This window comes from Cydia fagiglandana, chromosome 8, assembly GCF_963556715.1.
Source record: "Cydia fagiglandana chromosome 8, ilCydFagi1.1, whole genome shotgun sequence".
NCBI classification, from domain to species: Eukaryota; Metazoa; Arthropoda; class Insecta; order Lepidoptera; family Tortricidae; genus Cydia; species Cydia fagiglandana.
In genome coordinates this window covers 3283882-3348145 of record NC_085939.1, presented here as the reverse complement: position 1 = coordinate 3348145, position 64264 = coordinate 3283882, and the positions used below count along the sequence as shown (strand labels likewise).

Below are 64264 nucleotides of genomic sequence, written 5' to 3'. Positions count from 1 at the left end.
CCTCAGGGACTTCGCCGGACATGAAGAACAAATTGAAGAGTTTTAGAAGGTGGTTTATGGAAGGGGGGCTCAATTTTTGGATGAAGCAATACGGAATTCCATCTTCTCCAGGTGAGCTGTTACGGAGACCGGTTAGAACCATGTCAAGTTCTGAGATAGAAAAGGGGTTGTCTAATGGAACTAGATGTGAAGGGGAAACTGGATTTATGCACCTCTCTTCTGGGACAGATGGAGGGGCCAGTTTGTTTGCAAATTCTTCCAGCCAGGTAGAAGGATCGCAAGATGATGAGGGATCGGATTTAAAAGATCCTCGAAATTTTTTGATATTTCTCCAAACCAGTGAAGATGGGGTTCTGGGGTTAAGGCTTTCGCAAAATCCTTTCCATCCCTTCTTTTTTGTCTTGTTAAGAAGGCGTTTGGTTTGGGCAGAGATTTTTTTAAAAGAAGTATAATCTGCAGTGAGTCCGGTCAAATTATACCTCCGTTCTGCATCGTCTCTCTCCTTAACTGCTGCAGTACAGTCCGAATTCCACCAAGGTGGGGATGGTAATTTAGAACTAGAAGGTTTTTTCTTAGGAATATGATTATCAGCTGCTTCTAGAATTATAGATTTAAACAAAGAATACCTTTCAAGGGGACTAATTACACTATCTAATATTTTTAATTTATCTTCAACTTGAGCTGAGTAATTGGGCCAATCAGCCTTATCAAGCTTATATTTTAAAAGAGGTTCCGGAGATGGAAGAGGAGATACTGAAGATGGCTTAGAAATTATTATAGGAAAGTGATCACTTCCGAAAGATTGATTGAGAACTTGATAGGAGAGCAGGCTAGAAAGGTTAGGAGAGCAAGCAGACAGATCTAAGACCGACTTGGGGTTTTGACCAGGGTATACTCGGTGAGTGGGAGTACCATCATTAATTATTATTACATTGATATCATCGAACAGGTCAATGAGAAATGAGGAGAAAGTATCACTGTGTGAAGAACCCCAAGTGGTGTTATGGCAGTTAAAATCGCCTACAATCAGAAGGGGATGAGGGACAGAAAAAAAGAGAGTAGAGAGATCAGGAATTAGATTTAAATTTGGATGAGGAATGTAAACAGATATAATATTTATTCCCATGACGTTAGCGGCGACAGCGTTAATTTCATGGGAGTGGGGGGGAAGATGAATTTGTGTGAAGGGATATTTCCTATTAATCAGTAATGCACTACCTGCACGACCGTCATTGCGGTCATCTCGGAGGCATGAGAACCCAGAGATCTTAAAACGAGATCCAGGTCTCAGCCATGTCTCCGAAATGGCCGCAACCGTCACAGAGTGCTCGTTGATTAAATTGATCAAATCAGATTTTTTTTGATTTACACTACGACTATTCCACTGTAGGATATTGGCCATAGGGACCTTTGATTGAAGCTAGTTCTTTTCTGATGGCAGCAAGATGATGGGCAACGTTGTTCGGTATACAGTCGCTAATCATGGCGACCCAGTTCTGCATTAGAGCTAACATAAGTGACACACTATTGTCATTAGAGGGCTCGGTATCAAAGGGGGGAAGCGAAAGAGCGTGTCCATTTGGTAGTTGAGAAGAGGGAGTAGAAATTATATTTTGATGTGTAACGCGGTCATAACCGGGGGACAGAGGAGTCCTTGGTCGAACGGGTCGGTATATAGTCTGGCGGCGGGATTGAGAAGCAATCGGTACGGCTTGTGAACCAGAGGGAGCCAAATCGTAAGAGAGAGAGTGACGAGGGGCTTCTGGAGCTACAGGGCTGAACATGGTGTTTGTAACATCAGAGTATGTTTTCCGAACGGTAGGAGTACGTGCCGCAGCCTCCTGATAAGAAATATTTTGCTCTGACATTAACAGTTTAATCGCCTTTTGTCTACCAAATTCTGGGCAGTTTTTATCTGTGGCAAGGTGGCGACCTGTGCAGAAAAGGCAGGAAATATGTTCCGGAGCAATGTTGCAGGTGTCACCGGGGTGTTTTTTGGCACATTTGTAGCATCGCGCGTCAGATCTGCATTGTTTGAATGTGACCAAATCGCAGGCATTTCCGGCACTGAATAGTTGGCAGCACATATACTTCCACATTTAGTGATGTGTAGAATGCATAAATCTTAGATGGCAAATTTTGTCCTTCGACTGTGACAACCACAGATTGGGTCGGGACCCATGATGGTGGACTGCCTTCTTTGAGGACCTTGCGCTGAAGGCGGCGAGCTTTTAGAATTTTGCCAGTTCCCTCTTTTAAATCAGTAGCCGAGACGAACTCCTCCATTGACCATTCTACTGGGACTCCGCGAACAAGACCCATGCGGGAGACGTGGTATGACGGGATCGACGCTGTTAAGTTATTGCGAGCTAAACAGGGGTTTTCAGTTAGCTTATTGGCAGCATCTGCCGATTTGCATTCGACCGCAACGCGATTACGACCAAGAGACTTGATGCCATCTTTTTTGATGTCCGGAACACTGTCCTTTGCGAAAATTTGTCCTGTTCTGATGGGTTGGAGAGAGGACCCCGCATTAGGAGATTCAGTTACTCGTGAGATATGCACTATAAATGGGCCACTATCTTTGCTGTCGTACTTACGTGTTTCGTTTTCAAGGTCGGGGTGTTTATATAAAGTGGAAATAGATGCATTGCTGATGTCACCCTGTGTTGGTCTTTTTTCATGTGGTTCACGGGACAAGTCGGTTGGTGTCAATTCCAGAGATTTAGCGTTTCTTTTCCTTGTTTGAGCGTCAATATCCATTGCTACAGAATCGTTCGTCAAATCCGTGGAATTGCCACCACCGGGGTCCGGCGGCTTCTCCTTCTCATTCCCTGACATCACTGTTTTATTGACTCTCAGGCCAGGAGAGTATGTATTACAGTCTAGAAATAACTAATGTTGTTAATAAACCGTCACCAAGTATACGTAAGGAAGGAAAGTTTTATTTATAAGGATAATAACCTAAAAACCGTACAGACTCACTCAATGCGCTTCTGTCCAATCCATGTCGTATAGTTGGTCAATCGGTATAATTGGATACGAAAAAAACACCGATGTCAAACTACTGTCAATGATTCAAAAAACAGTGTGCCAATCAGGCGTGGCTCACTCCGCGATTTCGTCGTTTTGCTACAGGTAGCTTAAAGTACATCCGTTCCACCCTAATTTTGGGGAATGCCAATAAGCCGCGCGTGGCGCTGTGGCCACCTAGCGGCCATATCTGTGCTGATCGTAACAGACGCGTTTTGTTAGAGAGTGAGTCTTCTGTACCAAGTACTATTCTTTATTCTGTGGTGCAAATACTGTTATACGATTTAATGGAACGGCAACTACTTAAATACATGTCAACGTGGGCTATAAAGCCCCCTCCATAATCTGGAGGGGGCTTAACCGCTAAAATCCATGTTCGCAAATTGCGGGCATCTTTCTCTGTCACTCTTATTACGCTGTCATTAGAGTAAAAGAGAAAGATCCCCGCAATTTGGGGGCTTACCGCGAAAACCGAAATTCACCAGTTATTAAAAAATCGATTTAAAATAATAGTTTTTTTTTGCACTCGTATAATGCAATCGAATTTCGTATAATTGCGGGCACAAGATCGTATAATCAAGATTTATGTACTGGCAGCCCTGGTGTGGAAGGGCGGCACCGTCGTCGAACCCAAGCCACCTGGCGGTCGACTTAAAACGGTGGCGTGTGGCTCGGATACACATGCTGGTGGCGCGTATAACGGCGATACTGATCCTACATCTCAGCCAGCCCAGGATGGTGCTTAGAGAACGGTTCCACCGTTGAGATATGGTTTCTGCCATATGTTTTATAAAGGAGGACATTTGGGCATAAGACAAGACTACAAATCCCTTGGAGTGTAATCGACATTTAAAATGAAATACATAGGGACCTATGTTAAGAGTAAGGAACATCTACTTATTTAAATATTAAAATTACGTAAATAAATACAACATAAGCAGAAGGAGCACAAAACAATTCAAAATATAGGAAAACATATAAACTTAACTCCAAAAAAAGTTATTATATTACATAAAAAGTTATGAGCGATTTAGTTCAAAAAACTTTGTGAAGCTCTCCTTAAAAGTCGTATTTTGTCCCTTACCCTAGTCCTGGTCTAGATATAAGGAATATCTTTAAAAAAGGTTCGTCACAATAACATATCATTCTAAATATGCTTTGTATGTTCTAGAAAAAAAAGAATAATTGAGAATAAATTAAATATAGATGGTCAAGCTAATTTTGTCAGTACCTACATTAACAAAAATATGGATCTCATGGTCTGAAATAATTTTTTTTTTTTATTAAAAGTAATAAAACTAATCTTGGTCAAGCAAATCTTGTCAGTAGGAAAAGGCGCGAAATTCAAATTTTCTATGGGACGATATCCCTTCGCGCCTACATTTTTTAAATTTGCTGCCTTTTTCTAGATTTGCTTGACCATCTATATTACTATTTTAACTACACTTATACTTATAACTTACACTTTACGCTGAACGTGACACAGAGGGAACAACCTTTGCTGCCTGCGGTCACCCGCGTACTAAATTTCTCCAAATTGCCAAAATACAGAAGTGAGAAACGGGAGGAAGCTACTCTTGGCCTTGACAAAGTTTTCAAGTAATTTTCACGATTTTTTCGCGGGCGGGGGGTGGCAAACACTCATAGCGCGAGCGGGAGCACTGAGAGCACTCAGCCAACAGGAGTGGTCATATCTCCATTCAAACGTACTCCTCGTTTTCCTCCGTGGTTTTTGAAGCTAGAGCAATGATTTTTTCAAAACAGATTAATATTGTCAATATATGTGTCGGACCGTTTTGCTTTTTTTGATATTTTTGTTTTTTAAGGCGCTAGAGCTAGGGCATGCTCCCGGGAATTCCCGGTTCTCATATTCCCGGGATTTCCCGGGAATTTTATAGTGTCAAAAGAACCGGTACTGGAGACCCGGTACCGGTACTTCCCGGTTCTCATCATATGACTATATATTCCCATTTCAATAGTAGTAATGTTTTAGTATTTTAGCTCGGGACATTATATAACATTTAATAATGATGCTATGAAACGGGGGACCCGAACAACCCGACAAACTAACCTAGTAAAGTAGGCATTCGTGCAGGCAGGCCGTGCCCTCATATAGTGCTGAGTGCATCGACTACGCTACGGCCGTGTGGCCCGTTTGGCTCGGCCCAGGCGGAGGCAAAGTGTGCCGGTTAAATTTGTAAAATAGGTTGGAACGCCAATTAAGTGTTTGTTTTTAATAAAATAAGTCATTTACTATTTTTTAAGCAATTATTTATATGCAAATAAGTCATTTATAAAGATTGTACGCTAACTCAAACAATTTCTTAAAAGTAATCTAAAGATGCCTTGAGAACCGGGAAGAACCGGGAATCCCGGTTCCGGCCATGCCCAGAACCGGGAAATGAAATTCTTGGTACCGGGACCGGTACTGCATGCCCTAGCTAGAGCCCTTCAAAAATGGCCAAAATGGCCTTAATGACTATGCCGCAATGAGAGGCGTGGCATTCAAAACTGATATCAATTAGCCAAAAAAGCAAAACGGTCCGACACAGATAATTTCATAATCATTTAGATTTCCAAATTTAGTTACGATTGGTTAAGTTTTGGAGGAGGAAACAGAGGAGTACGAAACCTCGATTTTTGAGATTTTTACGCAGGATTTTTCGCCTTGTCCTTATCGCACTACTTTTAGGTGCCGCTTCCGTTAGCGAGACGGGTATATTTACCTAAAATATTTAAAACTCAGCTCCTGTTTCGTCTTAAGACCTAGCCTGGCTAGATCGATTTATCGCCCCCGAAAACCCCCATATAGCAAATTTCATCGAATCCGTTAGATCGGTTTCCGAGCTCCCCGAAATATATGTATATATATCTATACATATAATAAAGCTGTAGAGGGTCGAAAGTCTGTACATGGAAGATTTTTGTAAAAAAGTTGGCTGGGGATACTTAGAATCGACAACAGAACACGTTCCAACAGTTTTTAGAATTTTTGTCTGTTTGTCTGTTTATCTGTTTATCTGTTTGTCTGTTTATTTGAACGCGCATCACGTGAAAACGGCTGAACGGATTTTGATGCAAACTTTACTAATCTGTCGAGAAAATCTCCGGCCAGGTTATAGGCTATAAAAATTCAATCCATAAAAGGGGGGGTAGCCACAACACTCGCTTGATTTAAGTTCGCCCCTGAATCTTATGGCGCTACTTAGGAAGCAGGGGCAAAGTTTTTTCAAATATGTGCTACCACTATTGAGTACCCTGGTAAACTAACAGATGGCGCTGAATTTAATACGTAGTGACATGAATAGCCACCGAGGAAGGTTCAAGGACGACGGACATCAACAAATTTAATTGAATAATTATGTCAATTTAATAATATACAACAAAATTAAACGAGTGTAAATTAATTACCCCTCATTGCACAGTGCCACCTTTTTCACGACTACCCAAAAGAGAGAGAGAGAGAGAGTGTATTGTGTTTTCAGCGTTCGTGTTTGTATGTAGGTATATATTTATTTATGTGAGTTTCTTTATTACACCTTAACTTCTGAATGCCTTAACCTTAGTCCGACCTACGTGACACGCTGTACGCTTACCAAAGCCGGGCGCCGAAGGCGCACTCATAATCAAACCTTCGGACCAGTGCCGGATTAACCGATTTATAAGCAAAACAAGCACATGCTTAGGGCCACCAAAATGCCAGGTTGAAAAAGTAGAACAAATTTTAAAATTAGGGACAGACACATCGTTTTTACCACACGATTTTTTTTAGCTGTCCAAAAGCTAATTTGCAAAAATAATGGCGCGTAATTCTTTCTTGCATCTTTTCTGTATGAAAACAACCTCGCAGAAACCCTTAAATATCGAGCCCTATGCGAAGCTAGACTGATAGAAAACTGTCCCATCCCTTCTCTGTATAAAATCCTGGATTCGCGCCTGGTTGGGACTAAAAGTAAAATTGCGTTTTTTATATTGAAAAATTTTCGCGCTCGCTTCGCTCGCGTTTTTAATAACTTTCTAAGGTATGATAAAGGTGACATTCGGGTGGCGACTGCAGCAGCATTACTCTGTTACAACGTTACTGCTGCGGTACCGTCAATTTTCGTCATAAAATGATGTGATTGATTTCCATACTAAAAGTAAAAATGTAAAACTATCTATCATATTGCGTTTTTATATCGAAAAATTTTCGCGCTCGCTTCGCTGGCGTTTTCAATCACTTTCTAAGATATGATAAAGGTGACATTCGGGTGGCGACTGCAGCAGCATTACTCTGTTACAACGTTACTGCTGCAGCACTGTCAATTTTCGTGATAAAATGATGTGACTGATTTCAATACTAAAAGTAAAAATGTACAACTGTCTATCAAATTGCGTTTTTATATCGAAAAAATTTCGCGCTCGCTTCGCTCGCGTTTTCAATCACTTTCTAAGATGTGATACAGGCGATATTCGGGTGGCGACTGCAGCAGCATTACTCTGTTACAACGTTACTGCTGCAGCACTGTCAATTTTCGTGATAAAATGATGTGGCTGATTTCCATACTAAAAGTAAAAATGTACAACTGGCTATCAAATTGCGTTTTTATATCGAAAAATTTTCGCGCTCGCTTCGCTCGCGTTTTCAGTTACATTCCCACCTAAGATATGATAAATGTGACATTCGGGTGACGACTGCAGCAGCATTAGGTATATACTCTGTTGCAAAATGACTGCTGCGGCACTGTCAATTTTCGTGATAAAATGATGTGACTGATTTCCATTCTCAGCTGTAATGCGGCAATGAACTTCACTCAATTTAACAAAAAAAAAAATCTTAATGACCCTAGGGAGAGGGGGCACCATGGTCTAGAAATGCTTAGGGCATCAAAATATCTTAATCCGGCACTGCTTTGGACTTAACCCGACGTACGTGGCGCGCTGCACGCGGTCAAAAGCCAGGCGACTTCGACTTTCTCATACTAAAAGAGACGTACGTGACACGCTGTATGGTTACCAAAGCCGGGCGCCTTCGGCGCCCTCATACTCAAAGAGTCGGGCGTAGACCGACGTACGTGACACGCTGTACGCGTTCCAAAGCCGGGCGGCTCCCTCATACTCAAAGCGTCGGGCGTAACCCGACGAACGTGACACGCTGTACGCTTGCCAAAGTTGGGAGCCGAAGGCACCCTCATACTCAAAACGTCGGGCTAAGACCGACGCACGTGGCGCGCTGAATGCGTTCCAAAGCCGGGCTCCTTCGGCGCCCTCATACTAAAGGAGTCGGGAATTGCCCAACGTATGTGGCGCACTGCACGCGGTCCAAAGCTAGGCGACTTCGACTTTCTCATACTAAAAGACTCGGGCGTAGTCGGACTACTACAAATCGCGCTCTAAAAAATATGAAACAATAAGAAATTATCATGCAGGAAATTATAAATGTTATAATTTTTTGAATAAAAAAATATAGCGTAATGTATTTTACTATTTTTAGGGTTCCGTAGCCAAATGGCAAAAAACGGAACCCTTATAGATTCGTCATGTCTATCCGTCTGTCTGTCTGTCCGTCTGTCTGTCCGTCTGTCTGTCCGTGTATGTCACAGCCATTTTTTTCCGAAACTATAAGAACTATACTCTTGAAACTTGGTAAGTAGATGTATTATGTGAACCGCTTTAAGATTTTCACACAAAAATAGAAAAAAAAAACAAAAAATTTTGGGGGTTCCCCATACCTAGAACTGAAACTCAAAAAAAATATTTTCATCAAACCCATACGAGTGGGGTGTCTATGGATAGGTCTTCAAAAATGATATAGAGGTTTCTTATATCATTTTTTTCTAAACTGAATAGTTTGCGCGAGAGACACTTCCAAAGTGGTAAAATGCAGTGTGTGTGTCCCCCCCCCCCCCCCTGTAACTTCTAAAATAAGAGAATGATAAATCTAAAAAAAATATATGATATACATTACCATGCAAACTTCCACCGAAAATTGGTTTGAACGAGATATGATAAGCAGTTTTTTTTAATACGTCATAAATCGTAAACCGCAATTTTATTATATTACTTGCTGGTACGGAACCCTTCATGGGCGAGTCCGACTCGCACTTCGCCGCTTTTTTTAATTTATATATTTAGCAGCTTACTGACACAAACCGAATTTCACGCGGGCGGAGCCGCGGGCACAGCTAGTATATATATAAATAAACAAGAATTGCTCGTTTATTGGTAGTCGTTTAGAGGTATTCGATGGAATAAAGCTTACATACTCGTAATGTAAACATAACGACGATTTGTGGCATTCCTAATAGCCGGATTTTTTTTTGGTTCCATACAAGCTTCTGATCCTCGATAGGGACGATAGGAATGGGATCGATTGGCATCAAAAACAATTTGTCAAAAATTACGCTTTTCTCGCAGCCTGCATTTTTTTCCAAAATCTGTAAACGTCAATCTTCATTAACTTGAAATCTAGAGAAAGTCTTCTAGGATCATTATCGCGTATCTGGTAACTATCCTCACTGACACAACCTCAATGAAAATCCACCCTGTAGATAGATGATAGATACATACATTTGATACCTCATTCCTACCATTCAATTGTATATAACAATAATACCCAGTGCCGGATTTACCACTAGGCTGAGTAGGCTGAAGCCTAGGGCGGCAGAATTTAGGGGGCGGCAAATTTGGGTCATAAAAATATTTTATGTGCTGTTCAGATAGGGTAAACCAGAATTAATTTGTAAAATTTAAATAACAAGCATAATTTGTCGATTTTGCCGCCCTCTGTAACGTCAAGACCTTTTTGAAGTACGGAACCCTAAAATTTACCTACCATTTTCTTGAAAAATTTCGCGCTCGCTACGCTCGCGTTTTCATTTAACTACCTGCCTACATTATTTGTGACCCATCTGACTACATTGTAAATTTGTGATGGTCGTCGATTCTTGTATCTTCGTGGTATTATGGGTTCCATTTTTTTCCTTTTGAAGTACGGAATCCTAAAAATGTACCTACCTACTATTTTGTCGAAAAAAATTCGCACAGAATCTAGTAGAACGCCAGCGGTAATTTCCATGCTATCGGAGCAGCTTCCGTCTACTAGGTATACGGCTCATATGCGTCTACCGGAAAAAAAGCTAGCGATCCATTTGTATAGCATAGTCTCTCGAGCAGACTCAATGCCAGACCCGACCGAACTCCTTAAAACTCCTTTTAGCTATATCCAGCCTGACTGCCAATGCCTCACCTTGATTCTCAATGGCCAAAACCCAGCGGTACCCACCGGTCACCGATCAGATCAGGCAAATATAAAGAGGTTGCATCGTCATTGAGTGACAAAAATGGCACATATAAATCTTTATCTAGAATGTGACATTAGTGACGTCACCTTATATGCATTTTAATCTAGCTATGGTGGTTGTACTATAAAATTAAACGCCTCTGACAGGAAAGTAATTTAAAAAACCTATAAGCGAGGCGGATAGGGGCGGCAAAATCGGCATAGGTAGCCTACGGGCGGCAAATGTCTAAATCCGACACTGATAATACCTGTATTTGCTTAGGTGTACCCTGTTCAGTGTCTATGTGATAGGTACCGTAAGAATTGTTTAACAGCTGAGTACTTATAATATATAGATACCTCATACCTACCATCATTGACGTAGGTATATCCCTACCATGGATTGCAAAAAATAAATGATTTAAATGAATAGTAGTTAGTGAATTACGGCACTTGAAATACAGCCTGCTGACAAACGGACAGAGAGCTGAAGGCCCACCGCGAACCACGTTCAACGTGTTGCCTCTCTGTAGCCCTTGTAAATTCGTACGTAAGTGTGACATGAGGCAACAAGTCGAACAAGCTTCGCGGTAGGCCCTCTGAGGCTTAGTTCCGTTTGTTTCCATTGAGAAACCTAATCCGCACCCTCGAAGATTTGAGGAAACCCTGTACACGTGACGCTCGGAAGTTGCGTGACCGGCGCACGTGCCCGCCTGCAATAACGGAGTGGATTTCATCACAAAAAATTTCACCATACTTTTAAAGTCACTCGGACGGCAAGCGGCCTGATGGCCTAAAAGAGCTCGTTTAGACGATGCGATAACTCGCATGCGAGTTTCATTACATTGCGGGTTTTAATCGGTAACTAAAATCGCATGCGAGTTCGCGCGCCGTCTAAATCAGCCCCTTTAGTGTCGTGGGAGAGCGGACTGTGCTTGGTTTGGGACACTACGTGCGTCAGCAGGTCAGCACCTTTGCCGCCTCTCATCAGTCACACGGCTCGCGCGGCCGTCGTACACAAATATCTGAACACGTCTCTATTGTAAAGGCGTTAGAGTGCGTGTTCAGATATTGTGAACACCTTGGCCGCTCCAATATATTTGATGGCGACTGTACATACATTAAGTACCTGCACTTTTAGGCTAGGCCAAATAAATGAAAAAATTACACGTCATATTGCCTTAGATCCCTCTTCTCCCCGTGGTGACCATTCGTGATTCTTTTTCAGACCCTCTCCCCACTTAATTCTTATGACGTGTTAATGGATGCCCCATTAGGCAAAGAAGAGGAGCGGGGGCACACCGAAAGTTTCTGGTGCAAGAGCTGTCCATATAGCCATTCAGAGTGGTAAATGCTGCGAGCATTATGCTGATGGGCACTTTTGCACCGGAAGCGACAAGGAAAGGAACGGGTTCGACTAGTTACACTTTATGTAATTACCTATTTGTAAGATAACATCTATAGAATTGTAGTAAGTAACCGTATTTTACAAATTTAGGTACCTACCTATAAGTAGTATAGGTATACCTATGTTCTGACTAACTGAGTCATCAACGCAGAGCCGAAACTACAAGAGATAGAAAATTTTTACACAATAGATATAACTTTGAACGCGTTGTTTTTGTTTTAATTTTAGAAATAATATGGACATTTTTTTATTTGGCAGGCTGAAAGAAGAGAAAAAACCGTTTCTTATATTTTAATTTCATATTTTTACGTAAATATATATTAGGATCGTCAAAACAATGGTGCCAAACTCTTAACATTACATTTTTTTTTTCGATTGAAGGAGTTGAAACCATGTTGAAACTTTGGAAGAAGACATTGTGACACAAATGCCTCGTGTTTTCAACCGCTTTTTTAGCTTCGCAATGTTCACGTAGAATTACAACAATAAATACAGGTACTCGTAAAAATCACACAAAAATCCACGTGACTGAGGTCGTGGGTGGGCAACAGCACCTAATAAAAACCTAATAAATAATTTAATATATTTAATATGAAATACTTAGCTTAAAGTTTTAATTAGGCACCTTACGACCAAAATGTTATAAAGCGTGTGTTCATAAAGTAGATACCTAGTACATTCGTAGGTAGGTAGGTACAGGGCCGGATTAACCCTAAGTCAAAGTAGGCAACTGCCTAAAAGCCCCGCCTCGGCTAGGGGGCCCCGGCGGCTCAGCGCGCACCAAATAAAATTTTGTTCCATAGGGTCAAAATTCATGAGTAAATTTTTTATTCTTATAATAATGAGTATGCTTTGTTATTGTTTATTTTCCATCCATTCTTTAAATTAATGAAATATTGTAATAAAATTTAAGCAATACGTTACATTTTACAGGGCGTATTCTGCGTACCTGTTGTAAAGTTGTAATAATAGGGGTTTTCAGGAAAAATGGTTTACTTTTTTTCGAAAAACCAACAACTTTTGGGTTATTTCGACTCAGAATCACGATGACTATTGATAAAAACAAAGAAAAACAAGAACGTACTCCATATACTTACTCCATATACCTAAGATGGACTAATTACCTACCTAACTATTATATATTATACCTAAGAACTGATGTAAAAAGTAATGAAATAAATGCATTTGTATTTGTATTTGTATTTTTTGAACGTGTCCCCAGTTTTTCATAGGAATGCTTGACCTTCAGTCCTTCACCTTCACTTTTTATCTTAATTTACCATTGGTTTGTGATCCACATCTCCTCTACTTCAGCTTAGCCTTTGGCCTCGCTGCGCCAAGCTCGTCCTGCGGTCTCGCTTTTTAATATGTACAATGGACATTGGTTCGTGTCTGTGCTCAACTATTTATCCTGAAGCCTGATGAAGCACGGCTTTGACTTCGCATGAAAGCTCGCCTCACTGGGGCACTTCGGACTTTTAGGCCCAGATGAAGATCGATACCCGGCCTTTTAACAAGCTTTCACAATTTGCGATATTTTAAACAAAAAATTTCGCGCTCGCTGCGCTCGCGTTTATTTTTGCTTCTATACGATAGCTTACGCAGTCCAAGTGTTGTTTACACGTGTTAAGTTTAGAGGTTTAAAATAACACTTGCACTGCGAGTGCTATCAAAATTGTTGCAGGCTTATCTTGGTCTAACTCTAGTAATTTAAGTAATTTTAACATATGGAAATTCTTCATTATTAGGTTTATTCTAATCATGTGACTCGGCGTTTGGTCTTATGGTCGGACAATCGCTGTTCAGCCTCGCAAAATATTAACTATTGAGAAAATCAACTTTGCGACACTAGTTGAGTTTAGCCTTTAGCCTCGCTTTAAATTTGCCATTAGAGGTAGATAGGAAAGTGACGCTGAAGCTCACGGCGGTATTCCACTGGGAATTGGCCTTAAGCCTAAAGGGCTCACCCCACACTTGACACGACGCGGAATCGGCAAAAACCGATAGAATAAAGCTTTCTGTCCACGCAATAAGAGCGAAAAAGACATCGTTCGATTTGGATCGGCTCGGCCGACGCCTGAAGATTGAAATTAAAAACGCAAAATTATTTCCCTGTACTGAATATGCTGTGTGTAGAATTGACTGTAGGGGGCCCCCGAGCCTCGGACTGCCTAGGGGCCCCGACATGCTTAATCCAGCCCTGGGTAGGTACCTACTTACCAATTAGGTACTAACTACCTAAGTGATATCATAGATATGAAAATAGTTTAATTATGATTAAAGCAAAAATAAAGAAACCAATCTGGCGGCCATTATTTTCAATTTTGACTAACGGACTTCGGATTCATATTTAATTGAGGGACATTTCAAATCCTCAGTTTGTCGAGCCGTTCGCGAGCCCCTTTGACTCGTGCCAGTCGTGCCCAAAAACCGCTCCTCCACGCGAGCCGAGCCACGAGCCGCGAATGTAAACGACTATCATAACAAAAACGATCGAAATTATTATATCGGAGTTTTAATGTATTTTTCACCACACCAGCTCGGAAAGGCTTACTTTGCACTTCAAAAACTAATAGCAAAGTTTTATTCACATGTGAGGCAAAGTAATCAAATGCAAATTTTGAGTTGTATTCTTTTGTGTGCCGGTAGAATTGACTTTTAAATGATGATTTTGGATGATAACTGTTGATTTGATGATTTGGTTTTAATAACTTTCATTTGGATTTGATTTGGTTTGATTTTGTTTGATAATTTACATTTAATATTTGCTTCGGGTTGGTGTGGTGAAAAATTTTGTGTTTCACTCGGGGGCAAATTTTGTTTAACCCTCGTGCTTTGAAACCCTCGCAACGCTCAAGATTCCATTTTTCGAACCACTCGCTACGCTCGTGGTTCAATTTTGGAATCTTTCGCTTGCTCGGGTATCAATATTAGCACGAGCGATTAAACAACAACTTTGCCCCCTTGTAAAAAAATAACTATTTTGTTTGAGCATGGCCGAGTTGCCAATGCTCGTAAGTTACGGGCCATAACGTAATAAAGAAAAAAAAACAAACAGGGATGCCAACTTAGTGGTTTTCCCACTAAATTTAGGGGGAAATAAACCAGCTAGGGGTTGTTTTAGGGGCTAAATATTTTTACTGGTTTTTTTAGGGTTTTTTTTTTGGGTAGAATAAGGCGGCAAATTTGAAAAATGTAGGCGTGAACGGATATCGTCTCGCCTTTTTCTACTGACAAGATTTGCTTGACCATCTATAACGTTCATATGTATGTATGATCACAAAAATGTCGAACCGGTTGAAAATCATAATAATGTACTGAATTCTGGAAAATGTATAAATAAAGAAGTAATTAAACGTATACAAAAATTCTTTTATTTTTCATTTAGTGGGTTTTCCAAACATCAAACATCAACATTTATTCAGCAAATAGGCTACAAGGGCACTTTTACACGTCAACATTGAATTTACCTTTAACTTTACCTTCCAAAATAATAGTACAGTTTTAGGTTTAGGGGTTTTTAAGTTGAGCTCTAGGGGTAAAAAAAAATGGAGTTGGCAACCCTGGTATCAAAGCGAACTGTCACTGCTGTCAGTGTCATAATATATTATTATATCTATGGTCATAATCGTAACAGTTCAAGAAAATACGCGTCTCTCTCTAAATCATTAATATTTATCTAACTGTTAGATTCTAACAAATATATTAAAACAACTACTACTCTATTGTTATAATATTCTCCACAAATATCCAATTACTTATATCACTTGTGTCAGGTACGAATCATAGTTTATTTCATGCAAGAGAAGTTTGCGACGATTATTGTTTATTCTTGGACAACTATTCTATTTTATAAAATAGAAGCTTGCTTACTGAATCTTACTTTCGAATACTGCAATCCAGTTTCTAAGTAGGTATTCATATCATGTTATTTTTCTATTTAAGCCGTGTTTCTTCAAACATTAGTTTCGTTCGTGGATTGGTTCATATTGACGAAGCATGTCATCTGACAAGGACCCACTTACCAGCGAGAGATCTGGAAGAGTAAGAGAAGTTGGTAATCACGCTATTTGGAGTCTATCATCTTGTAAGCCAGGTACTTATATTTTTTACCTATACTGCTGCCTCATTCTCTTTGCTCACGTTTTTTGAAGCTTGTTAGACTAGTTCCCGGAAATTAAAAAGTTATGAACTCTTATAGAAATAAAAGAAAGTTCCAAATTCAAGTGCAAAAATTGGCTTGTGTATTACAAGGACAGTGCATGGTCTATGCAATGTGCTGCAGTGTATGGTCAATCAAGAAAGTGGTCTTCCACTTTTCTACTCTATCAATCAAATGTTAGATTTTCTTGGCTGACTGTACATGTATTTAAATTTAACGTTTATTATCCCCACAGGTTTTGGTATAGACCAGCTGAGGGATGACTGTATGGACACATATTGGCAGTCAGATGGACAACTGCCACACCTAGTCAACATCCAATTTCAGAGAAAGACTATGGTGTCACACATCTACATCTACACAGACTACAAACTGGATGAGAGCTACACTCCCAGCAGGATATCCATCAGGGCCGGAACACACTTCAATGATTTACAAGAAATTGAAGTTATTGAATTAATAGAGCCGAGTGGTAAGTCAAAGCTTAATTTAACACAGTATCTTCGGATGCGTTTATTGTAGTAGAATACATTAAAATTAACTATTCCCGTAAGAATTGTACTAAATTAGTACATTATCTAGTTCTTCTAACATATATTTTTTTAATACTATGTTGGTGGTAAACAAGCATACCGTCCACATATGGATGCCTGCAACTCCAGAGCTACATGTGTGTTGCCGACGATAACACCCCGCACCCTTGTTGAGCTCTGGTAACCTTACTCACCAGCAGGAACACAACTCTATGAGTCTAGTGTTATTTGGCTGCTATTTTCTGTAAGGTGGAGGGATATTGATTGAATCTGAGATCAAATTGTATTCTAAAATTGTTTTAATTGTTCTTCTTTCAGGATGGGAAATGATACCAATCAAAGACATGCATGACAGACCAATAAGAACATTTATGATCCAGATAGCAGTGTTGAGCAACCACCAGAACGGGAGGGACACACACATGAGACAGATCAAAGTGCATTCTCCTTGTGAACCCACTTCATTTGATATTAATAAGTTTAGGAACTTTTCTACAGTCCAATTCCAGCAGTACACTACTATCCGATAAAAAAGGGTCTTCTCTTATTTTTTGATTGCGTCTTATGTCTTGAAATCGGTACCAATGGGGTCAGAAACTGTCTAAAGGTTTTTATAGTTGGTGCCAACATAGGTTTCCCGGTTCTAGTTATGTTCTATAGGCTTAAAAGGCTAGCATCAGTCATAAAATATAAAAAAATAATAATTTCACACCATTGATAGAATTGACAGGGGAAACCTGGCGCGATCTGTAAAAAGCTTCGACCGGCCAACATCATTTGCTTGACCATTAAATCAAAAACTATAAAATAATTATCATGTTATATTAAATTAACTGAATAAATCTGTACAGTATACAAAAGTTTGTATTAAATTTTCAGTCTGATTCCTCACTCTCTGCCTCTTGAAGCCATTCAAAGAATTTGACCAGCGATGCCTGTTTGGCGATAGGACTCTCGTTGTCTTGTAAGTCATTGTACCACTCCAGTAACGAGTCCTCGTCAACAACGTCGGCTCCATACAGCAACTGTATAACCTGGCCCGCTTTTCCATTCAACCATTCGCATTTGATACAACTTTCCTGAAAACAGAATTTCTTTTATTTTACTAGTCATCGTATGCAAGCGGTTGCAAGGTATGTACACAAAAGCAGTCACTCGGACGCCACGTCACCGAATTGTCAAAACTGAAATTGAACTTTATGCACGTAGGTCTATGTTGCTCTGTGGTCTGTGACCGTTTAATCCGTCTTTGGCGTTGGACCTGTGGTGCGGATATATCGGTCATTGGCGTCCAAAAGGTTAAAAAACCCCACAAAGAATTGTTCTGAAATTTTGATTGAACTGGTGACTTAGAACACTTGAAATAAAAACATTGCCCCCCAATCGCGCATACTAGCGTCGAAAATTGTAATTTTTGCGTCCGCCCCTCCTGATTTGATAAATCGCATGTTATAATCCACACCACATGACACTGCTTAAGACTACTTACTTCAACAGCTTTCAGACAATCCATTATGGAAGATTTAGTCTTGATATAGTTTGCCAGAACTGGCCGGAAGAACTTCAAGATATCTTTGACCACAGACACTACATTCATGGCATCCGTGAGAACTGGTAGGCTGAGTAGCGCCCTCACCACGAAGAAGTTCACCTCGTGCAACTGTATGTTGTAAGCGTATCTAGACGAGTTTATTTCCAGAATCAAGTAATCACACTTTAATTTCTCTTCATAACCTCTGGCTAAACTGTCAATTACTTCATGAAGGAAAACTGAAAAAAAAAAATATGTCTCAATACAGCAGAACCTTGATCATCCGAACGGTAATTTAGTTTATACGAACTTTTCTCCGGTGTTTCATATTTTAACGTTAATATGTAGGTAGTCAGTACCTACGTCAAATGGCGACCATCAAAATTAGCGTGCTTACAAACATGCTTAATTTTTATTAAATCTGAGAAAATTTCGCAACACAAAATAGATCTCATATTCAATTCAGCACGCTTTTACTTACTATTAGTATCATCAGGTACTGGTGAATCGGGTATTGAAGAATCTGCACTGCTATCGGACGAGTAGCATGATTCGCTGTCACTCCAGGTTTTCTCAAAACCGATAGCTTCATCCTCTTCGCTTCCGGTTGACTCGTTTTCCCATTCCGTTCCACTTTCGGAAGTAGATTTTGCAAGTTTATGATCTGAAATTTATACTCATAAAGTAAGGATGCTAAGCATGAAGAATTTCGTACATTGACCCACGTTTTCCTATCTCTATCGCACGCGCGTATTTATATTGCTGTCCCGCCCATGATGCTGGCAGTCAGTGCCATTGCGAACGAAACAGCAATATGTGTACAATATTTACCATTTGATTCCAGACCTCCTTCAACCACTGAACCCTTATATTTAGTTCCACTTGATAACTTCACATTTGAAGTAAGAATCGTTCCATTTTCTAAATCACAACCATTCTCAACTATGCAGTTTTCATCGATGTAACTGTTGATGATTTTGCAGTTGTCTTTTAAAACCGTGTTGTTTCCAATGTAACTTCCGGAGATAGTAATGTTACTGCCTATCACGCAGTTGCTCCCGATAACAGATTTGTTTACGACTGTGTTATCACTGATTTTGGTATTGGCTCCTATTAAAACATCTTCTTGGACACTGCAAGACCTTAAAAACACGATTAACAATAGTTTAGATATGATTTTTTTTTTTAAGTGTAGGTAAGTATCATTTATTTTTATGAGAAAAACTATTTAATTTTGGGATATGTTCCTACTCAGGATTCCAGAGTAGGTACGGTGCCTCAACTTAAGTACCCAAGGCACACTACTAATTGTATGGAATAGTATACTTATGTTAGGGAACTAACGTAACTTTTAACTTTCTTTTGCCCTCCTACTATTTAACGTCAAACCAAAACCGTCAGACCCTGGTATCTAAATTAGTCTTACCTACTCAAAGTAGCAGTCTTGTTGCAGAAATTGTGGTTACCCAAGAATTCGTAGTTATCTTGGTAGAGTGACCCACTTTCTATGGACAGAGGCAGTGCCCAGTGATGTATAATGTCTCGGCTGTAAAAAAAGGGTTCATGGTTACAAAATCTATCAGTAAAATAAGCAATTAAAATAAATATAATGGGAAAATATGCGAATAGTTAGAAACACTTTCAGGAAAGGAAAAGCTATTAAGAAAAAATAAAGTGGTCAAAATTGCGAATGGCAGAAATCGAAACTTGGAAAAAAAGATTTCAACAAATTACAGTTTGGTGGTGGTATTCCATCTGTCCAATATTTTGGTCCAATGTAATTGCGTCTCACTCTCTCATTAAGCAAAATGTGAGACAAAATACACATCGGACAAAGAAATTGCACAGGTGGAATACCCTCTAGCCGCCCAGAGACCTATAAAAAGGTATCCTGTTCCATTCTAATTTGAACTTTGTGTTGACAAAATAAAATTTCATTTTGCTTGGCAAGGTTTGACATATGGGCGGCTAGAGGATACTACTCACGCTCGGTTCGTGTGACTCTTAATATACCTTTACTTACCTTATAATTTTGAATGTCCTCCAATTGGTCACAGTGGTAGCGTACATGTTGTCCTTCAACAGCACGTAGTACAACGAACTGGCCAATATTTCCTCATTGATGAGGATACCGTTGATAAAGTCGTCTCTGGTTTGAAAATCGAAGTTGTCAGAGAACAGAGGAGGCACGGACGGTGAGCACAGCGCTATGTTAGCATCCACCAGGTTGTGATGCAGTTTTACTTCGGAATGGCTGAGCACAGTTTCCTATAAATAGAGTGAAACAAGTATCTATAATAAACATTTTTTGAAAGTTTTATTGCTGACTATACTTTCTCCCCATTGTATGTCTATCAAGTGCTTTTCAAGACCTTTCTAGTCAGCCTAAGCTCAGTGTGTTTATGTTTTTCCATTTGATCATCTCTCACCATACCCAAGCTGTTTGACAAATACTATAAAGCTACAGAATTTTGATCTCTCTTACCAAGGGTAATGTGATAGTCTTATCCTTAGACTTGGGTTTATATTTTTTGTGGATCAGCACTTTCCTTGTGTGACCGTCGGCTGCCAAGAAGATTGGTTTGTCAGTGCCAATGAGGGGGTGCTCCCAGGACACTTTCTTGTAGACCAGAGTCATGGCTGCACCTTTATCTTTCTTGCATAATGTTCTATAAGAGATAATGAAATAATAGAATAAATCGTCTATTACTGGCAACCTTCCAATAACTGGATACATATTATATTAAAATAACTAAAATATGAATTCTATTTATTTATTTTATATTCATATGTATATAGTCACACCAACCTTGATATTTAGAGCTTTCTATTGGTACAAGTAATTTTTTTAATATTTAAATAGTTATTTGGTACCTAATCATAATTATGTTCACTGTATCACCTTCTTCTGCACATGGTACATTTTTGTTTGGCCCTATGTTTGACTGGTGTAGAATGTTGTCAGGAATAAAGTCAGCCTTAAACAGATACTTGCCTGGCTGCAATGCAATGTATTATGTTGAAAAAAGCTCTTAGAGAATGAAACATAAATATATGGCTTACTTATGTTGCTCCAGCATGGAAGCATAGGGTATGCTAGCGATGCTGTTGATGGACATCAACACAAAGTAGCCTCGGATCAAACCGGCAGCATCTATCTCTCTCATCACGTCCCCCATCGTCTGGCAAGTGTCAGACATTAGCACCTGTACATCAAGGGTCAGACTCCATGGAGCCCGCTGTTCTTTTGCTTCCCTGTAATTATTAATTGACAAAATATAAGTATAGTCAACTGGATAATAGCTACCTCTGTAGCACAGATGTTTGTAACCCATATCCAAGAACATTCATTAAAACTTTAAATTGGCATTGCTTAACAATGGGACCAAACTCACCTTTTGTGTGAATATTATTCTTAACCCCTGGAACGCCGAACCGACAAACGTACTTGTACCCGTCAGATGCCTAGTGCCGGATCCGTCCCATCCCCCTCAACTGCCGGAGGGTCTTCAATTTTTGTACCCGTCAACTGCCGCGATCAAAAAAAAGTGATATTGTGCAAATGATATAAAACTCTATTTGTAAGTGTTTAGATCTCAAAATTGTAAAAATATAATACAATAAATTTGGTGACTGATAAGGCACAAGGCAGTTGAGACACTTTGTACAGATCTGGGACTAGGCAGTTGACGGGTACAAAAATTGAAGACCCTCCGGCAGTTGACAGGACTGGTACGGATATGGCACTAGGCGTCCCAAGGGTTAACCTGTGTGAAAAAAGCGTTTTAGGGAAAACCGACAGCACGTCACGACACGACCGACCTAGGTATCGATGACCAGACGTGGTTGTGGTGGACGCTGATCTGCGCGAGCTCCAGGTTGAAGACTGGCAAGAAGTCATAGTGGAAGCCAAGACACACTTTGGGTCGCTGCGCCAGAGTAAATAAGTAAAATATTATTATTGTTTATGAATTACCTTAAATGTTCCTTGATTTTAATTCCGTCATTGCAACAAAATAAAATCACTTCATCGACTCCTCCAAAAGCCAGAGATTCAAGAACATAGTTAACTAAAGGCACTCCAGCGACCGTAAATAAACCCTAAAAATAAAGTTTTCATTTATATATTTGAGTTTTTAAAAGATGATGAAATCAATCTTGTCTGTATTACAATAACGTAATATTTCTTACCATAGGTTTGTATTTTGTTATAGGATTAAAGTTATTATTAAATATATCCATTACAACTACCGCCTGAACGGCATTTTCTTTCTCCATCTTAGATAATAAATATTTTTCTTTTGCTTTCAATATTTTATTTAGGTTAGAAAATAAAAGTACGAGCGCTCGTACGTCACTTAATTTAAACTGACATTGACATAAATTTTTTTTGCTGTCAGCAATTTAAACCTGTTTGAGGCACAATTTTTTCTCTTGTCACCGAGGTGAACATGTCGCTCAAAGAATATATATATAGCTGGTCAAGCAAATCTTGTCAGTAAAAAAAGGCGCGAAATTCAAATTTTCTATGGGACAATATCCCATCGCGCCTACATTTTTCAAATTTGCCGCCTTTTTCTACTGACAAGATCTGCTTGACCAAGTATAGATGGTTGAGCAAATCTTGTCAGTAGAAAAAGGCGCGAAAGTCAAATTTTCTATGGGAAGATAACCCTTCGCGCCTAAATTTTTTAAATTTGCCGCCTTTTTCTACTGACAAGATTTGCTTGACCAACTATACTTGGTCAAGCAGATCTTGTCAGTCAACTTTATTGATGTCGCTCCGTAAAAAACAATATTCTTACATTACAACAATATTAGTCTTTGAATTTATAATTATGAACACTTGCGTAGAAAAAAGTAGGGGTGGTTTAATTATCTCTCTCAGCTTTATCATGCGCTTCCAACGTATCCTGATATTATGTTCTGACTTGACTGTAGGCCAAAGAGTAGTATCTATAGCACAGAAGAAATAATAGTACTACCGTACAGATAGGACACACTACAAACCCGAAGTTTGTCAGCGATTCAGGGTCGAATCATGCTATCCCTTTCTAATATATAGCACTATCCCTTTCGGCCATTTAGGGTTGTCAAAATTCAAGTGATTATCTTATCTGTGGTCGTGCACGGACAAGGAAGTCAAGTCAACCCTAATAATTGCTCGGAGCAATGCTGAGCCGAACGGAGCCGAGTTCGGCCGAAGTCAGGAGTGTCTCCCCACTGTCTATAGGCTATCTTATCCAGGTGTAGTACCTAGCGGGCAGGTGGATAGGTATTTAGGTAGTACCTAGTGTACCTACGTTGGCCGCACCTATTCAGGTGTAAAGTAGCTAACACACTATCGCACCGCACCAAGGTCATTGAGGGACGCACCCATAAGGTGCGGTGCGATAGTGTTAGCTACCTAATAAAAGATGCTATTATAGGTACCTATATACTCTGATTACACTTAAAACTTGCAGCGTAAAACCAATGTTTGTATTCTGGTTTCCAAGGTACTATCGATTTATAAGTAGGTAAAACTAATCGAATTTAAACTAAAGTGAGACATTCTAACATTAAGCTAATGTATGTGACGCCCGATCGTCGTGACCGGTATTAGCTCATGCACTGTTAATAGTGCTTGAAAATGGAAACCTAGGCTCTCTGAAACATGTCTCGTGAGTAACTAAAAACATGTGAGTTTAGGTAACCGAAAAATTAGCTTATTGTAGGTAAAAGTACTTAAATATAACTAATATTTTGATATTAGGACCTAATAAGTAAGAAATTTCTAGTTTCGAACCGTTGAGAGCCTATACGTTGTCTAATAATAGTAAAATCAGGAAGTATGGAATATGATTTTTCTCGAATAGACTATGCAATATGTGGTATTACGTATCCGGATACATTGAAGATATTACCCGCGCCTGGACCAAAAACTCAACAGAAGGTTAGTAAAAAAGACAAAATTTACACAGTTTGAATCATAGTTACTCACCTAATAAATTAATTAATCTCTTTTATTCTCAGTTTGTAATCGGAGACAAAAACGGCGTTCTACAATGTTTGAGTATAAAAGATGAAGAGGCAATCGTTCAATTTAAAACCGTCCCGGGGAAACCGATAACGGCTGTTCAGCTAGCTACCAACGATGGTATACCTACTTACTTACCTATTTGACCTATCATCATCATCATCATCTCAGCCATAAGACGTCGACTGCTGAACATAGGCCTCCCCCTTGGACCTCCATTCGTACCGGTTGGAAGGGACCCGCATCCAGTCTTCCGGCGGCCTTAACAAGGTCGTCCGTCTATCTTGTGGGTGGACGTCCTACGTTGCGCTTGCTAGTCCGTGGTCTCCACTCCAGCACTTTTCGACCCCATCGGCCATTTGACCTATGTAGTTTATAAAATCTAATAGCCGTAACTACCGCACCGCACCGCCACCCTGGTGAGCCGCACCTTTAAGTGAAAGCGAGATGGAGATATTTATTTCATGCTCTCACTTATGGGTCGCAGCAAGGTCGGGGTGCGGTAGTCTGTTACGCCTTTAACAAATCACAACTAGAAATAAAATTGAATGTATTTATGTAAGTTATATTACAGGATCCCAAGCAGATAAAGTGTTTGCTGCATCAGGTAACGAAGTCAAAGGTTACACGAGAAAGGGAAAAGTGTTTCTTTCGATCGAAACGGCTCTATCGGAAACGATCACATCCATGTATGTTGTTTTCACCACTATAGAGTGAAGTGATTCTTTTAATAAATAATTACAGAAGTTATTGTAAAAATCATTGCAGGTCCATTTTGGCGGGCGATCTGATTCTCTGCAGTGGTCGGACCGTGACGCATTATAGGGATTTGAGGGAATTTCATTCCTATATTTGCGAGGATAGAGTTCTAGATATTGCGTCATTTGCTACTCCCAATGTAAGTGACTTTTTCAAAACATTTACACCTACTTATAACCAATTAACAAAGCCAGTTAACAATGTGGATAATGCGACGGTAGTTTACCACCGCCAAATCCACTACCTCTTAAGTTTTTACAGAACACCCGAGTGCGACTTCTTGTCCTGATCGCCAACAAAGGAGCAGTGATGCTTGAAAACGGGCAGATCGCAGCCAGGGCGGTGGTCACTTCTGGCCCTTCAAGACTGTTGGTCCCTCCGCCCATGCACGTCTCGGACCTTTACTCCTTCTACGGCGCTGCAGATGGTTCCGTTGGACTCGTTGCTTTTGAAGAGTAAGTAGTTATTTCAAATACACCCGCTCACCTAATTTCACCCTCTTCGTCTTTCCAAATCAGCTAAAGTCAGACCGTGAAAAGTCTGCAGCCATTTTTATAGCCCACGCAGCGCAAGTGTCATTTTAAACGTCAAACTTCTGTGAAATTATGACGCATAAATAACACTTACACTGCGTGGGCTATCAAATCCGCTGCAGACTTTTCTTGGTGCAACTATAGCATCAAAATCGAAGTAACAGGTTATGGGCCCATTGCCGTACTACATCCTGTCCTGTGCTCAATTGATACATTTTAAAAGTAATAAAATACTCGCTGACTGTAATATCCAGTAATGTCACATTCATTTCACGAGTTATGAACTCTATGAAACACTTATTTTCATGCCAGTGTGTTTTATTTTTATTTTAGCTCAATGCTCACCAGCAAATGCCTGGTGGAAGGCAAAGGTTTGGGCTCAGTAATGTGCCTGGGCTGGTACTTCTCCAACGGAAACTCGCACCTCGCCGTCGGCCGCCATGACGGATCTGTGCAGCTCTACCTCGTTGATATGGAGAACCTTGGGGACAAGCCTCGGCTAAAATATACATATGTGAGTTCAAATATATTATACCTACCTATAGGGGTCGGCAGCTCTCCTAGCCGTTTAGGTGAATTATACAAACTGCTACATAGACTATACATAGTAATTAATACTAATTGCAAAACTGTGTATAAATAACAAATGAGTGAAAGTGATTTAAGTACACGACAGCAAAGTAAATCTAAATACCTTTAAGTTTGGTCAATCTTGCTACTGAACGAAAAAAGAACACTATCAGTGTTTGTCATTCATAGTTTGAATAGAAGGTAAAAATGGTGCACAGAAGACAGGAAGGAGATATAAACGCGAGTTTCGAGGAACTTATATAGTTAACTCAACCTATATACACTTCTGCATCTTGCTTTCTCCTATCCCAAATCGTTGGGAGTTCAAGCGCGGACTTTAACTACATAGGTATTACAGGTGTATTTACTGTAGGTACCTTACCTACAATAAATACACGATTTACAAATGATTTACTGTTTCAGTTTTCCGGAGAACCCGTTACCTCAGTCAGCGGCGGATGTGTCGGCACGGAAGAGAGCGAACTTTTGGTCACCACCTTTTCGGGCAGAGTCTTCGCTCTGAGATCTCGTCGGCTGGTTTCCGGCTCTGGGATGTTTACTAATGTTCCGCCAGACGTTATAGCGGCGAGGAGGAGTAAGCTAGAGTATGTTAATCAGAAGCTGGTTTAATTCATCTAATCATTATGGTCATATTGACCCTATCCGCCAAATATTTTCTTCATATCAGCCGAAAGTTGGATGGATCTCTACAATGACCGGTCGTGCCTTACCTTCATCAATCTCTCTCTTGATACCGTAATACAATGGCTCACCGACCATAATCTACAACTAAATCTAAAAAAGACAAATTTAATCCAATTCCGACCCCATCAGCGGAATCCATTAGATGTTAATTTTACTTACCTAAACGACCCAATTTTACCCGTAAAAAACTGTAATCTTCTCGGTATAAATATTGACGAAAACATTAATTGGAAAACACACATAGATAAAATTAGTTTAAAAATATCATGCTTTGCTTATGCCCTCAGAAATATTAAAAAAACTTCAGGCTTGAAAACAGCTCTTAGTGCTTATCACGCATTTACACAGACATGGCTCCAATACGGGATTGTATTATGGGGTAACAGCACAAATAGTGTAGATTTGTTCATACTGCAAAAAAGGTGTATTAGAATATTAAGTAACATAAAAAATCAAGAAAGTTGCAGACCGTACTTTAAAAAATTAAATATTTTAACTTTACCATCCCTTTACATCTTAGAAACATGCAAATTTGTACGAAAACATCCCGACCTATATAGGAAAACTAAAGACCGTCATACTAGTAACTTGAACTTAAGAAATCAAAATAAGATTGCCCTTCCTGCCAGTAATTTACAAATGAGTAATAAAAGTCCCTATAGCATATCTATAAGAATTTTCAACAATCTTCCTAAAGAAATAGCAGAAGAATTTAAATATGAGAAATTTGTAGGTCACTTAAAAACTTATTTAATAAGTAATTGTTTTTATTCTATACAAGAATTTTTCGATGATAATAAATACCATAAATAGGCATATGTATACTATAAACAATTTTTTTGCGACTACTATTTGTTGTGTATTCTGTAACTTGTATAATTGTTTTATGTGTTAGATAACATTGCAATACCCTTACAGGGTGTCATATTGTGGAACATTATTAGTTAAGAACATCTGTATAAACACCAATATGAAAGCAATAAACATATTATTATTATTATTTTGTGTCTCCTTTTGGATTTCACGGGCCTATAAATCCCGGTCTTTTGATAGGCTTGCGTGGGGATATAGATCCAACACGTAGAGGCCCCTTGGAGAGCTTTAATGTCATGTAGAACGCCTGCTGGAACCCGTTCACAGGCGCAACAATAGACACCCATGAACCGGTCGCAGCAGGCATTGGGACTATTGTAGAAAAAGTGAACAGTATTCCGGTCTATGGATTGATGTTTGGGTGGACAATGAGACTGGGCTATTGTAAAAGAGGTCCGGACACCTGCCATAACAATGTTAACACCGTCATCGAGGCAGGCGGTGACTCGCCGCTGACTAGATGGGCCCCTGAAACTGCCGTCGCGAAGACGACCAGAAGCAACATCGGTGTGAGCGGCTCAGGGGTGTCGAGAGGTGTGCGCCGCTTTCTACCCAGTGACTGTTAACAGCCACTGTGCCAACTCGCGTCTTATGCATCTTTCACTTCCACCCCTGGAGCATATAGCTCTAGCGACTCCTCTCTGGACGGCCAATGAAGGCAAGCCAGAGCTGAGAGTCCTGCGGGTCCCCTTGGGGTCCACTCCGACCGACGAAGACACGCCGGAGACGGAGACCCTGACCGACTCTCGGGAGCACTCGGGTCCGTGGGGTCGTTACTCCCCAACAGCTCGCCACAAGCTGCCCTGCGGGCTTATTATTATTATTTATTTATCGTCTTAGGTTAGGTATTTTTATAATATGAATATAAAAGTAAAATATAAAAACACTTACAAAACAATAAAAATACATATAAACACATTATAAAAAACCTAACCTAGGGTGCCGCCAGCAGCGGGGCAAGGCCCAAGCTACCGGTGGTCAGGGCTGCAGAGAGAGGAACCGACGTACTATCCGCGCCGTGTCCAAGATCACCGCCTTATTATTATTATTATTATCTCTTATCTACACCCTTACCCAATTTGACGAACGCAGATGGATAAACGCTGCACCGAGTATTTTCCCATAATCAATTAATCACCATTAATTTGTATATTAATTATATGCCGTTCCTTGAACAAATTCACAACATACAAGATGATGCTGGGAAAAATACTTATTTTACATAATTTTATTGTCCAAAGGGTTGAAGTAGCTCGACTGGAAAAGCAGGCAGCTAATGAACGAGAGAAATATCACAGAAATACCCGGTCCTTGGAAGGTGGAGTGACAACTCCCCCGCTGTTGGACATTCAGTATGAGGCGAGTAAAGCAAAGTCATTTAGTATAAGGCAGATTTTCTAGATATCTATAGTTGGTAGACCCATCATCAGATGATCGATAACTCTATCAATAAGAGCAATTCTCTTAAGTTTCGATTATGTTATGATGATGAATGATGATAATTACAGCGCTTGTTGACTTCAAACAATAACAGTGTCAAACTAATTCTGGACATACTTAAATATTTCTTCCATTGATTTGTTCCATGTGTTGCAGTTGTTAGGAGCGTCTAAAGATGGTTGGCAAGAAGCAAGAATTATGGCCCCCGTGCCTTTAGATATGCTCTTCATATATTGCAACCGAAAGTTAGACATGAAAACTGACAGCGCAGCGGTACTTAGTGTATGCCCGTCCCAGGTAATACGCAAATTGGTGACTTATAATCCTTCCGTTCACTGATAATCCAGTATACGATCTTATGACAACCCTGTCCCTTTTAAAACAAGTTAAAAACGTGTACTACCACAGTGTACAATTTTGTCGAGTAAAAGTCTATTAGTATCACCCGGTTTTCACATCTGATACTGACATGTATTTAATCAGGGATCGTCATCAGATTTCCTAGCAACAGTGCGATGCCAAGCCGGTACCCGACGACTTTGGGTCCGCATGCGGCACGCGGGACCGCCGCAGGCAGAATGTGCTCGGGTACTGATATACGCTTTGCCTGCTGGCGCACCGCGGGTAGCGCGTCTCATAATACTGCGGTTGCCGGCGTTACCTTACTATTCCCAGCACGAAGATCCGGATTCGGATAGTGAGAGCCGGTTAGTATTTTACGACAGGCCTTGAGTACCTGTTGATCTCTCTTACTGCCCCTTACCCTTCGTCTATGTTTGATAAAAGGATCCTGGTCGCAATTTTCAGTCATCCTTTTCCTTTTTATAACTGACTTCAAATTCCAAAAGGAGTTTATATTATATTCGGTTGTATGCTTTTTTCATTGCATTGTTTTGTTCCAGAGCGTGGTGTGTACTGAGTGTATCAGGCAGTTTTTCCGTTGCCGAAATGATGGCATGGCTGTCAGAGGCGTTACCAGGGGATCTCCCAAGGCCTGCTGCGTCAGTGGCCGTCGCTCGATCGCACTCTCTTCTCAAGACCATCCTCGTATGTCGCTTGCAGTAAGTGTCCTTTTGGTAGCAGAAGGGACATACTCGTATTGTTTTGTTGTGGTACTTAGTTCCCAATTCTCAACGTTGCAGGCGTGGCCGAGCTGTGTTCAAATCGGATAATGTTTCCACAATAGCTACGATGAGAGACGTGATTTCTAACTGCTCCTTACGAAAAAGCATTCGCCTGGAAACATCTTGTGGTAAGTATGTTGTTGACTTACTCTGCTGAAGTGTACAAACCGAAAATTACGAAACTGGATTGTTTTCACGCATAAATATCTAAGAATCGAAAGACTAAACCAGTTGCACCAACTATAATTGACGGACTGATCGACGCGTCGCTCAGGAATGTAGTTCATTGCTGAGTTCAAAACAAGCGAAAGTTTTAACTTTTTGTATAATAAAATTTCATTGTCTAAGCTAGTTTTTCATATGTTGCAGATATTCCCATTTCCCATTTCATTAAGTAAGCTAGTTTTTCATATGTCGCAGATATTCCAGAGGCAGCTTGTATAAAATCTTTCAAAAAAATAGAAGAGCAATTCAAGGCTGAGCATAAAAAATATGAAAATGTTTCTTTGAAAAAGGCATTAAAGTAAGTGTTGGTACTTGGTATGGTATCATTGGTTATTATTAAGAAATGTACCTACCTACTTAATCCTAATCAGTGACGGGCAAATTCGTGTATTTTTAATTCTAATTAAAAGTCAAGTAAATTCAAATTATAAATTAACTCAAATTTAATTTCGATTCCCTTTTAATTTCGATGCTATATTAGTTTGTTTTTGTCACAGGTAAAATTTATGTCTTCAATTTTGTTTTATTACAGTATAAATTTGATACTCAATAATACTAAAGTACAAAAATTTATTTCAGTGCTTTAGATTTAGACGAAAACGTGTTAGCTGACAGTGATCCTGTACTATGCGGAGACTATCTCCGAGTATGGGAGACACCATTAGATGATGAGGCTGACGCTTACTTTCAAATTCTTGTTGGTAAGATATACTTATAAACATAACTATCAGAAGAATAGGGACCGTGCACGTTTTTTTATGATATAGGAGGCAAACGAGCAGACGGATCACCTGATTCTAAGCGGTTACCGCCGCCCATGGACACCCGCAACACCAAAAGGGTTGTAAGCGCATTGCCGGCCTGTAAGATGGCAGTAGGTACGCTCTTTTCTTCGAGGTTTGAAGGTCGTATCGTTCGAAGGACATTGACACTTCGCACGCCAATAAGCAGGTGCTGCCCTCTACAGTTCACGCGTGATTTCACCGTGACGTGAGTTTGCCATGTTGTGGCCGTAATCGGAAATCAAACATGAATATTGATAATTCGCGCGCATAAACAGGGGGCTTTTGTGCTGCCCCATACAGTTCATTTCTCTATTACAAGCATAAGGGAGTACCTTCGCATCACTATTGCACGATTTTTACTAAGAAATGCAATAATTCAAAACCGGCTGGACCAGTCATGTTCGCTGTAGTTTTTCATTGAAAGATGATTCAAAGTATTTATTAAGCTTTTGTTTTATAATTTTTTTCATATGTTTTGGACCCACGGTTCAAAGGTTACGTGACAGTGACGCCATCTATAACAATAATTATATAGGTACCTACTAGTTTGCTTTAGGTAGCTCTAGGTATAAAGTTAAATAAAAATATTTCTTTTGCAGATACTGTTATGCAATGGTACACAGACTGGAAAAAGAACACATTATACAGAACCGAACCAGGCAATGAAAAATTAGAGCTACTCCCTGCTCTAAAAGATTGTAACTTGGACATCATATATAAAATACTTAGTAATGAATCTCAATCGCCATCATCACCAGACCTTTCAATCAATAAAATATAACATGCAATAAGTTTTTTATTTGCAAGAATATAACACTACATATTTGCCTTCCCACTTGGGAAGACAATATGAGGAAAATAGGAGTACTCTAGGAGACAAGCCTATGCTGCAGAACAAGACAATCTTCACGACCTGGTGTCAAAGAATAAGTTTATTGTACATGTATTACAATTAACACTTTATTTATTTGATTTTTCATTTATTATTATTATAACATTACTTGTGTGGAGACTTAGATTTGTATGGATAACTTGTTTGAAGATATTTATCGTACTGGTGTAAAGCATCAGGATCTTCACTGATTCTGGCAATGTGAGTGACATGCTGGGATAAGTTATGGATAGAATTCATTTGTTCCTTTAGGAAAACTGTTGTAAGGAAATTAACACAATGATAGTCCTTATCCTTTTCTGCTGTTGAAACCAGTGTTTTTATTAGCTGCAGGAAAATGAACTAATGTTAATAAAATATTGTCTTTTGTTACCGCAATAGTTAGCCGACTGTATGTCCATCCAATACACACATATGTCATCCAATCTTTATATAAAAAATAAGATACATACCTCTGTGATACAATGTTCCATATTTAACGCATGTTTGAAAGCTTCAAGTAGTGTAATTTTGTCTTTCGGTGCAGGTGCATTCAATGCCTTAATCGAGGGAATGCCTCCCCTATAAAGTTGATACTGGATCAAATCCTCCATATGCTGGATCTCTTCATGGTACATTCTCATGAAGAAACCCCCGGCTCCAACTCTAGAGATACGTGGGTGTAGAAATGTTACCGCCAAGTTCAAGTACTCATGAGCTGCTTGCTGCTCCGCCTGAATTTGTTTATTTACACCAGCTTCCAAATCTGTACTGTACTGATGTTTATAGTAACAACTGTCACTGAAGAAGTTGATTGAATGTTTCAATACATTTTGCATTACAGTGTCTGTTAGACACCAAAATCCTTTTAAAGCAATTAAAGACTCTTGCTTCCTCAGAACAAACATGATTTAGCCACTACTTCAATAATACTTATACTAGAATTTCTTAATTTACAAAACATAAACAAAAGTTTAAGCTGTTGTCAAAATATAAGAGACCAAATAGATTTAAAAGACTGCCTCATGTAGCATGACAGTAAGCTAGTGGTCATTATAAGAGTGAATTTACAGTTAAATAAAACACAAAGAAACTGTAAATCATGTTTATTACAATGCCTACTTATCTACAATAACACCTACCTATGGTTAAGTTATATTATCTAAATATGACATTACTTTTGGAACGGATAATAGTCCAAGCCAGAATTATATTTAAATTTGTAAGTAAAACGATTGACCTGAGTTTTTCCAACTTCTATCATATCCTGGACTTCTTTTCGGTAAGCAGGCGGCAACAGTTCTGTCTCCAGGGTGCACTTGTGATCACTGTCTGTCTGGACCTTGTATACACGCTGACGAACGATGTCTACATCTCTGCTATATTCTTCTTTTAGATCGGCTACAGCTTGTGTCGCTGTATCAATTTTGAACACGAAATAGTTTGCTTCTCGATGAACTAAGCCGTGAGCACTTGTTTTGTATGGCATTGCACGAAAACCCAAGTTCTCGATGTCTCGGATGATACCTCCACGATTAAATATGGCATGTGAGACACGTTTTAGTGCAGTTTTCAATTCAGGTTTCGGCATAGCGCGTAACATTAGCGCTAATTCGTAACTAGGCATTTTTACAACAGATTAGGGAATAAGTTTAATAACCTACAAAACCAACTCAACCCAACCAAGGGCCAACTTTTGTTATGACAACTGCTTTTTTTTTCCTGCAACACGTAAAAAAAAGTAATTATAGTAGTCAAATACTTAAATATTTGCCGGTTCGTAATAGCCGTAACACACTACCGCACCGCATCGCAATTTTGGTGCGTGCGGCACACGTATCGATACCTCCGCGATCGATACTATCGATAGTGTGTAAGGTGGTCGCCGATCATAGCCGCCCGTCTGCAGTGTATGCGACCATAGCCAAATTCAATAGTTTTTTTCGATTAGTTTGTGAAATTTATTTACAATGGTAACATTGTTCTTACCGTCATGGCCGTGGAGGCGTTTGCTTCGCTGTTTTCCTAATATTGTAGAATTTATTTTTGGCTTTCATGATGAAATCGTTTACTAAGTTTGTATCAGAATATTGTAAAACTTGGGAAAAATCAGGAAAAGAACAATTGTACGTATAACTTGTTACTTATGTTCAACAACCGATATGTTTGTTTGTAACATCTACCGCATGTTAAAAAATGCGTAACCTTTGTTTATTAACTTAATAAGCGTTCCTCAGTATGATCATAGGCACTAAAATTGTATTCAAGTTACGGATAATCCTCAACAATACGTTCACGGCGATACATACCTAATGCATTTATTCAAGTATTTTCATAGTTATGGCATTATCTCATATTTACTTAACGTTTACCCTACAATACTATTATTCATAATTATAATAAAACATACCTATTCAAGAAACATAAATAAAAATTGTTTATTTCAGTATCAAAATTGTGACACAATCAATTAAAGATGAAGAAAGGAGTCCATTGTTGACAAAATCTGGGAAGCTCTCAGGATTGTCTGAGAATATTTACGATCTGCTGCTCTGCGGTCTGCGAGGGGCGCTAAAAAGAGATGCTGTACTGTCTGCGCTCCAAGAGATATGTGTCAGTATAATGTGTAATATTGCGTTTATCTTCACCACACCAGCTTGTAACGTAAAGGCACTCTTTGTGTTTGAGAAACTTATGAGAAAGGTGCATTGTATCCACAAGGGTGGCTTAAATAATTTGATGCAAATTTGAGTTGTTTCCATGTGTTGGCTGGTGGAATTAACTTTTAAGAGATCATTTTGAATGATAAATATTTAACAACATTCACTTGAATTTGATTTGTTGTGTTTTGCAGATAGTTTTTTCCTTGCAATGGTGTGGTGATACATTTTGTTTAACCTTATGCCTTGAAACCCTTGCAACACTCAAGATTCCACTTTTCAAACCGGGGAGTAAATTAACTGCCTAAACAAAGAACTATTTCTAAACTTTGTTATGTGGTATTTTTTAGGCTTTACACGCAGATATACCATCTATAGTACTGGACGTGGTGTGTGTACTAGATGCAGAGACCTGTTTGGACATCCAGAGTGAGGAGCGCTCAAACTTCTGCTATATAGTGCGGGAACTAGAATCATTTATATCTGAAAAATTGTTGAAGGAAAGACTGGAAATTGATACCTTACAGGATGTTGGTACATTGAAGAACAAAAACTTTTACACCAAATTTATTAAAATCAAGACGAAGTTGTAGTAAGTATAATTTTTAAGTCACCCCTAAAAATACAACTCAACAAAGTTTATTTGGGTACTTATGTTTACTTATGCCACCTACAAAGAAACATGATGTTTATACAGTTGGCATTAATTGGCAGATGAAATGAAGCAATAAAAGAATCTGCCATGCTGCAACACTTTTGTAAATTGTGATATATCTCTTCAGTCCTTCAAAAGTCTCTGTTATTGATTGTTTTATACATTTTTATTTATTTATATAGCCCTTTATTCTGAACATGATTGTTGGTTTTTAGTTTTGAATGTTTATATGAAGTCTCTTGGTTCAGTGTGCCTGTCGGCAAAGGCCTCCTCCAACTCCTTCCAGTATTTCCTCTCTCTTGCCACCCTTGTCCAGAGTGGTCCCACTGTGAGTATAATTTCGTCTTCCCATCGTGTTAATTGAGGGCCTTGCGATCTTGATCCATCTGTAGGGTGCCACATGAGAATTCTTTGGCTCCACTTCTCTGTTTTGCATCTTATAGTGTGGCCTGCCCACCTCCATTTTTGCATGTCTATGTGGGTGAGGATGTCTGTCACTTTTGTTCTGGTTCTTATGTCAGAGCTGCAGTTTCTATCCTGTAATTTTACACCGAGCATGCTCCTCTCCATAGCTCTCTGGCACTTTGCAAGTTTATCTCGTTGTTTTTTAGTAAGAGACCAAGTTTCGCAGCCATAGGTTAGACATGGAAGCACACATGTGCAACTTTTAGTTTTGCTTTTTATCCGTATACCAAGGTTGCTTTTCATGATTTCTTTGAGTGACCAATATTTGCTCCAGCCGGATGCTATTCTTTTTTCAATTTCTTTATCCATTTGGTTCTTGAATGATATTATTTGACCTAGATATACATATTCTTCAACATAGTCAGACTGAATCCATTAACTGCAATTTCTTGTCTTAAATTTGTCATCAATTTAGTCTTGTCTGAGTTAAGCTCCAGTCCCACTGCCTCACTCTGTTTTGCTAGATCTAATAGCATGCATTCTAGTTCTTTTGGGTTTTCCTCAAACAAGACTATGTCGTCGGCAAACCTGAGGTGGTTTAGGCGTGTGCCATTTATGTTGAGGCCAAGGTGTTCCCATTCGAGTTTCCTGAAAATTTGTTCCAAGACAGCGGAGAATAACTTTGGTGATAGTGGGTCACCTTGCCTGACACCTCTTTGTATAGGGAAGTTTTTGCCAGTTGATTCTAGTCTAATTCTGCTTTTGCTGATTGTATATATCCTTCGGATAATTTCTACGTTCTATGTTTTATACATAGATATATGTTTTTGTTAAGCTATTGCAGATGCATAGCCTGATCTTATTTTTGATGCTGACTGGACATAGAACAAAATAGACATGAAACTGTATCAACCCACCCTACAATTATAATCAAATCAATAACATATTATGTGTCTTCTGGGTTATTAACTTGTGAATGATGATGAATGATGAAATGAATTTGATTTGAAAATAAAAATACAATTATGCCAATATCCTATTTATGCTACTCTTACATGTTTGCCGAGACTTGGCAAGCATGTAAATATAGTATTAGGCTTCAGTTAACCTAAGGGGTCATCCATTAATTACGTCACACGAATTTCTAGGTTTTTTGACCCCTCCCCCCCTCCTTGTCACACTTGGTCACATTTGGCAAACCCCTCCCCCCTAGTGTGACGTCACATTTTTTCTACGAAATCGCCAAATCGAATTAAGTAAGTACCTAAGTATTATTAATGTTTTATCAAAATATTTTTGACGATATAAATATTAGTAAATTTTTAACCCAAAACTGCTTAGGAAAGAAAATTAAACGAATAAAAACGATTATCGTTTTAAAAACTTGTTATTTAAATGTACAGCGAATAAAATAATTTAAATAAATTTTCGGTTACTGATGAAGTTAAAGTGACGTCACAAAGTTTGTGTCTCACCCATGTCACATTTTCTTGACCCCCTCCCTCCCCCTAAACGTGTGATGTAATTAATGGATGACCCCTAATGAACTAACCCTTTTTTTAAAGTATTTTTTTAAAGAATGTGGTTTCGTCACGCATTAAACTAACCTTGTGAATGTTTGTTTTTTCCTCAGTTACAAACAACGTAAATTTAATTTATTCAGAGAAGAAAGCGAAGGGTATGCGAAATTAATTGTAGAGTTAAATCAAGAGGTCACTGAACAAACAGAATGGAAAGGATTATTAGAAATCATTCAATCACTTATAGGTACGTAATTATATATAATCACTTATGTGTAGAGTGCCCCCTTAACATTTTTAGTATTTTTTTATCTTGACTTATAAACTTCACATATTACCTATTGTTTTTGAGGTAAATGGCTGTGACATACAGACGAACAGTTCCGTTTTTGCCATTTTGGTTACTGTGCGCTAAAAAAATGTTAAAACATGGTCTTCTCTTCCCAGAGTGACAGAAGCCTACGTCATAATAATATTGCCACTTTATATAGCGCTATCGCATATTATCATATAGCGGTGTCGCATGATGACGTAGGACGTAGGCTAGTGTCAGTCACGTGACCACGAAAAGACGGGAAGCGAGTACCAGGCGGAGTATATTATTATACCATGTGTTAGCACTTGTGAAACTTGTAAACAATGATTTGATACTGTTTCTAATTTTCAGGTTGTTTCAATTTGGATCCAAACAGAGTTTTAGACATTATATTAGAGTCTTTTGAGGCTCGTCCCCACCTAGACTCGTTATTCATATCCTTAATCAAGAACTATATGGGTGACCCCCAGGTTATATCAGAAGTTTTAGGATTCAAACTTGGCAATATGGAGGTGCTAGATAAATATGAAGAACCACCACCACTGATGACAGTTATAGCACTGTTATTACAACATCAAGTTATAGCTCTGGATAATATCTACCCTTGGGTAAGCATTTCTTTACAGTTTGTTTAACCTTTTGACCGCCAAAGGCGTGAACTGACGCGTGCTGCTGCAGTTACTAGTTGTAACAATATTCTTTTCATTTAAACCGAAATATTACTTTGCTAATCCGCGTAAAAGATAACGTGCTAGTCAATCAGTGCTAACCAGTTATGCTTAGGGCTTGTGCACAAATCACGCGAGGTTCGATAGGGGGTGGGGGGGTCACGAAAAAATCACGATAGATCACGTTGGGGGAGGGGGGTATAAGGAAACCTCACGTGTATTTTTCTACAGTGAACGAAACTATGAAAAAAACACCTACCACATGAGTAGATATTTTGCTCGGTTTCGTTAAACATAAATCTTCACTTTGCCTGCACTTCAAAATCGCGAGTCTATTTAACGAAAATAGAAAAATAAACAAGTAAGATAAACATATATAATAAAATAAACAAGATTTTCTATATACAATACAATTTTTCTTAAAATTAGGTCGATAAAAATTAAAAAAAAAATATACGTGAGGTCGTCTGGGGGGAGGGGTGGTAGCGAAAAACCTCACCAAATATCACCAGGGGCGAGGGGGGGTCAAAAAGTAGCCAAAAAACACCTCGCGTGATTTGTGCACAACCCCTTACTTGCGTATTTTTACATGCAATTAATGTTCCCACCCTCCCACCGCAAAAATAAATACACAAATAAATATAACAAACCACCACCAAAAGAATAATACTCGACACGTGTTTCGCCTCTCTACGAGGCATCCTCAGGAGTTGTTGACAGTCTGACGCCCGGCAACGGAATCATAAAGGGGGTTCGCAAAGTAACGCCTGATTCTATTCAATATTCTTTTCAAGTTGCACTTTGCTATCAGTAATTCACATGTGAGGCAAAGTAATCAAATGCAAATTTTGAGTGGTTTTCTTATGTTTGCTAGGTAGAATTGACTTTTAAATGATGATTTTGGATGATAAATATTTAATAACATTCATTTTAATTTGATTTAGTTTGAGTTTTTGATATTTTACATTTAATATTTGCTTTGGGTTGGTGTGGTGAAAAAGTTTGTGTTTCACTCTGGGGCAAATTTTGTTTAACCCTCGTAATGCTCAAGATGCAATCGCTCTACGCTACGCTCGTATTTCAATTTGGGAATCTATCTCTTGCTCGTGTATCAATATTAGCACGAGCGGTTAAACAACAACTTTACCCCCTTGTAAAACAAATAACTATTTACAGTTGCGCCCTGACGATACGATAATGGCCAAAGAAGCAGACAAGGAATTTAAAGCCGTTCAGGAGTACATTCGCAAGATTAATATTGTGTCCACTAAAGGACCGCAGGCCAATGCTCCCACTGAATTTGTTGAAGATAAATTTGATCCACAGGTAATTTAGGCTGTTCTATAAGAATATACAGGGTGTCTAAATTCATGGTCTTTTATTTTTGACACTATGTTATTTAGCAAAAAATAAAGAGTGATTTTTTTTCTTGTGTAGCGGGTTCGATTCCCGGTTCAACCATGTAATTATTTAAAAATCTATGAATGCAGTTTAAATTCTTTTTTAATTTAAAATAATGTTTTCTTTCAGCAAAATATCCTATCTACGATATTTAAGGTACTTTCCTTTAATGTCCCATAGTCTTGGGACGCCATAATAGAATAAAATTTATTCAGGATGCGTTACAACTGAAACTTAACAATAACATATCACAAACTTAAAAACGTAATTGAAAAAGTTTTCTCTTGCTTGATGTCAATGAAACTTATTTAAATGAATGTCTCGCGGAATTTTTTAAGTCACTTTGGGACCTTGTGTAGCAGAGCATAGTACTTTAAAATACTTTATACTAAATCTATGATAAAAAATTCTTTCATTTGTGGCTTTTCTAGTGCTCTAATGTAGGTTGGTCTCTAACCACTTGACCGTCCGACGATAGCATAGTATCCGAAAAAAATATGCTCTTAACCGTCCGCGGGAACCTTACTATCCAAAGGGAAGAAAGAATTGATTTCAGAGCCATCTAACGGAATATTTCGGCATTATTTACTAATTCTCTTGATGCGACAACGTAGCCTAACTAAATAGTTTGCTCTAAAAAAAATTAGATGGCAGTGTAGCTACAATTTTTGTAGAAAGTTGTGAATGCGCTGCGCGGGGCGTGCGTCGCTAAAAAAACCCGGACGGTTGACAGGAAAACAGTCTCGCGGGCCGGATGGTTGAGTGGCTTTGATATTTAAAAATGTATAGTCAATGTTGACGATTATGTTGCTGACGTAATTATTTTTTCCAAGATATTTTCAATCTTCATCCTTAGTTAATGTCAGGGATCGGGTAGCCTCTCGGTGCCAAATTTAAAAGTTCCACCCAGTACAAAGTTGATTTTGTGTAGGATTACTGGGGCAACCAGAAGCTGGTGCTGAGCGAGGCGCTGCTGCGCGTGACCGCGTGGCGCGAGTTCGCGGCGCTGGCGGCGCGGCTGCCGGGCTCGGGGGTCGCCGAGCGGCCCGCGCGCGCGCTCGCCGGCATGCTGCACGCGCTAGTGGAGCCACTCTACAGGAAGTGAGTACGGTTGCAGGGCTACTGGGGCAACCAGCTGGTGCTGAGCGAGGCGCTGCTGCGCGTGACCGCGTGGCGCGAGTTCGCGGCGCTGGCGGCGCGGCTGCCGGGCTCGGGGGTCGCCGAGCGGCCCGCGCGCGCGCTCGCCGGCATGCTGCACGCGCTCGTGGAGCCACTCTACAGGAAGTGAGTACGGTTGCAGGGCTACTGGGGCAACCAGCTGGTGCTGAGCGAGGCGCTGCTGCGCGTGACCGCGTGGCGCGAGTTCGCGGCGCTGGCGGCGCGGCTGCCGGGCTCGGGGGTCGCCGAGCGGCCCGCGCGCGCGCTCGCCGGCATGCTGCACGCGCTCGTGGAGCCACTCTACAGGAAGTGAGTACGGTTGCAGGGCTACTGGGGCAACCAGCTGGTGCTGAGCGAGGCGCTGCTGCGCGTGACCGCGTGGCGCGAGTTCGCGGCGCTGGCGGCGCGGCTGCCGGGCTCGGGGGTCGCCGAGCGGCCCGCGCGCGCGCTCGCCGGCATGCTGCACGCGCTCGTGGAGCCACTCTACAGGAAGTGAGTACGGTTGCAGGGCTACTGGGGCAACCAGCTGGTGCTGAGCGAGGCGCTGCTGCGCGTGACCGCGTGGCGCGAGTTCGCGGCGCTGGCGGCGCGGCTGCCGGGCTCGGGGGTCGCCGAGCGGCCCGCGCGCGCGCTCGCCGGCATGCTGCACGCGCTCGTGGAGCCACTCTACAGGAAGTGAGTACGGTTGCAGGGCTACTGGGGCAACCAGCTGGTGCTGAGCGAGGCGCTGCTGCGCGTGACCGCGTGGCGCGAGTTCGCGGCGCTGGCGGCGCGGCTGCCGGGCTCGGGGGTCGCCGAGCGGCCCGCGCGCGCGCTCGCCGGCATGCTGCACGCGCTCGTGGAGCCACTCTACAGGAAGTGAGTACGGTTGCAGGGCTACTGGGGCAACCAGCTGGTGCTGAGCGAGGCGCTGCTGCGCGTGACCGCGTGGCGCGAGTTCGCGGCGCTGGCGGCGCGGCTGCCGGGCTCGGGGGTCGCCGAGCGGCCCGCGCGCGCGCTCGCCGGCATGCTGCACGCGCTCGTGGAGCCACTCTACAGGAAGTGAGTACGGTTGCAGGGCTACTGGGGCAACCAGCTGGTGCTGAGTGAGGCGCCATCACCTTCACCTGAAGACTTGATTTTTAAACACAGTATTTTTGTGCCATTAACACATGTGATCAAACTGGTTTTGAATACAGATTACTAACATTGTGTGCTACTGAAAGTTTAGTTGGTTTCTACATAAAGACTTTGTATTCGATTAATTACTGAAATTCCAGTGCTAAACGGAAAACTTAAAATAACTGATATGCAAGACCGAAGTGATCCCATAAGTGTTCCGTGAACAAAGTTTTGTATGGAACACTAAAAATAGTTACAGTACAAAGCAATATAATACTCTTTATTGCACACCTCACCTACTCATAGTTACCTTTCATATCTAATTTTGCTTTCCCATGTTAAATATTTTGATACATAACATAATTTTTTTCAGACACTGTCGAGTCGCCCCAAAGATCATGGGCACCCCCATCCCACCGCTGACGTCTCCGCTGGCCCCTCCCCCGTGCGTCACATTCGAAGACATGAAAGAGACCGTCATCCCTGCATTGATCCTATTGGGGCCTTCGCTCCATTATGATCCAATTTTAATGTACAAAGTAAGTCGATAACACTTCTACGAGTACGAAGTGCGCGCAGGACAATATAGTCTTTAGTTTTTAAACTGAAGTCCTCTAGAGAATATTCAGCATTTTAAAATCACAAACCAGACGCGCCAAAAAATAAAGGGGCCCACTGATGAACAGTCCGCCGGACGGTATCGGCCTGTCAGTTAGAACAAAATTTTGACAGTTCCGAACAACTGACAGGCCGATACCGTCCGGCGGACTGTTAATCAGTGGGCCCCTTAACAGTCTGAACGATGTTAAATGTTTCATAGTTTTAGCACTTTTAGCCAATAGATTAATATTGAACAATCAAAGGTAGATGCTACTGCTGCTTAGTACAATCCATCTGGTGACTACGCGATCTTCATCGACCCATAGAATCGAATAAACTTAGTTAAACATTTGTTTCAGATAATACGTATACTGCGAACATCCCGTTCGCTAAAAGAAGATCCGTTGCAACATGAAGCCCTCACTGTGCTCGACGCTGCCATATTGCCCTCGCTCACCCTGATGGAAGGCAACTGTTGCATGGCCGAGGAAGTTTACACCCTGCTCAAACTTTATCCATATCAATGCAGGTAAAATATCACCTTATTCAATGTGACCACCACCTTTCATGGCACTTTAATCTTATTTTGTGTTTTCTTTTATATTATGTATTGTCTCGTTTGTTTGTGCTTACGAATAAATTTATTCTATTCTATTATAAAACAAAGTCCCCAGCCGCGTTTGCCTGTCTGTATGTTCGCGATAAACTCAAAAACCACAACGAAATTTTAATCAAATGAAAACGCCAGTACCGGTGATGGCAATGACTAAGATCATAATATTGATTATTTATTGGAAAGCTAATGCTATATTCGTCCTTTTACTATAAAATATAATATATAATGACAAATTGTAGCAATGTCATAATTAACGTCGATTTTTTCAATGAAAATATGACGGTTATTATGACACTCCCCCACTTTGTTATATTAAAGTCGGTGCAAAGTTAGCTTAGATGGACTCTTGTTGTAGATACTGCCTGTACTCCCGCTGGAAGAACGAATCCGGCGAGCGTCTGCCGGCGCTGATGCGGGTGCGGGGCAACTCCCTGCAGCGGATCAAGCACATCATGAAGCGAGTCTCCAAAGAGAACATCAAGCCGCAGGGCCGCCTCATCGGCAAACTGTCGCACGCGGCCCCGCAGTTCCTCTTCGACTACATGTTGCTGCAGGTACGATCATGTTAGCGGTACTATACAACATCAAGCACATCAGGAAGCGTGTCTCCAAGGAGAACATCAAGCCGCAGGGCCGCCTCATCGGCAAGCTGTCGCACGCGGCCCCGCAGTTCCTATTCGACTACATGTTGCTACAGGTACGATCATGTTAGCGGTACTACATGTCTTTGTCAGACCCTGCCTAGCATCGTCCAACAAAATCGAATCTCATCTACGAATTGACATTTCCCGGACTCTGCATATGGAGCATTCCACGGGCGGTCCCGTACGCATTTTATTTCCTGTGTTGCGACTTTTTTTCGGCATTTAAAGCCGGCGATTATTTTTCTATGTATGTTTTTGACCATTTGTCATAGAAAAGGAAACTGTTATACCTGCAAATCTAAAAAAAAATCGCGTTTGTACGGGACAGAGCCAATAAAAAAGTAAAATTGTATCGGGATAATGTATCATTTCTTTCCATTACCTTATCCAGATCCAAACGTACGACAACCTGATCGGTCCGGTGGTGGAGTCCCTGAAGTACCTGACGGCGCTGTCGCTGGACGTGCTGGGCTACTGCCTGCTGGAGGCGCTGGTGGCGTGCCGGGCCATGCGCGGCGCCGCCTACCCGCCGTGGCTGCAGGCGCTGGCCGCCTTCGCCGGCGCCGCCTTCAAGAAGCACAATATCGAGCTGACCGCCCTGCTGCAGTTTGTCGCCAACCGCCTCAAGGCTCATCAGAGGTACGAAGCATATTTCTAAAACGGTGCCGTGGATGGTCTGCCTGCTGGAGACGTGTAGCCGCCGTGGCTGCAGGCGCTGGCCGCCTTCAAGAAGCACAATATCGAGCTGACCGCCCTGCTGCAGTTTGTCGCCAACCGCCTCAAACTCATCAGAGGTACGAAGCATATTTCTAAAACGGTGCGGCGTATGGTCTGCCTGCTGGAGACGCGTAGCCGCTATCGCCGGCTTTACCCAAAAAAAAAAAATTTACATGTAAAGTAAATGGCCATGTTAGCATGACATGAATTACTGCCGTATATATGTACATAGTAGATTCATTTCATTTCGTATTTATGTATGATTACAGCCAAGACCTGCTTATACTGAAAGAAATAGTGCAAAAGATGGCTGGCATAGAGGCAGCGGAAGAAATGACAGCGGAGCAATTAGATGCGATGGCTGGAGGCGAACTATTAAAAGGAGAGGTTAGTCATTCTTACAGAAACCAAACTTGCTTATATTCACCGTGCAAAGTTTCTTAAGGTGGTATTTCATCTGTCCAATGTCATTGCGTTTCACTCTCTCATTAAGAAAAATGTGAGATGCAAGACACATCCGACAAAGAAATTGGACAAGTGGAATACCATCCGTAGCTAGCTGGGCCGGTTGGTCTTTTTATCACTTTTCCCCGTACCATAGGTACCATTATTATGATTGTAACGAGAAGTGTTCATAAAAAGAACCAACATAACGCAATTATCGAGTGCTGGAATCTACTCGATAATTATAGAAAAGTATAGTCGCCACCAGATATATCGGAGCGGCCAAAATGATCAAAAATACCTGAAGGCGCACTCCAACGCCTTGACAATAGAGGCGTGTTCAGATTTTATGAGCATCTTGGCCGCTCCGATATATCTGATACCGACTGTACTTACATGCAGTAATAAAAATTCTAAATTTTTAAACGATTACGGCGAATTAATTTCGGAAGCTGAATTGGCAATGGGCAGGCCACATTGCGCGCAGAGAAGATGGCCGATGGGGTCGAAAAGTGCTTGAGTGGAGTCCACGGACTAGTAAGCGCAGCGTAGGACGTCCACCCACAAGATGGACGGACGACCTTGTTAAGGCCACCGGAAGACGCTGGATGCGGGTCGCTTCCAACCGGTACGAATGGAGGTCCAAGGGGGAGGCCTATGTTCAGCAGTGGACGTCTTATGGCTGAGATGATGAATTTCGGAATAGTCAAAGAATTTGTTTTCTGAACCATCGCCTACACTGTTAACCGTACATCGGTAGACCTTATGCCTTTTTAATAACGTCCAACGATGAACAAATGCCTTGACTGTGTTGTTTTTTTTCATAGGCTGGCTACTTCTCTCAAGTGCGCAACACTAGAAAATCGTCAGCGCGGTTAAAAGAGGCCATAGTTGGAAACAACCTGGACATATCACTTTGCATACTGGCCGCTCAGCAGCGCCACTGCTGCGTGTGGAAAGGTAAGCTGGGCTATAACCGCGAAAATCGAAGTTCGCAAATTGCGGGCATTTTTCTGTCACACTTATTACGCCTTCATTCAAACCCTTTTTCACCACATCAGCTTGGAAAGGCTTACGTTGCATTTCACATGCGAGGCAAAGAGATAATATGCAAATTGAGAGTTGTTTTCTTATGTTTGCTGGTAGAATTGACTTTTAAATGATGATTTTGGATGATAAATATTTAACAACATTCATTTGGATTTGATATTGTTTGATATTTTACATTTAATATTTGCTTGGGTTAGTGTGGTGAAAATTTTGTGTTTCACTCGGGGGCAAATTTGCCCCATTGTAAAACAAATACCTAACTATTCCAGGAAACTAAACTAGTATGCTTTAGTATGTAGTAAACTAGTATGATTTATCGAATCCTCCACTTGTGTTAATTTAAACCTTATCGATCCGATTTAAGGTTCAAATTAGGTTGATTTTTCGGGAAATGTGACTGGAAAAGGGTTAAATAAAAATTGGAAGAGATGACAGATATACAGTGGCCATTTTTATAGAGGAAAGTGAAAAAACTGAAACAAAGCGGCATAGCTATGATTATTATACATCAAATGTCAATACCCTGAGAGGACGAATGCAACGTTTGAAAGTTGTAAGTGACGTCACGGTCACGTTTTCTATTTTTTAAAGTTCTTTCTGATTTATTAAATACAAATTGTGCCAAAAATAGATTATTTCCGCTACTTTATTTGGTACGTCGTGTGAAATATTTATTTTTAATAGTCTTCCGTATTGTTTAAAACCCATCTAAAGCCTGACCAGTAATATATAATTATTCTCAAGAGAGCGCTGTTGTCAGTTACCTGTATGTCAGATCATGAGATTCCGCAACATGGCGTGTGATCATAACCCCTAGCCATACGTCAAACCTTGCCAAGCAAAATGAAATTTTATTATGTCAACACAAAGTTCAAATTAGAATTGAATAGGAGACATTTTTATAGGTTTCTGGGCGGCTAGAGGATATATTACTGGTAAGGCTAATCGTCCGAATTATCGATATAATATTACAGATATCGACGAAGAGATTTCCCACGGCGAGCCGCCCGGCTCGCAGCTGAAGGTGGTGGGGCGGCTCGCGGACCAGTGCCAGGACGCGCTTGTGCAGCTCGGCACCTTCCTCGCCTCCTCGCACGCGCCCGACGAGTACGCGGCCAGGCTGCCGCCGCTGCAGGTACCTTGCCTTAGGGTTCCGTACCCAAAGGGTAAAACGGGACCATATTACTACGACTCCGCTGTCCGTCCGTCCGTCCGTCACCAGTGATCTGTGATAGCTAGACAGCTGAAATTTTCACAGATGATGTATTTCTGTTGCCGCTATAACAACAAATACTAAAAACAGAATAAAATAAACATTTAAATGGGGCTCCCATACAACAAACGTGATTTTTGACCAAAGTTAAGCAACGTCGGGCGTGGTCAGTACTTGGATGGGTGACCGTCTTTTTTTGCATTTTTTTCCGTTTTTTTTTGCATTATGGTACGGAACCCTTGGTGGGCGAGTCCGACTCGCACTTGCCCGGTTTTTATTTTATACTCTTGGTCATCCAGGCTGGATCTCAAAGGGCTTACGGCTATTCTCTTCACACGCAACAGCAGACACTTCCATAGTAAATTTTACCACCCGATTTCAACCCCTTAAGGATCACTTGCACCATCCCACTAACCCGGGGGTAGCCGGTTAAACATGGAGTTGCCATGGTTACCAGTACAATTTGACACAGGGTTGACGGTTGAACTGCATAACCCCGAGTTAGTGGGATGGCGCAAGTGGCGCTAAGCTTTTATAAAGCAGAGGGAATATATTTCCCACTTGATTTTGAACTTTATTTCTAAGTCAATCTTGTATAGTTACTGAAACCCTTATCGATAATATCTGATGGCTTTAGTCAACATTTCATTTTAACCTAAACCATCATCGTAGGACGATCGTCTAATCGTAAAAATATATAATTATACTTGATAAAAGAAAAAACTAAAATAAATTGACCTTAAATTTTGTTTTTTAGGAACTCCTGCGCGATTACCACGTAGACGCCGACGTGGCGTTTTTCCTCCACCGCCCAGTGCTAGCCCAAAAAATCGCCGCCAAAGTGGAACTGCTGCGTAAAAGCGCCGACAGCAAAACCACCAGCACGGAGATGGCGATAGAGCGCTACAGCGTCGCGTCCAAGGAGGCCCTGGAACCAGTGGTGCAGTCCATCACACCCCTGCTGCCTCTCAGGACCTGGGAAGATATTTCACCAGAGTTCTACGTCACGTTTTGGTAAACATTTGGGGTATTATGTCATATTTTGACGACCGGTCTGGCCTAGTGGGTAGTGACCCTGCCTATGAAGGCGATGGTTCCGGGTTCGAATCCTGGTAAGGGCATTTATTTGTATGATTATACATTTAATTGTTCCTGAGTCATGGTTGTTTTCTACGTATTTAAATAGTAGTATTAGTTTAATTTAGATTTAATTTAATAATTGATCGAGTGTGTTTAGGTATAAGTTTTAATTTGCCTAATAAAGTAATTAACGTCCAAAAATATTATTCGGACTTATAGAGGTCATAAAAAAAAAAAAAAGTATTTATATATTATATATATCGTTGTCTGAGCACCCACAACACAAGCTTTCTTGAGCTTACCGTCGGGCTTAGTCAATTTGTGTAAATGTCCTATAATATTTATTTATTTATTATCTATGAAACGGGACCTTGTTGTCGATGGCGCTTACGCCGCACAGATTGTACATATTTATATCGGAGCATCGTTAATAATGGCGTAAGCGCCATTGACAATAAGGTCCCTTCTCATAGATAGCGTCATATTTTTACATGTAATGTTAGTCTAAGCTCAAGACGGGTTGTAATGATTAATTCTCAATTAGCTAATAATAATCGTTTGTCTTAGACTGATCTCATTTGGACTTATAATGGACTAAGACTGAGTCATATCGACTTATAAATGTGTAAAAAGGGATGAAACATATATTAACTAATTGAGGCTTGCTGTAGCGCGTTTATGAATGCTGCCAATACCAATATTCGGCCATTATGTTTAACGCATTCACTGCCACCAACGCATATATGCGTCACCGTGACTTTCACGCTGTGCCTTTGACGCACAGACGCGTTCATAATATATAGTGACAGCAAAGTGCGGCACCTGGTGAATGTCCAGGAAAAGAGGGTGGCAGTGAATGCGTTAAGTTCAGATCTTGCTGAACCGAATATTAGGCGGAATTTAATACTTTCAATGGTTATTTGCACCCCCATAAAATAAGTTTGCCGCCAGAACGCAACCTCTGTTAAAAAGATTTCTATAATTGAGACAAGTTTTTTTTTTAATCTGGGTATTTGGTATGGTCCATTTAAACGGAAAACCTAGTTAATTGACACAAACTTGCTGGTCCGTTCAGATTTCAATTATCCAGGTTTCACTGTAGTAATAACATCCTTTTTTTTCTTAGCCTATTTGTGTGTTGTGTCCCACTGCTGGGCAAAGGCCTCTCGCCTGGTTCTAAAAAAATGTTATCTAAAAAAAAATATTTTGTTTCCTGTGGCAAATTTGTGAATTTTGTTCAAATTGGTGTATTTGCAGGTCCCTGTCCATGTACGATCTAAAAGTTCCCGAAGAATGCTACGACCGAGAGATAGAGCGCCTGCGGGCGGCCGCGGCGGCCGCCGCCAAGGACTCCTCGCAGGGCGCCAAGGGCAGGAAGGAGCAGGAGCGGTTCAATACGCTCATAGATAAACTGCAGGTACCTATTTAGATTTACAGTACATGGTGCTACTTTCCCTATGGCAATAAGTACTTTCTGTGCCTATGTCGAAATTTAAAATGTCATAGGGCTTGTGCACAAATCACGCGAGGTTCGATAGAGGGAGGGGGGTCACGAAAAAAATCACGATAGATCACGTTGGGGGGGGGGGGGGGGGGGGGATAAGGAAACCTCACGTGTATTTTTCTACAGTGAACGACACTAAGAAAAAAACCTACCACATGAGTAGATACTTTTTCTCGATTTCTTTAAACATACATTTTCACTCTGCACTTCAAAATAACGAGTTTATTTAACGAAAATAGAAAAATAAACAAAATTTTCTATAATACAATACTAATTATCTTAAAATTAGGTCGAATGAAAAGAAATCAATAAAATACACGTGAGGTTGTGTGGGGGGAGAGTGGGGGGGGATTAGCCAGAAACTTCAGCAAATATCACCAAGGGGGAGGGGGGTTCTAAAAGTTGCCGAAAACACCTCGTGTGATTTGTGCACAACCCCATATGTATTGTAAAACGTACGATACACGTGTACTTTCCGCATTCGTATCGTAAATAACTATTTTGCTTCTCTTTTATGTATCTTTATGTCACGTAATTCAATATAATGTATGCAATGTTGTATGATATACTGGCACTTAAATCTCTAACTAATAGGGATGTTTCCTGTACTTAAAATAAATTATATCAAACCGTGCACGAAATAAAGCACCAGATAATTATTATAAAAACATAGATAGCAGCTATTTTTAAACACAATTTGTATTTAATAAATCGGATTGAAATATAAAAAGTAGGTGAGTTTACCGTGACGTCACTACATTCGTTTTCATATAAATTCCATATTAGCAAATCGTTTTGACAGTTCAAAAAGAAGCTGATTTGATTAGTAGGAATGTAGCTTATTTATGTGTGTGTACGGCTTTATCAAAGCCTCGATGGCTCCGCCAATGTCGAGGTTAAATGTAAAAACTTGCGCGACGGGCATACCTACCATCGCAGTTCCGCTGCGCTTGGCATATGTTAATGTAACCCCACTCGGGCCGGCAGGAGGAGCGGGCGCGGCAGCAGGCGCACGTGGCGGCGGTGGCGGCGCGGCTGGCGCGCTCGTGCGGCGGCTGGTTCCCGGCGCGCGCCGTCAAGTCGGCCAAGAACGAGACCGTGACGCGCCTCATGCAGCTGTGCCTGTTCCCGCGCTGCGTGTTCACGCCCGCCGACGCGCTCTTCTGCGCCGAGTTCGTGCACGCCGTGCACGCGCTCAAGACGCCCAACTTCTCCACGCTGCTGTGCTACGACCGGGTGAGTGCGCCCGATGCCCGCTACCCGTCCGGCGATGTTGTTTTCGATTACAGCTTGGCAAAAATAATAGAAATTAAAAAGTGGCAACAGTGTCCTCCCGTTTTCTTATATAAATTGGTTTGAAAGGGACGACACTACGAGCGGTTGACACTTTTTTAAGAACATTGTTAATCGTTTCAGGTGTCAACCAGTGTAATCAATTATGTTGTTTTTGTAAACATCGCTTCAATCCCAGCCATCGTATTTTCTCGAAAACATTCGTATTTGTCATGCTACTTCAGTCAACCCCAGTACATTTTATACCGAGACTGACTGAAATACACGACACGTTCATACGTTTCCGCGAAAAATTATAAAAAATATGTAATAGGTACAGTCAGCAGCAGATATACCTGAGCGGGCAAGGTGTCCAAGAAAACATATACACTTCAATCGTCACAAAAATAAGGACATCTAAGATGTCATTTTCACGTAGGCTTTCAGTTCGTCACAAATACCTTAACTTCTGAGTTTTTCTTTAACACATACACCCTTATTTAATCACAATGACAATAACGGTTAAAAAGTCAGTGGTAACTAAGCAATCAAATTCAAGCTGCTGTCATTAATACCTACACGCACTGCCAATCACGTACGTCAGCAGCCAGGGTGCCACCAGTTGCTAAGCAGTTGTTATTTCAATGGTAACTAAGCATCAACATTTTATCTGTTTAACTTTAAAATAAATACTGTAGCACTACGAATTGACACCTCTTTTCTTAAAGAAGTATTTTATCGTTAAGTGTCAAACTTATACAATAAATAAGTAGGTTCTACTAGAATGATCGGTTTTTTTATTTTAACTGTCATATGCAGCTGTTCTTCCAAACCGTTGATCATATTATATATAGCCTGACAAGTTCTTTTTTAGCCCTGATATAATGTCGCTACAAACAGCTTACATATAGCAACAATACGTGTACGTCATGAATAGTCGGGACAGTGTGTATTGGCATCGTGCAAGAGCGAGTGAGGTATACAATTATGTACATGTGAGTTGTAGAAGTATGTTTCCCAATCGAAACCCAATCGAAAGAGCATGTTTAGTTGATAATTAAGTATGAATAATTTACCTATCCGCCATAATTTGATTCTAAATATTCGACCTCCGTATATATATTTACCAGATTCAGTCACTCGTGGTGGTAATGGCTCATTCTTATAATAAATATTTTTGATTATAGCACTAAAGACGCCTTAAATGAGAAAAATAATAATTTAATAATTAATATTCATATTTAGTACAAAACTAACCAGTTTATTACAAACTCACTATGAAAATCAGTACCCGTCATGTCAACAAATAATTTCACAACATTGTTTAATGGAATGCTACTGAATCCCGTATCCTTTTTCTGTCGCAAGTATTTTAATGTATTTAAAATTATTTGTTTAGCATCGGTGTGAATTTTTTTGGGCATTTTGATTGCAAAATCTATTATTATCCTGAAATATTTACAATCATTTTCGATTTGTTTACATCGGTGACATTCAATGACTTTCAATGTCGGATGTCAAACAAAATAATTGCCATTAAAATAAATTAGTTCCATCGAAAATCCGCAACGTGGCGAGGGCTAAAAAGGAACTTGTTAGGCTTTACCTATGTTAATATATTTATTTAGCCCACTTATTGTAGTAAAATATACTATACAGGGTGGCCCATTTAGATCGGCCAGTATGGGAAAATCTGATACTATACGATATACACCGATCTCTTCTTAGGAATCATGTCATCGATTTTAGTAACACGAAAAACTGCATTCATATATTTAAAAAAATGTGTACTCAGCTCGGGAATTGAACCCCGAACGTTTTGAAAAATAAAACTAAGACTATTTCTATTTAGATATCGATTGTGTAGGTCTTAAGCAATAAATGTTACTATGAAACATGATGTCTGAAATTAATAAAATGCATTGTTTTCATATCCTTTAATTTAATTTAGTCAGTTTTCGAAGAGACCAGCATTTTTAGGGTTCCGTACCCAAAGGGTAAAACGGGACCCTATTACTAAGACTCTGCTGTCCGTCCGTCTGTCCATCGACATCCGTCCGTCCGTCCGTCTGTCACCAGGCTGTATCTCAGGAACCGTGATAGCTAGACAGTTCAAATTTTCACAAATGATGTATTTCTGTTGACGCTATTATAAGTAACAAGAAATACTAAAAACAGAATAAAATAAAGATTTAAGTGGGGCTCCCTGTATGGGATTTTTGAGTAGTAAATATCAAATGGCATTCCGCACAGGAGTAATCTAAGTAACGCCCACTGCGGGTTCAAACCTACAACCAACGTCCTGATAGAAAGTCGTACATACGCTACATGTGACATTATCTTCAAAAATTATATAAACTAATGCGAAATTAACATAAAACCAGAAGACACAAATTAATAATAGAAATGAAATCAAAAAAAAAAACAAAAAGCTGTAATCTCTAGGTGCGTACGACTGAGATTTGAACCCGCGGTCTCTGCTTTGAAAAGCAAACGCCTGTTACTGAGACCACGACGTGCCTTGACAATTGGCTCTAAATTCGGCTTCAGTTAGCTTTTGCTATGTGTCATTCGTCTTGACGATTCTGTTAAAAGAAATATAATAGTTTGCAGTAAGTTGACCGAGAGGCTCCTGTCAAATGGTTGAAGGGCAAAACGTGAGATAGATGTATGTGATGACAAGACTGTACTGCTTTCGATGATTGTCAAAACGCTTTACCTGAAATTAGCATGGCTATCTTTTATTCAATATTCGACCATACTTGTATGCTTTAAAGTCTATTTTTCCATATTGTTCAGAAATATTTGACACGTTGACCGCTTAGCTGTCAAAAAATGGCAGCTAAGGTATCAATGACTTGTCGAAGTGTAGAAATTAATGAATAGCGACTGTTAACATATTTGTGACACGTTGAGCGCTCACAAGTAAATACTACCATGACAGTCAACAACTTTTTGACAGTTTTAACGTATACCTCTCTTTGAGCACCTGGAGTGTATAGCGACTTCTGCTGCTGACTGTACATACGCACTACATCTATACCGTTTACGCGGTGCCTTTGTTTATCGTTTCAACAATATTTTCGTTCGGTACGTCCACTTGAGCTAGCTTATTTTCGAAATGACCTCCAAATCTCTACCGGTTGCAATCAAGAAATAATTACGCCTTACAAGACTTGGGTCAGTTTAAACCCTAAAATTTGAAATTATGTGATACACTCCACGGGATAAGAATAATAATGATGTGTCCTCGACAGTTGTTCTGCGACATCACGTACTCGGTGATGTCGTGCACGGAGGGCGAGGCGGCGCGCTACGCGCTGTTCCTGTGCCGCGTGCTGGGCACGGCCATGCGCTGGCACGCGGACAAGGCCACCTTCCACAAGGAGTGCGCGCACTACCCCGGCTTCGTCACCAAGTACCGCGTCTCCAACCAGTTCACCGAGGCCAACGACCACGTCGGCTACGAGAACTACAGGTCAGCCTTTAAATTGAGTGCTAATCGAAACTTCGCAGATCCGGTGCGTTATTGAGACAGCGTTATGCACGTAGAGTTAGACCAAGCCAAGTTGGCAACGTTTTTGATATCACACTGTGCAAATGTTATTCCAAACGTCAAAATAGGTATCAAATCGCTGCCAAGTTAGCTTGGTTTAACTCTAGGCATATAGCGATGTGTACAGATATTTCAACTCTTAAATGTATTTCACCTACACGATTATATAAAGAGCTTTTTTAGACCGGGTGTGGCCTATAACACGAGCAAATAATTAAAACATAGATTGTACTCCTCAAACGGTGACACTTTTGTTCAACAAATTTTAAATATTATAAGTATTTAGACTTCCTATTTTTCATACAAAATAAATATTATCTTCAATGGACGCCATCGCCATGCCATATCATTTGTGATGTTGGTCCGTATGAGGAGTACAGCCTACAGTTCAATTTTGTGCTCGTATTACAGGCCACACCCGGTATATATTTTTTGCTTTTCATTTCATATTAAGCCATAGCTAAATGTATTGTTCAGACACGTGTGCCACAAGTGGCACTACAAGATCACGAAGGCCATGGTGGTGTGCCTGGAGTCGGGCGACTACGTGCAGATCCGCAACGCGCTGATCGTGCTCATCCGGGTGCTGCCCCGGTTCCCCGTGCTCGCCAAACTGGCGCAGATCATCGAGAAGAAAGTTGAGAAAGTAAGGAATAACTCTTTCACCACACCGGCTCGGAAAGGCTTACTTTGCACTTCAATAACTGATGGCAAAGATGCATTTTATTCACATGTGAGGCAAAGTAATCAAATGCAAATTTTGAGTTGTTTTCTTATGTTTGCTGGTAGAATTGACTTTTAAATGATGATTTTGGATAATACATATTTAATAACATTCATTTGGATTTGATTTGGTTTGATTTTGTTTGATATTTTACATTTAATATTTGCTTCGGGTCTGTGTGGTGAACATTTTTGTGTTTCACACGGGGGCAAATTTTGTTTAACCCTCGTGCTTTGAACCCCTCGTAACGCCCAAGATTCCATTTTTCAAATCACTCGCCACGCTTGTGGTTCTATTTTGGAATCTTTCGCTTGCTCGGGTATCAATATTAGCACGAGCGGTTAAGTAACAACTTGTAAAACAAATAACTATTAAATTGTCATGTACAATCGTCATCAGATATATCGGAGCGGCCAAGGTGTTCACAATATCTGTACAAGCACTCTAACGCCTTGACAATAGAGGCGTGTTCAGATATTTGTGAGCACCTTGGCCGCTCCGATATATCTGATGGCGACTGTACTAATCGGATAAATGAAACAAACTAACATTGAATACGTTGCATCAGGTGAGAGAAGAGGAGAAGACGCAGAGGCAGGACCTGTACGTGCTGGCGACGGGCTACAGCGGGCAACTGCGCAACCGCATGTCCAGCATGATGAGGGAGAGCGAGTTCCACCAGGTCAGTATAAATACCCGCCCCAACTAAGGCCCGCGATCGCGCTAATTTTGCCCGCAAAAGGAATCCATACAATTCTGCCGGCGAAAAAAGAAATATTCTGTACAATCCGACCTGGCCGCGTAGCCAAAATGCCAATCGCTTACGCTCCGTAGCGATCGAAACGCAACCGTCATGGTCGCGCTAATATGGAAGAGTGATAGAGAGACATAACGCTTTTCGTTGTCGAAGCGATAGCGATTGTCACCTTGGCTAGGCTGGCTGGTAAACTCAGGTCAGAAAGTTTGGAGACTTCTGACAAAAGAACAGAAGTGTATTTTGAAAATCGCGATATGGCCATATTCCGTCGCAAGTTTTGCGCGTGTCGTTATATATTTTGTTCCCTTTTATTTCCTGGCTTTATGCTCCCTCTTCGGCCGTGGACTGGACGCAAGCGGCCTGCGGCAAAACAAGGCCGGTCATACATTTGATCGAGCGCAATGTACAAATGGTCGCGATTTGCCGCTCACCGCGCCGCGCGCCGATCACTTCCAGTCCGCGGCTTTAAGGGCTCATTTAGACGATGCGAGAACTCGCAGGCGAGTTTCTTTACATTGCGGGTTTTTATCGGTCGGTTGAATTGGACGTAACCAACAGTCCGTAAATGTAACTAAAATCGCATGAGAGTTCGCGCGCTATCTAAATCAGCCCTAAGGCATTGAAGTGTTAGATGTGAAGTTAGATAAGTAATATAGTGTTTGGGGCAGGTGGTGCAGCTGCAGCCCGCCGACAAGCACAAGGCGGCCGCGCCCGCGCCCGAGCCGCCGCAGGACCCGGCCACCGCGCCGCCGCCACAACCGGGTATGTACGCAACCAACCAAAACCAACTTACCAACCAACCCAAGCAACCAACCAACCACCAAGTACCAAGTTGTTCCCGGTGGCGACAACTGACATTTTTTTTCTCACCTTTTACCACTGGGAACAACTGAGAAACAAATATTTTTCACAGTTGCTAGGGACAAATGAGAAAAAATCTCAAATGTTGCCACTGGTAACAACTTGGTGGGAACTGGTGGGAATAATTAAAATTTGTGAAACGCATTTACTTGAATAAAATATAATTACAAAAAAAGAACATAACGTAATAAAACATAAACTTAAGTACATATAGGTATCTTCCATTTTAAGTATCTAAAAAGTTCCTAGCAGGGCTGGTAACCCATGGAGTTCTATTACCATGCCTCCTCCTTCTCCCTCAAATACATAATGAATGTAAATGCACCTAATCATGTGTTAATCCAATAAATGGCTATTCTGATTCTGACTGATAATTGATATTAAGCAAATTAAACAGGTTGGTTTGCATTATTTTCCATAATAAAACTTACCATTTAATTTCCCTTTATCTTCATCAGAAACAGACAAACGGGAGTCGCGCACGAGCGACCGGCGCCGAGAGGAGTCCGAGCGTGACAAAGAATCCAAACGCGAAGCGCGAGTGTGAGTCCCTCTTTATTACTTCAACATTACAACATTTATTATGCGATTATGCCACAAAATACATTAGACACGTCAATTAATTAAACATGCTATCATTTTACGAGAAAAATACACGATTATCGTTAGTAAATATACCTAGTACTACATTGAATTTTATAAACTATGTAGAATAGGCGTCATAGGTATATGTACTAGAAAAAAGGTGACGTAATCGTCCACTTCGTCCTATTTTTTCTTCTATATCAGTTTATAATTTAACTAAAATAGTGTGGTGTGACTACTTTAAAAAACACAAATCCAAGTATTTTATAATTAGTTTGATTTGTTCCCATAGTTAAACAGAATGTTGTATAAATTACCTGAACAAAATCGAAGTTTTATATATTTAGGACATCTAAAGAAAGAGCCAAAGAAGAGATTAGAAGCAAAGAAAGATCACCGAGAGAACGTCAACACAGAGTAAGTTGAAGCATAATAATGATGTCATTTTATAAATTAAAACACACAAATGAATCCTGAATTAACATAATACCTTTTTTGCCGACTACTCAGCCGGCCTAGCCAAGGTTACAATCGCTATCGCTTCGACAACGAAAAGCATTATGTCTCTCTATCACTCTTTCCTTATTAGCGCGACAGTGACAGTTGCGTTTCGATCGCTACGGAACGTAAGCGATTGGCATCTTGGCTACGCGGCCAGTTACAATAACGAATCAGTAACTCGCTGGTAGAGTGATAGACCGAGCAGGCCGCAACAGATTTATCAAATATGTACTACAATAAACTCGCATACGAGTTCTGCCACCATTTGGATTATATTTTAATCTCTCGAGTCTCAGCCATAGACAATGAAGTCCTCCAAGTCCCATGAGTTTTTGATCATACAATTTTTAACCCAGGACCAGCCATACAAGAATAATAATTTAATAATCCATAACGTGCTAGTGAAATTTGGTCATATAACGTAGGAAATTAAAGTTGATTTTTCTTTGTTTGAAAACTTTACTGAACAAAAGAAATGCAACTTATTAAGTACGTAATACCTTAAGCCTGAGGGTATGAAATCACGTGATTTCGCGTGGGGCTCGGAGGTAAGTTTCTGCTGATGCTATATCGCTGGCCCAATATTACAGGGTTCTATGTTTCACTTTTATCGAACTGAAATTTGAACATTGTCATAATGACATTAAGTCGAATTTCAACTATCTTGAAAATGTAACATAGAACCCTGTAATATTGGGCCAGCGATATCGCGTCCTTGGGCCAGGTGTTATGTTTTATGTTGTATGTGTGTTGTGCAGGAGGAGCGTTATCTGGAGACCGTGTCGCCGCCGCACGACCATCGCCACCCGCCCGATGACATCGATCGAGGTGAGCACTCAACCTACTGCTCAAATATATGGCTGCGTAGTATTTGTAACAGCAGCACTCTAAACTGTAGACCTTATGCCTTTTGTAATAAGGTTTACGAACTGTCAGTTAACGGTGTGGGACTTACACTTTTTAATTTTGCCTACGAAGTCCCTCTGCACATGCTAGACAGCTGTTTATTTCGAATTCCTAATACAGACAGATCGCCTTGTTTCCATTATTAAATATAATATTAGGACATCTTACACATATTGATTAAGCTCGCAAAGCCTTGTGTTGTGGGTAATCAAACAACGGCGTATGTAACATACGAATACATATAAAACCTATAACATTCCGAATTGTTTGCAGATGTGAAACGCCGTAAAGTCGAAAGCAGCAGTAACGGCAAGGTGAGTATCGTTGTAAGTAGCTGGCCTCGCGTCGCGGCTGCGCCGGACTGAGGATTGGGCTGGGCCACGACCGCACCGGAACCTAAACTAGTACAAGTGCTTGCAAACTACCCGGACCCTCAAGAAATTGTGTGTAAAAAAAGACTTTAAAAACATTAGCCAGTGATAAATAAGTGTAAAAAATCAATTTAAAAACAACGGACTCTGTAAAACATGTAAAATAAATAATATCAGAAACGGAACTCCGGCGTCACAGCAAGAACGACTGAGTAAGATATAAAGAAAATGCAAACTGTAAGAGAATTGAGAATGGCACGAACTACAAAGGAAAAAAAACAATGTGTAAGAAACATCGAATACATCATAAACAACGAAGTAAGAAATGAAGAAAGCATAGTGTAAGAATAAACAAAACCAGCATGAACAATGGAGCAACAAATGAAAACAATGCCTACAAATAATATAAATACTAATACAATAGAAAAATAGGATGAAATAGAAAACTTGATCTTATTGAAGACCATCAACCACACCATTACCCATAATCTGCAAGAAGGGAAAAGTTGGGAATCGTCCACATTCGCACACTATTTTGTGAACATCGGCAACTAAGACGACGCTTCGTGTTCAAACGTAAAAAAGATAAGACAGGAGATGCACGAGAATTGAAAATACAAAGGAATCCCAAAATATCACTGAAATTATTTTTCATACTGCTACAAGCTTGCTGCGAATCTGAAGAATATCAACAATTTAAATACTCTAATAACCCCGTGGAAACTTCCATCAAGATTATTATGAAGAATGAAGATGAAGAAAATCCAAAAAACCTTATAAATATTAAATACTTATCAAACTTTACTAAACTTTTCGTACCAGGAAGCCGTAAAATCAGAAAAGCTGTGAGTCGTTGGTCTAACAGCCCAGTCCATGTATGCTATGGTAAGGTTAATATTATATGTCGTAAAGAGGTTGAGTCAAATGATCCAGTGAATATGTGCAACTAATTATTACTGTCAATACGGAAGCTACACCATGCCAGAGGAATCCGAACATATAAGTTTATACAGCCTACTGAGAGATACCGGACAGATTGGGACTTACAGCATAACAGAGAAGACCATTGTGTACAGAGGAAGTATTGTTACAAAAGAAATGTCCTTCTGCCAGAAATGCAAGGATTTGATGTCTGAATACAAATACCTGTTGCCGTATTCAACGCTTCCTTTGACTCAATTTTATAATATCTAGTAAAAAAAAAACAAAATTCATAAGCTGTAAATATGTAGATAATTATATAATGAATTTTATTATTGTTCGGTCATCTGAATGCATGATTTAACATGTTTTTTTGAACAAGCAGGGCAAAGAGATAGAGGAACGGTCACCCGAGAAGGAAAAGCGAAAGACTAAAGTCAGGGGAGATGAGCGTAAAGAACGTAAGATGAGCCGCAAGCGGGTAAGTTAGATCGACACTGCACTTACAGTTGCCATCAGATATATCCCAGCAGCCAAGGTGCTCTCAAATATCTGAACACGCCTCTTGTCAAGGCGTTAGAGTGCGTGTTCAGATATTGTGAACACCTTAGCCGCTCCGATATATCTGATGGCGACTGTACACTAAATAAATAATGAATATTCGGGAACAGTCTTACACAGATCGACCTAGGCCCAAACTAAGTATACCTTGTACAATGGGTGCTATGCGACGATATATTAACTAAAAACTTAGCCTATTTGGAAATACAATGTTTTTCTTCTTCTTTAGGATAGAGCTGAAGAAACAGCAATTCTAGAACAGAAACGACGGCGCGACGAACAAAAAGGTAATGACAACTTTTGTTTCTTAGCATAGATGGTATCAAACGAATAAATAAATCACTTCAATATTTAGCAATTTCCAACTAACCAGCAAAATGGCGATCATAATAAAAGAATAATATAATAATGTCTATTTCTTTAAGAAGTACCTATTACATAATGATTGCTTATATGTTTTAGCTGTTTTAAAGATGGGAGGTCACCAAAACGGAGCGCAGGAAGATCATCATTACGAGAAATATCATAAACGGGTAAGAAACATCACATATAGTTTCTGACTAGACTGGAAATAGCACCATAGCGTGACTGAAAAAAACGACAAATGGAAATAAATACGAATTGCCTTTAAATTGTAGCTAACCTATTGGCAGGTCGCGGTAATCTAGAGATGTGAGATCCTGAGATTTGAGCTCAGACAGAATATAATATGGTTAATAAATACAGCTTAGCAAATGGCAATATGTAAAACAAGGAAACAACAAAACAATTATTTTTTGCAACGCAAGCCAAATGAGCTTCGACTTACCCAAATAGCCTATTTTTAGGGTTCCGTACCTCAAAAGGAGAAAACGGAACCCTTATACAAATAAAAATATCTTAATTCAGTAATATAGGACATTACATTTTAGTTCACAAGTACCTATATAGTTTAATAACCATAGCCCGCTATCAGCACAAAAAAATAATGACAGCGTGCTAGTATTAAAACCCTTATAAATACATTTCACTCACGTTTCGCATCAAAAATACATTGCTAAAATTGTATAATGTACGGAATCCTTGGAACGCGAGTCTGACTCGCACTTGGCCGGGTTTTTTTTCTAAAATACATTGTACACGCGATCTTAGGGCTTGATTATACATAATTAGTAATTACAATCGCTCTGCATGCGTACGTAATATTGTTTTAGCTTAAAGTATTTGTTCTATAAATAGGCCACACGCGCACGTTTCAAGTCTGACTACTAGCCCTTCGGAAATTACGGCACCGGTAGAGAAGAATCGCCCCAACAAACTTTTCAGTTAGTCTATTTAACCCTTTTCCAGGCATAGTGCACCTAGCGACCACAAGGGCCAATAGAAATTCAACCTTAGGAGTCAGATTTAAGGTTCATATTTGATTGGACTTTCGGGAAAAGTTACTTACAGTGGCCCATTTTATAAAGCTACAAGTTACAATTTACAAGCGGAAGTCTCTTTCTAACCCTATGTTTTAGAACGAGACTTCCGCTTGTAAATTGTAACGTGTAGCTTTATAAAATAAGCCACAGGTTTAAAGAAATTTTATTACTCATGATGAGTATTACAATTCACTTACATGTTTTAACATACTTATACTAAGAATTAATTATCTTGCAGAGTACATTTTTTTTTATTAATCATGAAAGCTGCATTTAAAACTTTAATATATTTGCATTTTTTGGAAAAACCTTGTAGTTTGGTGCGACCATGAAAAGGGTTAAAATACCTTTAGTTTGTTTACCTTTAGTTTGTTATTGTCAGGTGGTTTTTATATATTTTTAATTTTTTTTCCTTCATATAATCAATTAATCATATAGTAAATACTACAAGCATCGTATGACAGGGCTGCGTGATTTAAATATTAATTGGCTAATGCCAGTAATGCTCCTCGACGAACTATCATCACCTTTTCCACATAGGCGCAAACTACATTAAATTGTAAGTTTGATATTAAATACATATGTTTATAATTTAAAAAAATTAGCCACCAAATTATGACACAAGGTTTCTTGAACTATATTAAATCCAGTAAATTTTAGTACTTAGCTATGAAGTTACTTAAAAATACATACGGTTGTGGGTGTCAGATTTAATGTATAATTAACATTTCTTATTTACAGGAAAAATCGCCGTTCCGGGATCGCTCGCATGAAGAACCAAGAGATAAACAATATCCTTTTTAATATATTTTGTTGTTTACCTATAGGTATTGTGGCCGCAGCACGCGTCGCCGTATTTATGCAAATATGGTTCTGCGTTTTTTTTGTTTTTTTTTTCCATGATTATTTGGGCAAATATTGCGAAATATTTACTGTAGTAAATAAGGTATCGTTGAAATTAACGGAATCAGAGAATATCACTGTATGCTGTCTCAAGAAATTAATATGGAACGCCTTAGAGAATATAACCAACGGAGTGGTCATTAACAGGCGTTTCCCTCTGTCGAAAAAAGGCGGCCAATGGTCAACCACATGTCAAACACATGTATGGACTGACGTTTATCTGACATGGCTATGTTGACGTTACGTATACATTTGATGTGCCCCTCCCCCGCAAAAAAGGCAGACTATTTTGTACCGAAAATTATAGACATGGCGTCTCCGTTGGTTATATCCTCTAAGTGGAACGCAAAAGATGTTTAAAGTAGCTAACACACTACCGCACCGCACCAAGGTCATTGTGGGACGCACCCATAAGTAAAAGGGAGAAAGCGATATCTCTTTCTCCCTCTTACTTATGGGTGTGTCCCACAATGACCTTGGTGCGGTGCGATAGTGTGTTAGCTACTTTAGGCAGGTTGAAAAATAGACAAGAGATATGATCGCTCAAGATAAAACGGTAACTTAGGGAAACACCAGGAAATCGGCGTGTCATGAAATCAGTTTCGTCTTAGCGATTTTACCTCTGTCTATCTTTACGCTGTGTTCATCACTGTGGCTTCATGTTGTTCAGGAGATTACATGCAGACAGTGACTGCTGTTGATCCAAAAGGGTAGGAATTACAATCTGTATTATACATTCCTTAACTATGCTATACTAGGCGGTCCAACGAGTCAAAGATGAGAAGATAAGAAGAAAGAACACCCGTGACTCCTGAGTTTAGTGATAATATGAATAGTCGTATTAAGAATATGAATTTGCATGAAAAGTGCAATAAAATATCTTTCTTGACAACTCAGAATGGCTTTATTTGAATACACAGTTTTCATATATAGCTGGTCAAGAAAATCTTGTCAGCAGAAAAAGGCGGCAAATTTGAAAAATGTAGGCGCGAAGGGATATCGTCTCATAGATAATTTGAATTTCGCGCCTTTTTCTACTAAAAAGATTTGCTTGACCGTCTATAGGTACGTAGAACACATTCTATACCTCGTTTTTTTTAGCATTAGCAATAAGGTAAACAATCTTGATGTGACATTTGACATTTTAAAAATAAGTTACGGCTAATATGTAACAATTATGATTTATGAATCTAATACGATCATTTATATTCTTCTGCTTTCATAAGTAATAGTTTATGATTTAAAAAAAGCGTGATTTTCAATTAAGACATGTCAAGATCGCTTACCTTCTTGCAAGTTCTTTCTAATGCTAAAAAAACGAACTATAGTGGTGGCACGTTTGTCGTTCAAATCTCGGAC

At 40.2% G+C, this 64264-nt stretch overlaps 6 protein-coding genes across 10 annotated transcripts; 3 read left to right on the top strand and 3 right to left on the bottom strand.

The window, feature by feature from the left end:
* The first annotated feature begins 15324 nt into the window (after nucleotides 1–15324).
* Nucleotides 15325–17245, top strand: LOC134666463 (anaphase-promoting complex subunit 10). The gene is made up of 4 exons (XM_063523631.1): nucleotides 15325–15478; nucleotides 15648–15798; nucleotides 16100–16336; nucleotides 16716–17245. Exons 2-4 carry the CDS (start codon nucleotides 15702–15704, stop codon nucleotides 16925–16927), a joined length of 546 nt encoding a protein of 181 aa, XP_063379701.1. The 5' UTR covers nucleotides 15325–15478; nucleotides 15648–15701; the 3' UTR covers nucleotides 16928–17245.
* LOC134666462 (translation initiation factor eIF2B subunit epsilon) lies at nucleotides 17206–22267 on the bottom strand. The gene is made up of 10 exons (XM_063523630.1): nucleotides 22120–22267; nucleotides 21905–22029; nucleotides 20992–21183; nucleotides 20414–20597; nucleotides 19952–20196; nucleotides 19355–19474; nucleotides 18760–19070; nucleotides 18410–18592; nucleotides 17887–18167; nucleotides 17206–17476 (listed from the first exon to the last, which is right to left on the bottom strand). The coding sequence occupies exons 1-10, from the start codon at nucleotides 22204–22206 to the stop codon at nucleotides 17273–17275; spliced, it is 1932 nt and encodes a 643-aa protein (XP_063379700.1). The 5' UTR covers nucleotides 22207–22267; the 3' UTR covers nucleotides 17206–17272.
* Nucleotides 22268–23070: 803 nt separating this feature from the next.
* On the top strand, nucleotides 23071–31752 carry LOC134666461 (Bardet-Biedl syndrome 7 protein homolog). Of its 5 annotated transcripts, none has more exons than XM_063523628.1 (16): nucleotides 23071–23175; nucleotides 23709–23863; nucleotides 23944–24067; nucleotides 24522–24636; nucleotides 24692–24845; nucleotides 24968–25161; nucleotides 25573–25753; nucleotides 26233–26414; nucleotides 28629–28746; nucleotides 28984–29124; nucleotides 29311–29534; nucleotides 29730–29888; nucleotides 29970–30079; nucleotides 30372–30474; nucleotides 30756–30877; nucleotides 31561–31752. In XM_063523628.1, the coding sequence occupies exons 2-16, from the start codon at nucleotides 23762–23764 to the stop codon at nucleotides 31740–31742; spliced, it is 2211 nt and encodes a 736-aa protein (XP_063379698.1). In that variant the 5' UTR covers nucleotides 23071–23175; nucleotides 23709–23761; the 3' UTR covers nucleotides 31743–31752. The 5 variants fall into 5 exon arrangements, with proteins under 5 accessions (XP_063379698.1, XP_063379697.1, XP_063379695.1 ...); XM_063523627.1 differs by lacking the exon at nucleotides 23071–23175 and adding an exon at nucleotides 23448–23591; XM_063523625.1 differs by lacking the exon at nucleotides 23071–23175 and adding an exon at nucleotides 23448–23609.
* A 182-nt stretch (nucleotides 31753–31934) lies between these two features.
* LOC134666459 (ferritin-2 heavy chain-like) lies at nucleotides 31935–32756 on the bottom strand. Its single transcript, XM_063523623.1, has 2 exons — nucleotides 32306–32756; nucleotides 31935–32180 (listed from the first exon to the last, which is right to left on the bottom strand). The coding sequence occupies exons 1-2, from the start codon at nucleotides 32738–32740 to the stop codon at nucleotides 31959–31961; spliced, it is 657 nt and encodes a 218-aa protein (XP_063379693.1). The 5' UTR covers nucleotides 32741–32756; the 3' UTR covers nucleotides 31935–31958.
* Nucleotides 32757–32923: 167 nt separating this feature from the next.
* Nucleotides 32924–33540, bottom strand: LOC134666460 (small ribosomal subunit protein bS6m). The gene has a single exon (XM_063523624.1). It carries the CDS (start codon nucleotides 33457–33459, stop codon nucleotides 33007–33009), a length of 453 nt encoding a protein of 150 aa, XP_063379694.1. The 5' UTR covers nucleotides 33460–33540; the 3' UTR covers nucleotides 32924–33006.
* Nucleotides 33541–33815: 275 nt separating this feature from the next.
* On the top strand, nucleotides 33816–63797 carry LOC134666488 (THO complex subunit 2). Its single transcript, XM_063523669.1, has 30 exons — nucleotides 33816–33958; nucleotides 34280–34445; nucleotides 34843–35084; nucleotides 37186–37319; nucleotides 37740–37996; nucleotides 39233–39382; nucleotides 40389–40558; nucleotides 42090–42255; nucleotides 42676–42845; nucleotides 43288–43486; nucleotides 43968–44215; nucleotides 44563–44680; nucleotides 45565–45697; nucleotides 46762–46922; nucleotides 47758–48014; nucleotides 49338–49497; nucleotides 50572–50820; nucleotides 54114–54334; nucleotides 54890–55058; nucleotides 55705–55818; nucleotides 56562–56655; nucleotides 57213–57297; nucleotides 57687–57756; nucleotides 58599–58668; nucleotides 59020–59060; nucleotides 60424–60519; nucleotides 60829–60886; nucleotides 61062–61132; nucleotides 62744–62793; nucleotides 63661–63797. The coding sequence occupies exons 1-30, from the start codon at nucleotides 33891–33893 to the stop codon at nucleotides 63692–63694; spliced, it is 4221 nt and encodes a 1406-aa protein (XP_063379739.1). The 5' UTR covers nucleotides 33816–33890; the 3' UTR covers nucleotides 63695–63797.
* The last annotated feature ends 467 nt before the right edge of the window (nucleotides 63798–64264 follow it).

Bases quoted from the DNA above. Each gene is read 5' to 3' on its own strand.
- LOC134666459 (XM_063523623.1), bottom strand. From the start codon at position 32,740: ATGTTTGTTCTGAGGAAGCAAGAGTCTTTAATTGCTTTAAAAGGATTT. The intron at 32,181-32,305 runs GTATGTATCTTA...ATTTTCCTGCAG, and splicing joins TGGAACATTGTATCACAGAG to CTAATAAAAACACTGGTTTC.
- LOC134666461 (XM_063523628.1), top strand. From the start codon at position 23,762: ATGGAATATGATTTTTCTCGAATAGACTATGCAATATGTGGTATTACG. The intron at 24,637-24,691 runs GTATGTTGTTTT...AAATAATTACAG, and splicing joins TCGGAAACGATCACATCCAT to AAGTTATTGTAAAAATCATT. The intron at 26,415-28,628 runs GTATGTTAATCA...TATTGTCCAAAG, and splicing joins GCGAGGAGGAGTAAGCTAGA to GGTTGAAGTAGCTCGACTGG.
- LOC134666462 (XM_063523630.1), bottom strand. From the start codon at position 22,206: ATGGAGAAAGAAAATGCCGTTCAGGCGGTAGTTGTAATGGATATATTT. The intron at 22,030-22,119 runs GTAAGAAATATT...CTTTATTTTTAG, and splicing joins TAACAAAATACAAACCTATG to GGTTTATTTACGGTCGCTGG. The intron at 17,477-17,886 runs GTAAGTAGTCTT...TTCTGTTTTCAG, and splicing joins ATTGTCTGAAAGCTGTTGAA to GAAAGTTGTATCAAATGCGA.
- LOC134666488 (XM_063523669.1), top strand. From the start codon at position 33,891: ATGAAATCGTTTACTAAGTTTGTATCAGAATATTGTAAAACTTGGGAA. The intron at 37,320-37,739 runs GTACGTAATTAT...TCTAATTTTCAG, and splicing joins AATCATTCAATCACTTATAG to GTTGTTTCAATTTGGATCCA. The intron at 44,681-45,564 runs GTTAGTCATTCT...TTTTTTTCATAG, and splicing joins GCGAACTATTAAAAGGAGAG to GCTGGCTACTTCTCTCAAGT.
- LOC134666463 (XM_063523631.1), top strand. From the start codon at position 15,702: ATGTCATCTGACAAGGACCCACTTACCAGCGAGAGATCTGGAAGAGTA. The intron at 15,799-16,099 runs GTACTTATATTT...TTATCCCCACAG, and splicing joins TCTATCATCTTGTAAGCCAG to GTTTTGGTATAGACCAGCTG. The intron at 16,337-16,715 runs GTAAGTCAAAGC...TTCTTCTTTCAG, and splicing joins TGAATTAATAGAGCCGAGTG to GATGGGAAATGATACCAATC.
- LOC134666460 (XM_063523624.1), bottom strand. From the start codon at position 33,459: ATGCCTAGTTACGAATTAGCGCTAATGTTACGCGCTATGCCGAAACCT.